The sequence below is a fragment of the Talpa europaea genome, assembly GCF_964194135.1.
Source record: "Talpa europaea genome assembly, chromosome: 9".
NCBI classification, from domain to species: Eukaryota; Metazoa; Chordata; class Mammalia; order Eulipotyphla; family Talpidae; genus Talpa; species Talpa europaea.
The window spans coordinates 32925984-32986931 of NC_140076.1; the positions used below are offsets into that span (position 1 = coordinate 32925984).

General features: G+C 38.6%; 1 protein-coding gene across 1 annotated transcript; it reads left to right on the forward strand.

Moving 5' to 3' along the window:
• Positions 1 to 32476: 32476 nt before the first annotated feature.
• Positions 32477 to 60329, forward strand: ZYG11B (zyg-11 family member B, cell cycle regulator; the record flags this gene model as incomplete). Its single annotated transcript, XM_084243823.1, has 12 exons — positions 32477 to 33202; positions 40361 to 40501; positions 43153 to 43329; positions 49054 to 49118; positions 51864 to 51963; positions 52208 to 52258; positions 54176 to 54337; positions 54448 to 54495; positions 57677 to 57874; positions 58000 to 58052; positions 59722 to 59819; positions 60139 to 60329. Exons 1-12 carry the CDS (start codon positions 32492 to 32494, stop codon positions 60327 to 60329), a joined length of 1995 nt encoding a protein of 664 aa, XP_084099949.1. The 5' UTR covers positions 32477 to 32491.
• Positions 60330 to 60948: the final 619 nt, after the last annotated feature.

Sequence of the window (60948 nt, forward strand, 5' to 3'; positions counted from 1 at the left end):
ACTATGTTTAACCTTGGATTTTTAGCTAAGATAGCTAGTGCCAAAACATTTCATTTCCTTCCTGTTTTGTTTTTGACGTGTAGCTCTAAATTTACTTTTGCTGTCTTGATTACTAATTTTATGACAAAAATGGGAAATTTACTTAATTAAAAAAATAAAAGAGACAGCTTTTAAGCACATGAAAAGGTGTTCAACATGGTTAGTCATTAGGGAAATACAAATTAAAACCACAAGAAGATACCATTTCACAAGCACTGGGATGACGATATAAATAAGATGGACAGGGCCTCCCTGGTGGCGCAATGGGGTTAGCACCACACTATGAAGCAATCGCAGCCTCTGCAGCAGGAGTTTGATCCCCAGCCAGCCAGGGAGCAACCCACATGGCTCAGCAGACCTCTCCTGCCTCGCCTCCTGCTCCCCTCAGCAGTGTATTTCAGTCAGTCCGCCTGTTCTGTTCCCCACACTGTCTCTGGTGAATCCTCTCGCCCCCTGCATCTCTGGCCTGTACTCCAGCTCTTGTATGCATAAATAAATAAATCTTCAAAAAATAAAATAAAATAAAATAAAAATGATGGACAATAACAAGTTGTTGGATGTGGAAAGGATATGGAGAAATTGGAAATGTCTTATATTGCTGAGAGGAATGTAAAATGGTGCAACTGCTTTGGAAAACAGATTGACAGTTTATCAAAAAGTTAAATATAGAGTTACCATATGACTCAGTAATTCTACTGCTTGGTATAGACCCCAAAGAAATGAAAACATATGTTCACATAAAACTTTCACATGCATGTTCACACCAGCACTATTCATAATAATCAAAAAATAGAAAAAAACTTCAGAAAGTCCATCAGCTGATGAATGAATGAGGAAAAACAGTACACTCAAACAATGGAAAGCCATAGAAAAGAATGAAGTCCTGATATGTGCTACAATTTATAGATGGGTCTTCAAAATAATGATAGGTGGAAGAATCCAGACACAAAGACTCCATTATCATATGATTCTAAGTTAGGAAGAGGCCAGAACAAGGAAAAGACAGGACTCATGGACAAGATTTTTCTGTTCTCACACCCTGGCAAACAAGAGTTTAAAAATCTGATGATTCTAGGACTTGCTGCTGTAAATTTCCTTAGCTCATTATTTTATTTTCCTTATACCATCTCTGAACTCTCTTTCTATAGCTTATCAAGTTGGCTGCTATGGGAGGAGAAGGGAATACTAGATCCAGAAGAAAGAGTCACAGAACTTGATCCTAGACTGGTTCACCCTGGAGCTGCGGGTGGTCACGAGACCAGCATAACCCGCAGCTGCTGGGTGCCCACAACTAGCAACAATAAATGGACTTGAGCCAAGTCTACTCTTCCTTGTTTTCTTAGCCAAGAAAGTTTAATTCCTTTGTTTTCTACCCCTATTCCTAAACCTATATAGACCCCCAGCCCCAGTACTTCTGGGAGTCTTGTTCAGCCCCAGAGAGATCTACCTAGAGCTCTCTTTGCTTGCTTTTTCTCTAATAAACACTGAATCCTTGTCTGCTCACATAGGTGTCTATGGAGTCCTCTTTTCATTCTTGACCAGAGGACCTCAAGAGCCCTTTCCTAGCTTAGGAGTGAGACCCCTCAGTCCATCCCTCAACTCCTGGCAGATGGAGCAGTGGATAAGAGCTGGTATGCTCGTACCTCTTCTGCTTGTTTTGTGGAGAGGTTGGGGTCTAACTGAAGGGCCACAGACCTGCTCCCTGTCTGGTGATAATTCCATTTAAATGAAATGTCCAGAATAAATAAACCCATAGAGATGGAATATAGATTAGTGGTTGTCGTGGGCTGAGAATAGGAAGGATTAGGGAATGCTTACTATTGGATATGGGAATTAGTGTTCGGGACTTAGTGGTGATGGTTGCACAATTTTGTGAATCTATTAAAAGCCATGAATTGTAGACTTTAAAGACTATATGTACAGTCTCAGTCCCTCTCCCTCTCCTTTTCCCTCTGTTTCTCTCTCTCTTTCTTGCATAGAAGAACTGCAGTGCAGGCCAGAAGTGCAGGGAGTAAGAAGATTCACCAAAACAGAGTGGGGAGTGGAACAGGTGTATTTCTGAAATAAACTGCTAAGGGGAGCAGTGAGCGAGACAGGAGAGGTCTGCTGTGCCTTATGTGGGTTAACTCCCTGGCAGGGGATCAAACTTAGGCTGGACGGTGACAGCACTGAGACTTAACTCCTAGGCCACCAGGGAGACTCATAATGTTAGGGGGAAAGGATGTCCTCAGCTAATTCCATGCAGGCTTTGTGGACTCCACCCCCAGTCCAGACCAAAGCCATCAGGACATTGGGAAAGACAAATCCCGTCACCACCAAAGGGAAGGTGGCTGGGAACTGAGGGTGGAGTTAAGCAGCCAGGTTTGGTATAAAAACCAGACACGTGGGCCTTGGGGGGCTCGCTCTCTCGCTCGCCTCCTGACTTCACGGCTCTAGCTTGTGGCCAGCTCTCAGAGTGCCATTTGGGATTCCAGATAGGCGGATCGGGTAGGACGCATTTAAAACTTTGTCTCCCACTTTTCTTCCTGAGTTGTACATTTCCTCATTTGCCCTTCCCTTGTAAATAAACCTTTTATTAACCTTTCGTGTGTGCCTGCAGTAGAGTATTGAAAAGTCCTTTTAAGTGCGGGTGAGGACCCACAGTCAGGCAACCCGTTTTGTATCGGGGCTGCCCTATAACAATAACATGATTAAAAAGCAAAATTTAATCTTACTGGAGACCTCTGCCTCAACCTGATCAGTGATCTGAAAGGCTCATTTTTACACCACTGTATTGTACAGAATTTGTTTCTGTACAAAACCCTCTGTTCATTGTTCTTTTTTAATTAAGACAGGGTGAGAAGATACTTAATTGATTTTTACTTCACATTTCTCTTCTCTGGAGACATCATTTCTGATTTCACAGTATGAAGTTTCCACCAGCTCCCCCATGAGGTCTTGAAGCCCTTATGTAAAGAGGATTTCTTACATAAGCTCTGATTTCTCAGAGTTCCTATGGTCCCTGGTAAATATTGTTACTCTCTGTCCGCCCTGGAGGCATAAGTACCTAGAGGAATCAAAATAAGTATAGAGTCAGAATGTTAAAACTGATAAAGACCTTGGAGGCTACCCTTTCTTGGCCACTTTCTCCCTCAGGACATTTTATAGATAATCTAACAGAGCTCCAAGGCCTGAGTATCTAGAGTTCCAGAGGTCTTAAAGGTATCAAATTCCAACTCCCCATTGTCAGAATTCAACTCTTCTGACTCCTGACACAGCGTTCCTCAGTGTCATCCTGAGATAGTACATGTGTCTCAGCAACAGTCCAGAGAAGAGTAAAACCCTTTTGTTTTCCTGCTGAAATTGATCCTCATTTGCTTTCTGGCATCTCATAGAAGACTCTAGGAAAGGACTGAGTAGGAATGTGGCTTTCCCAGTGTGTCTATCTTCCTGAACTAGCATCATCAGCATCTCCTGGGTATGTGATAGTAATACAAAATCTTGAGCCCCAACCCAGACCCAGTGGATCAGGCTCTGGGGGATGAACTTAGCAAACTACTTTAAAATGTGATCCTGCTGACTCTCATAGATACTAAAGTTTATCATGCATTATAGTAGAAAATCAATTTTGAATTAGAAAACCTTGTTCACCTAGTCTTGCTATCCTAGAGAGAAACATCAGCCCTCTCCAAGGCTGTGAGGTAGCTGAATGAACTCTGGAGTTAGATTTAGCTCTTTCATAGCTAAATCTGTAAGGTTTCCTATCTCTGAGCCTGTTTTCTTATCTAGCAAATGGAATAATAACCACAAAGGATTGTTGTGAGGCTTAACTCTGAGGCTGGCTGATAAACTGCTTTCCAAAAAGCTGCTGCTGTGACTCTGTGAGGGATTGCTGGAGTTAGTGTCCGGATTGCTACTTTGAGACCTGAAAAATATCCCTTTAATATGCCTAGCTCTACACAGAGAGTAGCTGGCCCACCAACCAGGGTGGATTTCTTGTAATAGATGATAATGCTTAAGGAAACTTCTGCCCTGCTTCTTGGGTTCTGATGAGTAGCTGAAATGCAGTGCATCACTTCATGCTCAGGAGTTGCCAGCTGAATGCCATCATAATCAGTAATGTTTGTCTTCCCCCTCGCCCCTTTATTAAATTGTTAAGAAGGAAGTTGTTTATTTTTAATGGGGAAACTTTTCATTATCCAATAGAGTTGACAAAAGACAGACCTTTAGAATGGTCCCCTCCCTTATGGATTCAGGGCACTGGATATTAAAAATAACAGGAGGGCATCCCTGGTGGCGCAAGGGGTTAAGGCGCAACCTATGAATCAGTCCGCAGCCACTGCAGCATGAGTTCGAGCCCTGGCCAGGGAACTACCCACATGGCGCAGCACACCTCTCCTGACTTGCCCACTGCTCCCCTCAGCAGTATATTTCAGTCAATCTGCCTGTTCTGTTCCCTACTCCATCTCTGTGAATCCTCTAGCCCCCAATACCTCTGGCCTGTACCCCAGTTCTTGTATGCATAAATAAATAAATAAATCTTTAAAAAAAGTAATCATCTATAATGACAGAAAGTAGAATGTGGTTGTCAGAGACTGGGGTGTGGGTAGGAGGGAATGAGGATTTACTGTTTAATGAATATCTAGCTTCAGTTTTGCAGGATGAAGAGTTCTGGAACTGGACAGTGGTGATGATAGCACAATAATATGAATGCACTTAAGGGCATTGAACTGTACACTTTAAAAAAAAGTACCCTTTAAAGATGGTACACTTTGGGCCTCCCTGGTGGTGCAAGGGGTTAAGACACAACCAATGAAGCTATCTGAAGCCACTGCAGCACGGGTTCGATCCCCGGCCTGCCTGGGAGCTACCCACATGGCTCAGCAGACCTTTCCTGACTCGCCCGCTAATCCCCTCAGCAGTGTATTTCATTCAATCTGCCTGTTCTGTTCCCCACTTTGTCCTGGTGAAACCTCTCACTCCCCACACCTCTGGCCTGGCCTGTACCCCAGTTCTTGTATGCAAAATAAATCTTTTTTTTAAAAAAAGATGGTGCACTTAAAAGATGGTAAAAAAAATCTAGAGTTGCATTTTGCATGCCATTTTAAAATTTCATTTCTCTAGTAATTAATTTTTATTGTATTTTAAAACATAGGTTTGTGACTGAGAAAAAAAAACAAAACACCAAAATTTCAGTGCAGATTGTTTGAGAAGAACTAAGGAGGGTTGGGCCTCCCTGGTGGCACAAGGGGTTAAGCACTGCACTATGAAGCAATCCACAGCCTCTGCAGCACAAGTTTGATCCCGGGCAGGCCAGGGAGCTACCCACATGGCATAGCAGACCTCCCCTGTCTTGCCTGCTGCTCCCTTCAGCAGTGTATTTCAGTCAGTCTTCTTGTTCTGTTCCCCACTTGGTTTCTGGTGGATCCTCTCACCCTCTGCATCTCTGGCCTGTACCCCAGCTCTTGTATGCATAAATAAACAAATCTATAAAAAAAAAAAGAACTAAGGAGGGTTGATCCTAGTTAAAAGGCAAACAGTTCACTTGAGTAAGGGAAGGAAGACAGGGTATGGGAGCAGAATTACATTCAAAACAGAATTATAGGTAGGTAGGAAATCATGGTTAATGGTGGGACTGGTAGCTGTACTCTTTTGTTTATATTCTTAGTGAATTGGAAGCAAAATCATCGGTTAAGAGAGGATGAGGGAGGGTTTGAAGAGATGTGAAATAGTTCTTTAGTAGGGTTAGGGACTGTATGGAACTGAGGAAATGTAACAGTATAATAAGGGCCTATTTGAGGACAGTGATATCAAATTTAGAGAGACCAGTTAGTATGGTTTTGGTTTTTCTCCACGTTTCTAGTTTTTGGTTTTTTTTTTTTTTTTTAAAGATTTATTTATTTTTATACAAGAACCAGGGTACAGGCTAGATGCGTGGGAGGGTGAGAGGACTCACCGGAGACAAAGCAGGGAACAGAACAGGCAGACTGACTGAAATACACTGCTGAGGATATAACCAAAATGAAAATGCATACATTGTGCAAAAATGAAAAATGATGTATGAATTATATAAAATAAAATGTTAAAAAAATACACAGCTGAGGGGAGCAGCAGGCGAGACGGGAGAGGTCTGCTGCACCATGTGGGACCCTCGCCGGCCAGCTGGAATCGAACCGGCGCTGCAGAGGCTGAGAACACCACAGTGCAGTGCTCAACCGCCTGCACCACCAGAGAGGCCCGGTTTTCTTTTGTTTTGTTTTTTAAGCAATTTCAGGATTAGCGCTCGTCACATGAACACAAGAAAAAGAGAGAAGGACTGGAGAAATGAAGGTGAACACCTGGAATGATTTCCATGATGAACAATAGTGTCTAATCTGTTCAAGGAAGGAGGTGAGGATACAAAGGTAGTTGTAGCATCCGTAGATTTTGAGTCTTGGCAGAATCGAAGTTTTGAAGTTGAGCACTGAAGGGAATGACCTAGAAAGGTAGGGGGTGGTGGGAGAGCTGTAAGTTTAAAATTGAGATATAGAGGGATTACAATTAGTGTTAATGAGAAGATACAAGGTGTGAGAATGGAAATGAGGTTGAGGTAAAGGTGATCCCCAGAAGAGAGTGATCTGCTAGGTCCTGCACTGGAAGAATCATTTAAGAAACCTGAAATCTCCAAGAATTATGACAATAGGAAGAAAGACAAAGGACCAGCACCACAGGGGTCTATAGGTGACTGAAATGGATGCGTGCTCGGCTCTTCTGTAATGACGTAATATTTAAAGCACTACTGTTAACGGGAGGACCGACTTTCAAGAGGTGTGGTCCCTTAAGGGCCCGGAAGGGGGACAAATAGAAGGTGGGACCCGGTAAGGGGGGGGGGGGGGGCTGGGCTCCCCTGTGAGTCTGCGCAGGAGGGCGGGGCGGGGCCAGGCTGGGGCGGGGCGGGGCCTCGCGGGGGCGTAGTCTGCGCTCAGTCCGGCTGCGGCTTGCGGCTGCGGCTGCGGCTGCTGCACGTTCATCTGGGAGGAGGGAGGCCGAGGCCTGGGCCAAGCCCGGAGCCGCCGCTCGCCGGAGCCTCCTGGAGCCTCCGCGCGGGCTCAGCTTGGGGTCGGGCTTAGGCCCGGCCCGCCGCGGAATCCAGGACCCAGGCTGCACGCCCGAGGACCAGGCCGGACCAACCATGGTGAGGGAGCGGGGCCTGCCGGAGCCCAGCCGCCGCCGCCCGCCACCCCGGCAGCCGAGGGCCTGCCCCTCCCTAGCCCTGGGGTCCCCTCTTTGCCCCGCCTTTACCTCATCCCTTGTTACTGCTCCACCGCGGTGACCCGCTCCTTCCCCGCCGTCCCCGGCCACCTGCTGGGTTGACACCTTCCTCCCCCGCCCCCATGTTCCCCCCCCTCCCCTGTGACACCCTATTTAAAATCATCCTAGTGACAGCTTCTTTCTTGTTCCCCTGACTCCCCTCCCCCCACAACTCCCTGTCCTTTAACCCGACTGTCCCTTTCTCCTCTACCATTTTGCCTTTTCCTCTCTTTGGGGCTCTCTACTCCTTACCCCCTTTTTGCTCTTTGCTCTCCTTTCTCACCCCCTCTCACCATTTTATTTTCACTGTCCCCTCCTCTCCCCGTCCTTTCTCCCTTTCATCTTTTACCATCCGTATTTCCTCTCCCCCCTATCCTCGCCCCCTAGCTCTCACAGCTGTCCCCACTTGCCTCTGCTGGCTTCAGGGGACCTAAGCAGAAACAGTTTGAGGGCGATTTGCTTCCCTAGAGCTGTAGGGCAGGCAGATAAGATTTGTAGGCTTTATTCTGCCCTTTTATTTTTGTAGTTGGGGAAGGAGGGAATTGGAGAGAACATCTGAGCGTGTTCTGAAGTGATGGCATGAGCATGGGGGTGAGGGCCAGATTGCATAGTATCACCTTGTAAGATAAGCCTTTTGATAGATACAGCTGAACATGTTTTGAAATTTGTGTTTATTTTAAGCATCTTTTAATGTGAGGTAATTTAAAATTTCCAGTTTGGGAAATTTAAAAATATTTGTTTTGAGGTTTGTCTGGTACTCAGAACAATGGTTTGTTTTTGTTTGGAGAAGAGACGAGGGCATCTGAACACTGAGAATCAGCTTGGCAGTCAGATGGTGAAAGTCTTTTTAATACCTTCTAATACCTTCTTTGTTTTGCCCTCTCTGCCTTTAGTTGAGAGAACCTTATTAATATTAGCAGATTTTCTCCTGTTTCAAGATAGATTGAGGCTTCAGTGGGCTTTTCATTGAGCTGGTTTATACATGATTTGCAGTGCATTTAATGAAAACATTGTCTCATCCTATGTAGCCATCTAAATTTTTGGTCTGCGAGGAATAAGACATTCTAGTCAAAATTAAGTCCTGGTAATCATGTTCTCCTAGGAGATTAGTCAATTTCTATTTTTCTCCTATTGGTTTCTTAGGAAAGTGGTTTATTATGAAACCATTCAATCTGTGAATTTTCCTTAACTCATTGACTGTGTTCTTAATTTGTCATTCTCCTACAACAGCCTTTCACATTCATGACCCAACACATTGTCATTGTGTGTTAACCTGTTTCTCCTGGTGAGAAACAGGCAGCAGCTGTGCCATTCTTACTCCCCCTTGTCAGGCTAAGTAGGTGTTTGAATGATTTGCTCAAGGTCTCATTTTCCTATCTGATAAGTATAACCATAAACTGAAATTTGAGGCAATCGTGGACTACACAGAAAGAGTGTAGTGAGAATTTCATTTTTGGTGCAAAAAGCAAATTTAGTAAGATGTCTCTTCAAAATAAAGAGTTGTCCTACTTAGATACCAGATTGCTAGATTTCTGAAGAGGTGGCTCTCCCACTCAGGATGAAGAAATGAGTACAGAGGAAGAAGTTATAAACTCCTTTTTGGGCATTTAGGATCCATCAGTGTCATTCCAGTTGGACCTGAAAGATGAATAGGATTTATGCAGGTCCTTTTGGGAAGGAAAAGAATACTTGGTTGTGAATGTAAATAGAAAGTAATAGGATGCTCTGGGCAGGGTGGTGGTGTTGAGGAGTACTGGGGGTTGCGGGTGTTCCCAATAGACTATGGTAGAGGATTATGGATGCCTTGGTAGAGGGTGTGGTGGTGTGTAATACATCTGAAGAGGTGTGATCCAGTACTTCTGAATCATATACAATGTTGTAAATTAATGTTACCTAGCTTAAAAAACAAACAAGTAATTAGCATGTGTTACAGAAAACAGGACTACCTTTATGTATCAGTTTAGCAATCAGATGGTCACTGGGAGGGACATGGGAATGAGCATAGGTAATTGGAAATGAGAATAGAAAGATGTATTAGGCATGGTTTAGACTTTGCTTCCAGCCAACTTGATTTTTCCTTACTTGATAAAACACACACAGAGTAAGAGTGTATGTATGGGTCAGACAAAGAGAAAGCAAACTATTAGCTTATTTTGAGAATGATCTGTATAGACTAATTCTTTTGTTTTCCTTGTGCAGTGTATTTAAGTAGGCGCTCAGTAAATAGAACTGCATGTTATAAAGTTTTTTATTTTATTTAAAAAAATATTTCCTTTCTTGTGTTTTGAATAGTTGAGATCTATAAGACAGGGGCTCTTAAACATGAAGCACAATCACTTGAAGAGCTTGCTGGGCTACCACCTCAAGAGTTTATTAGGCCAGGAATAGGGTCTGAGAGTTTGCATTTCTAACAAATACCCACATTAATACTAATGTTCCTAGTCTGTGAACCTCATTTTCAGAACCAGTGGTCTAGGATATAGTGCTTTTTTTTAAATTCATCTAACATTCTTTTGAGTGCCACTGATTATGTTGACATTGGGGCTATCACAGATAGTAAAGTCTCTGCCTTGTTTTGTATGTGAACGATATAAACATCAAACAAAACAAGGTAATTTTAAATGTGAAGAATGCTAAGAAAGGAAAAATTGTGGGATATGGTATAGGATAGTTAGGGTTGGCTTCCAAAGAGGATCTTAGTTTCAAGAGAAGAACTAGGGCCTCCCTGGTAGTGCAAGGGGCTAAGCACAGCACTGTGAAGTTGTCCGCAGTCTCTGTAGCTGCAGTTCTGTCCCCCAGCCAGCCAGGGAGATACCCACGTGGTGCAGCAGACCTCTCCTGACTCGCCCGCTACTCCCCTCAGCAGTGTATTTCAATCAGTCTGCCTGTTCTGTTCCCCACTTTGTCTCTGGTGAATCCTCTCACCCCCCACACTTCTGGTCTGTACCCCAATTCTTGTATGCATAATAAATAAAATCTTAAAAAAAAAAAGAAGAGAACTAAAGGATTAAATTAATAGAGTTGAGTTGTGAAAAACCACATAGAAGGGATAATGCATGCAAATGATCTGTGGTGGTACTCTCTTGCCTGCTTAACTCTGGAGTTTTCAGCTCAGCAAACTAAGGAAATTCCCACTTGTCCTGTCTACTACTCAAAAAAAACTAAGTCACATCCTTCTATTATGTAGCTATCTTTTATAGAATACATATCAATTGTAATTATTTATTTCTTGGTGCGATTATGTTTATCTCTACTCCCAGACTATAAAAATCACTGATATAAGAGATGGTTTCTGGGCCTCCCCGGTGGCGCAGCGGTTGAGCGCTGGGTTGTGAAGCTGCCCGCGGCCTCTGCGGCGCCGGTTCGATCCCCGGCTGCTCCCCGGCCACCGGAGGAGGGTCCCACATGGCGTGCAGACCTCTCCTGCCGCCTGCTGCTCCCCTCAGCAGTGTACTTCGGTCCTTCTGCCTGCTCTGCTCCCCGCTCTGGCTCTGGTGAATTCTCTCACCCTCCCGCGCTTCTGACTGTACCCAGTGCATGTATAAACAAAACAAACAAACAAACCAGCAAACAAATAAATAAAAGCATGCCTCTATTAAAAAAAAAAATACTTTATAAAAAAAAAAAAAAGAGATGGTTTCTGATCATCTGCTAAGGGCCAGGTCCTGTTCCAGGCTCTGGGATTACAGTGGCTAAAAAGAAAAACATGGGGGGGCCTCCCTGGTGGTGCAGGCGGTTGAGCGCCACACTGTGAAGCTGTCCGCAGCCTCTGCAGCATAGGTTTGATCCTAGCCTACTGGCCTGCGAGAATCCCACATGATGAAGCAGACCTCTTTTGTCTCACCTGCTGCTCCCCTCAGCAGTGCATTTCGTTAGTCTGCCTGTTCTGTTCCCTGTTCTGTCTCTGGTGAATCCTCTCATCCTCCCCCGCATCTGGCCTGTAACCCTGGTTCTTATATAAAAATAAATAAATCTTTAAAAAAAAAAAAAAGAAAGAGAAAAAGAAAAACATGGTCCTTGGAGAGTGGGAATAGACAATAAATAAATAAATAATAAACAAACAAATAAATAAATAAAATAAATAGAAATAATTACACTAAGAAGAAATTAAGATATACGGTGATCTTGTGTATTGGAAACTTTTTTAGGTAGTGTGATTAAGTAGCAACAGAATAACTAATATTTATTGAATGTGGCTATATGTAGGCCCTGTTTTAAGTAGTTTGCAAATTTTATCTCATTTAATCCTCATAGCAATCCAATGAGATAAATACTAGCTGCATGAAGATAGAGACCATGTTCATTTTACTCATTGTATCCTTAATACCTGTGTAGAACCTAGTGCATAATAAGTGCTCGATGAATACTTGTTGAATGAATGAATGACTTTGGGGATGGTCAGAAATTCAAGGAGGCTTTGTTAAGGAGGGGCGTTTAAATAGGGGATTTTGCCAAGGGAGGTTTTATTGGGTAAGAGTTTTGGAAAAAGCCATTCCTGGCAAAGAGACTAACCTGAACATAGAAGATATGGAAGAACAAACCTTCTTAAATACCTTCAATTATGTTTATACTTGCATGGAAGTCATCCTGTATGTTAAAGGCATTTTCTTATACATCCCATTTGTTTCTCACTACCATTTTGTGACAGTCAAGGTAAAGGATTAGCTTCATTTTTACAGATAAGAAAACTGAGAAGTTGATTTATTTTTCTTAAGGTCACTCAGCCACTAAGTAGCAGAGCCAGGACTGACTGATTATAAACCCAGTGCTTTTTCCATTGTTAACCCACCATCTCTGTTTACCAAATTATATTTCAAAACTCATATTAGTAGTTAAGAGGTAAAATAATGCTAACGTGTCTTTTGAGTTAGTTATTTTCGTGATCATCTATTGAGTGACTGTTGACCTGATTTTTTGTTTTGTTTCTTGTAATAATTTTATTACACGAGCTAAGAGGAAATGGAAGGAGATTTATTTACCCTTCTAGGTCTTGATCTTTTCTGTGTAGAACTCTAACTCCTTACCCTTTACCACATAGCCATTTGCCACAGATGACTAGGTCTTAAAGTGATACCAATGAGAAGCTGGTCTTACCTGAATTTTTATTTGGCATCTAGGGATCTCTAAAGAGTAGTTGGTGATTTTTGAAAAAGAAAAATAATTCCCCACAGTTCACATGTCAAATAGTTAAATGTATCTGTATTCTTAAGCATATTATATCTTTATTCTTAGTCCTACTTCCTTCTTCCCCACCTGTAAAATGATTGTGTTTGGAGAAGCTTGGATCATAACTAAGGTTATATAAGATGTTTATTCCTGGGAGTCTAACTTGGTTGAATCAGTAGTAGAAAATACAAGGATCGGGGGAGGGGAGATATAAACCATAAGCTACAAAGATAATTCCTGTGAAACTACTAAAATGAGTAAAGAATTGCTCAATATTTGAAACTTCTTTTTTTTTAAGATTTATTTTATTTTTGCATGCAAGAGCTGGGGTACAGGCCAGAGGTGTGGGGGGTGAGAGGATTCACCAGAGACAGAGTGGGGAACAGAACAGGCAGATCAACTGAAATACACTGCTGAGGGAAACAGAGGGCGAGACAGGAGAGGTCTGCTGCACCATGTGGGTAGCTCCCTGGTGGGAGCTGAACTTGTGCTGCAGTAGTTGCTGATAGCTTCATAGTGCTGAGACTTAACCCCTTGTGCCACCAGGGAGGCCCAATATTTGAAATTTCTTATACCCATGAACTCATATGACACTTGTTTGACTTTCAGTTCCATTCTTTAATTTCAAGTATAGACTTGGGACTTAATATTTCTCTCTGAACAGAAGTATTTTAAATAAAGATGGGAATATGCTTTATTTACTGTAAGATACTGTTATTGGCATCATTCATTAAATGTATTTTTCCTTGTTATTAATTAAAAGAGAGCTCTCAATGCTCAGTGGTTTTGAAATTCACAAAGTCTGCTTTGAGGAATTAAGGCAATCTTAATACCTTTTATATCAGATAGTTTCCTGAAGTCATGACAGGTGAAGAAATAAAATGAGTTTCAAAAGAGAAGTTATCCATCTAATTATTTACTAATTCATTCAACAAATAATTTATTGGATGCATATTATTTTGTTTCAGTTCCCAAGTATAAAAGATGCCCCATCCAGGGCCTCCCTAGGTGGCGCAGTGGTTGAGCATAGCCTCTGCAGCGCTGGTTCAATCCCCAGCCCCCAGCAAGGGTCCCACATGTTGCACAGACCTCTCCTGCCCCGCCCGCTGCTCCCCTCAGCAGTGTATTTCGTCAGTCTGCCTGTGCTGTTCCCCGCTCTGGCTCTGGTGAATTCTCTCACCCTCCCGCTGTACCCAGTGCTTGTGTAAATAAATAAATAAATAAATCTTAAAAAAAAAAAAAAAAGATGCCCGATCTATAAGGATCAATTTTATTTTTTTGTGGTACCAGCGGAAGTAAAAGCCCTAGTCCATCCAGTGGTAGACCATAATTGTGATATGTCAGTCAATTCCTGCGTCCCCTGCCTTCACACTTGGTAGAAATGGGCCACTGCACGGAATGTTGAAAATTTTCTTTGTCATGACCCTGGCCATCTAGCAAAAAAATGAAGCTTTTAAATATGAGACAAACCAACAAAATAGGTAAAACTGAGTCATGGAGTGTGACTGGGAATGACTCTGACTGAATGCTGTGTAGATAGAGAAATACATTCCAAGGAAGGAAAGTATAAGAAGGCAAAAAAAAAAAAATTGAGAGTGATTAAAAGGAAGTGATGAAAGAATTAAGAATTTAGGAAGAGCTCATAAATGTCAATATATGATTCCTCAAAGATAGACTGTGAACTTCACAATCTGAGTAATGAGACCTCTCTTGCTTAATTACAAGGAAATATATGGAGGATAGTAACAGTGTGGTACAGTAAACAAAGCATATTCACACCCTTTATTTCATTTTATTTTACTAAGAACCTTATTAAGTAAAAAAAAAAAAAAACCCACAAATTTCATTTTATAGATAAGCTGAGCCACAAAAATAAAGTGACTTCTCCAGAATCATTGTGGTTAAGAAGACTATGAGACCTACAATTTTAATGAGGGATATAAGTAGTGATCCTCTTTGTTGTCAGTGTGGTAAGGAATTTAGTTCTGAAGAAATGTAAAGGCCAACCAGAAACACACACACCCCCCCAAAAAAAAACCCCATACTACTATAAGTGTATCTGTGTCTTATCTGGAAGGGCGGGAGATATGAAAAAGGATTGAGCCAATTTCTTGCTGTTAGAAATTAGTACCTGTCCATTTTTGGACTGGATTATTTTCTTTGTTTTTGTTGAGTCTCATCAGCTCTTTGTAGATTTTTGTGATCAGTCCTTTATCATCAGTGTTGTGTGCAAAAATTTTCTCCCAGTTGGTAGGGTTTCTCTTTGTTTTGGTTATTGTCTCTTTTGCTGTGCAGAAGCTCTTTAATTTGATGTAGTCCCAGCTGTTTATCTTTGCCTTCACTATCACTGCTTTGGGCGATGTGCCTGTAAAGATGTCTTTGAGGTGCATGTCGTGTAGTGTTTCGCCTATATTTCCTTCTATGTATTATGGTTTCAGGTCTTATGTCTAGTTCTTTAATCCGTTTTGAGTTGGTTTTTGTGCATGGTGTGAGGTAGTAGTCAAGCTTCATTCTTTTGCATGTAGCAGCCCAGAAAAACTAAAAAGAAACTTCACCGAAGAGGAAATACAAATGGCCAACAGGCACATGAAAAAATGTTCAACATTACTTGCTATCAGGGAAATGCAAATCAGAACTACAAGGAGATACCATCTTATACCAGTGAGAATGGCACATATTAAAAAAACTAACAACAAATGTTGGTGAGGTTGTGGAGAAAAAGGAACTCTCCTGCACTGCTGGTGGGAGTGCAAACTGGTCCAACCACTATGGGAGAGCTGTGTGAAGATTTCTGGACCTACTAAACATAGAGCTTCCATATGATCCAGCAATTACACTCCTAGGTATTTACCCAAATGACACAGAAACATTAATTACAAAGAGCACCTGCACCCCTATGTTTTATAGCAGCACTATTTACAATAGCTAAGCTATGGAAACAACCCAAATGCCCAAAGAAGTTGTGGTACATATATACAATGGAATATTACTCAGCAATCAAAAAAGATAAACACATGCAGTTTGCAGCAACATGGATGGAGCTAGAAGCTTAGCGAAATAAGTCAGAAAGAAAAATACCGGGTGGTCTCACTCATAGCAGAAATTTAGAAAACTTAAATAAGAGATCAGGAAAAAGACTAATCAATATAAAGTAAAAATCAAAATCAATAAGCAACTATAAACCAGAGACACACCACGGGCCAGGGAGAAGAAGGACTAGAGTCAAAATAAGGGGGGGTGCAATTGTATGGGGAATATAACCACAATGAAAATGCATACATTGTGCAAAGATGAAAAATGATGTAAGAATTATATAAAATAAAATATTAAAAAAAAATTAGTACCTGTTACACACAGTAGTAAAGTGGAAAGGCTGTTTTGAAGAGCTCGTCTACTCCTTTTTTTTTTTTTTAAAGATTTATTTATTTATTTATACAAGCGCTGGGTATAGCCAGAAGCGCGGGAGGGTGAGAGAATTCACCAGAACCAGAGCGGGGAACAGAACAGGCAGACAGACGAAATACACTGCTGAGGGCAGCAGCAGGCAGCAGGAGAGGTCTGCGCGCCATGTGGGACCCTCCCCCGGTGGCTGGGGATCGAACCAGCACTGCAGAGGCTGCGGGCAGCTTCACAACCCAGTGCTCAACTGCTGCGCCACTGGGGAGACCCTACTCTACTCCTTTTTTGCCGTCTTCATTGCCCCATGTCTCCAGGCGTCCCATGTTCTTCTAAGATATGTGATTCAAAAGCATGGAATCTGCTAATAGGTAGTTCATTTATTCATGTAGTAGATACTGAGCATATGTTCATATTCTATTGATCTATGTTTTTATATGAATACCATGATATTTTGATTACTGTAGCTTTGTATTAGAGTTTGAAATCAGAGGGCATAATGCCTCCAGCTTTGTTGTTCTTTCTTAAGATTGCTTTGACTATTTGGGGTCTTTTGTGATTCCATATAAAATTTAGAATAGTTTGCTCTGTTTCTATTAAAAATGCCATTGGAATTTTGATAGGGATTGCATTGAATATTTAGATTGCTTTGAGTAGTATGTACACTTTAGTAAACGTAATTCTTTCAGTCCATGGATATCTTCCCTTTTATTTGTGTCTTCTTCAATTTCTTTTACTAGTGTCTTTTAGCTTTCAATGTTCAGGTTTTCACCCCCTTAATTAAATTTATTCTGAGGCACTTATTCTTTTTGATGCAGTTGTAAATGGGATTATTTCCTTTATTTCAATAGTTTGTTGCAGTATAAAAATAGAACAGATTTTTTGTATGTTAATTTTGTGTCCTACAACTTTATTGAATTCCTTTAATATAACAGGTTTTTTTGGTAGTCTATGATTTTCTCAATATAATATCATGTGATGTACAGAGAGTGACAATTTGACCTCATCCTTTCTGATTTCAATGCCTTATATTTATTTTTTCTTGTTTGCTTGCTCTCATGAGGACTTAAAATACTATGTTGAATAAAACATGGCAAGAGTGGGCAAATTCGTCTTGTTCCTGATCTTAATGGAAAAGCTTTTAGGTTTTTACCATTGAGTATGGTGTTAGCTGTGAACTTGTCACATATGACCTTTATTGATTTGACGTATAGTAATCTCATATGATCCCTTTTATTTCTCTGGCATGAGTTATAATATCTCCTCTTTCATTTCTATTGTGAATCCTCCTTTTTTATTGATGGGTCCAGCTAAAGGCTTGTCAATTTTATCTTTTTAGAGAACAAGTTCTTGATTTCATTGATCTTCTCTACTGTCTTTTTAGTCTCTATTTCTTTTATTTCCACTCTGATTTATTTTTTCTCATGTCATACAATTAGTGTGCTGACATAACAAGGATTGAGGTAGGTACATCTTACACTAGGACATGAACACCCATTCATTAGATTATGAGCCACAAAAGGATCTCTGCTCTGATTTTTAAATCTTTCCCTCGATCTTTTCTATAGATTTACCACAATACATACTGTTTAATTTAGAGGTACCTTGTAATCTATTAAAATAAATTTTCAGGCAGTATCATTTCTTATGCTTGTATATATGTAAAATTGAATTTCTGCTGCATATATAGTTTTTAATTTAGCTTTGATCAATATTTTATTATTTTCCCATAACATTAAAAGTTATTCAGAAACATATATTGCTGCATAACATCTAGAGTTGATATGCCATATTTTTCGGAACATTTCTCTCAATTTTAGGCATTTGTGTGTGTGAGATTTATTGGGGAGGGGTCAAAAGAATTGTTTAATTTCATTGTGTAAATAGCCTTTGTTAATATCTCCTTTCTTTTTTTGTAAATTCGTGGATGAAGTAGTACTGGATGAAAATTTAGGGGTGTCTTTAAAAATCCAGAAGAATTGTGCCAATAGTATTTGAGAGGACCAATCTGGATAAAATGTATTTGAAGAATTCACAATGTCAGGATTATATCCTGTTCTAGAAAACACCATGTTAATCCCTCCCCCTCTACCCCAATTTAATAAATGGCTGCACTGTTCTTTCAGAATGGAGTTGTTTTTCTCATTTACCATAGGATTTTTTTTTTTTTAAGATTTATTTATTTATTTATACAAGCACTGGGTACAGTCAGAAGCGCGGGAGGGCGAGGGAATTCACCAGAGCGGCGAGCAGAGCAGGCAGAGGGTCCAAAGCACATTGCTGAGGGCATCAGCAGGCGGCAGGAGAGGTCTGCGTGCCATGTGGGACCCTCCTTCAGTGGCTGGGGAGCAGCCGGGGATCGAACCGGCGCTGAAGAGGCTGCGGGCAGCTTCGCAACCCAGCGCTCAACCGGTGTGCCACCGGGGAGGCCCCTACCATAGGATATTTTTTTAAACCATTATTCAGGGACCATGTCATTTTGCCTGCTGTATGTGTGATGGTTAATTATAGGGTTTAGTTATCTTTTTGATTTCTCCCTGGGAGTTTCTCTGTTCTTATGACTCAGCTGTCACTACTAGAGGGTGATTTTAAATCTGTATGTTTAGCTCCTTTCTTTTACCAGAGCATCAGTTCCTTCATTTGCCTAAGCAAACTCTTCTTCACAAACTTCCCTGAGGAAATAATCCCTCACCTAGTCCTGGTATCAGTTTTGTCAGTAAGAAAATGAGAATATTAATCACTCTTTTTTTCCCTGACTTTTTATTTTGTCAATTTCAGATTTGCAAAAATAATATAAAGATTTTTCATGTAGCATCCCCAGTTGTTAGCATTTAATCCATGTGTGTATAGTGCTTTTCCTCTTTCTGCATGCAAACATACACATATACACACACACACACACACACACACACACTCACACACTCACAGCCCCCCACCCCCTCTGGTTGAGTTATGTTTTTCTCTTAACTTCCCCTCCTCTACCCTTTTCCTTTCTTTACCTGGTGGTAATAAAAAGACAACGAGGGGCCTCCCTGGTGGTGCTGGGGGTTAATGCGCTCAGCATTGTGAGGCTATTTGTGGCCACTGCAGCATCCCTGGCCAGGGAGGTGACCCACATGGTGCAGAAGACCTCTCCTGACTCATCTGCTGCTCCCCTCAGCAGTGTATTTCAGTCAGTGTGCCTGTTCTGCTCCCCACTCTGTCTCTGGTGAATCCTCTCACACCCTGTACCTCTGGCCTGTACCCCAGTTCTTATATGCATAAATAAATAAATATTTTTAAAAAAAGACCATGATATTTTTAATTAAATTCCTTTGTTCAGTGCCCAATTCTGTTACATTCTAATTAAATTAATTTGGGTGTCTTATTCTTTTTGAGCTCCAGTATTCTCATGTACAAAATGATATTTATTATACCAGCTCTAAAAGACTGTAGTGAGGGCTAAAAAGGATTATGTGTATCAAAATGTTAGTGAATGTTAATCCTTTAAAGTATACTTGCCCCTTCTAGGAGAGTGCCAGGCATTATGCTCCATACTGGGAATTCAGAAAAAAATCAGCTCCCATGTCCTATTTGGTTAGAACTACATTTTGTCAATCCTTCCTTCAAAATATATTTTACTTTTAATTATTGCAAGTATATATCAAATGTCTAGTTTAGGTGATACTACACAGTAATTTGGTATATATTAACTGTTGTTAATATATTCATTTATATAGTTTCATTTCTCAGGTGCTGAGAGAATCAATTCTGCCTTGGCAATTAGGAAAGACACTGCAGACTAGTGAGGGTGGAATAAATTTTGAAGGATGTATGAAATTTTGCCAAATAGGACTAATTTAAACAAAGACTTGGAGGTGTGATGGTACCTGTTACAATTTTAGGGTACATTAAGCAGTAGGGTGCAAGAAGGACCTTCAGTTTAGCATACCTGGTAAATAATGTCTTTAGGGAGAAAGAAACAGTGGGAAATGAGGCTAAAAAAGAAGGTTGGAACCAGTTAATAAAACATTTTGAATGTCTTGCTAAGTGTTTACACTTTATAGGTGTCTCTTTCATCCACTCTTACTTCTAACAGCAGAGAAAACTAAATTTGCTCTGAGATAGGGAAGGGAATATTTTTATACCTGCATTAGAACAGGAATTTTTGGTAATCTTGTGTTTTATCTTAAAATTCATGCTGTGTTTGCCTTCTACATAATATATTTGTTCCAGTACAAAATATTTTAAGTTATTTGTTGGTTATATAACAACTCCCTCTTACCTAGTCTTCCATTCCCTGTTCCCTCAGAAAATCTTTGAGTATGTTTGATATTCTAAGATATGCCAAGTTTATCTTGTAGTGTTAGTCCCAAGTACACCCTTGTAGGTGTTTCCAGCAGGAGAACCATCATTATAGATGATATGGAGCCTTTAAAAACATTTTTAAAGGGGAATGATAAGAATAAGAGCTGGGTTGGGTCAGATGCGTGGAATCCATATTCATTAATTCAAAAGAATTTTCCTGTTTGTTCTTACTAAAAATTATCTAGGGGCATCCATGGTGGTTTTGGGGTTAAGTCTCAGTGCTGTCACCACTAAGGCCTGTGTTGGATCCCCTGCCAGGAAGCTAACCCACATATAGTGTAGCAGACTTCTCCTGTCTCATCCACTGCTCCGCTTAGCAGTGTATCTCAGTAAATCTGCCTGTTCTCCCCACTGTCTCTGGTGAATCCTCACCCCACTGTACGTCTGGCCTACACCCCAGTTCTTCTAGGCAGAAAAAAAACCCAAAACAACAAATCTAGTCTTTAAACTGTGTGGATTGCCTCATGATCCAGATGAAGTCAGACTTAACCTCTTTTCTGTCCTGTGTTTTTCTTTTTTAAAAAGATTTATTTATTTATGCATATGAGAACTGGGGTACAGGCCAGAGGTGTGGGGGGTGAGAGGGTTCACCAGAGACAGAGTGGGGCGAGTCAGGAGAGGTCTGCTGCACCATGTGGGTTGCTCCCTGGTGGGGGATCGAACTCGTGCTGCAGTGGCTGTGGACAGCTTCATAGGTTGCGTCTTAATCCCTTGCGCCACCAGGGAGGCCCTGTCCTGTGTTTTTCAATATGAATTTTGTTTTCATTCGCCTGGGTTATGTCTAGTTGGTTACAGGAAAAAAAATCGCTTGATTCACCAAGAATTGTTTAGGTACTGAATTCCAGCTTATGCTTTATCCTTTCCTGTTAGTCTTCCTGTGCTGCTGCTATATGTTTAAAAATAAAATAGGGATGACTGACCTTTCAACACATCTATGTTTGCTTAAATTACTGGGATTTGGGGCATTATAGATGGTACTATTCATTCTGTAGTAAATCTCAGAAAGTTTTACTATAGCTCTAGTTCTTGATATATAACCTTTCTGTTCTTCATCTTTAAGTGGGGATAATTGTCCTTGTTCACATCAGAGACCTGCTTTAATTATCAGGTGAGATAATATGTTTGAATTGGCATATAAAGTTGAAAAGGTAGTATGCTGCTATGGATGAGAGTACAGGCTCTGGAGTCGTATTTCCTGGGTTTGAATTCTGACTCTGCTCTTACAAGGTGTGTGTTCTCATATATACCACCATTATTTTGTGTTCACTGGGTCCTGCTTTATTTTATTTAATCCTCACAACTTACGAGACAGGTATTATTATTATCCCTGTCAAAAGATGAGAAAACTGAGGAACATAAATGCTAGGTAATTTGTATAATATCACACAGCTAGTAAATTAAAAGTTTGAATTTGCGCTCTAGTTCCAAAGCCCAGATTTTTATTTTTTTTGTTTTTATTTTTTTAAATAATAAATTTTATTTTTATATTCCCCATACAATTGCAACCCCCTCATTCTGACCCCAATCCCTCCCCTCCCGCCCCCCACCCCCCAAAAAGTGTCTCTGGTTCATAGTTTTTGTTGATTTTGACTTTCACTTTCTTATAGTTATTCTTTTTCCTGGTCCCTTATTTAAGTTTTCTAGATTCCTGCTATGAGTGAGACCATCCGGTATTTTTCTTTTTCTTTCTGGCTTATTTCGCTGAGCATGATCCCTTCCAGCGCCACCCATGTTGCTGCAAATTGCATGTGTTTATCTTTTTTGAATGCTGAGTAATATTCCATGGTATATATGTACCACATCTTCTTGATCCAGTCATCTATTTTTGGGCATTTGAAGCCCAGATTTTTTTTTTTTTTTAAAGATTTATTTATTTATTTATTTATTTATACAAGCACTGGGTACAGTCAGAAGCACGGGAGGGTGAGAGAATTCACCAGAGCCAGAGTGGGGAGCAGAGCAGGCAGAAAGACTGAAGTACACTGCTGAGGGGAGCAGCGGGCGGCAGGAGAGGTCTGCGCGCCATGTGGGACCCTCCTCCGGTGACCGGGGAGCAGCCGGGGATCGAACCGGCGCCGCAGAGGCTCCGGGCAGCTTGAAGCCCAGATTTTTAACAGTTAGGCAGATACACTTCCCAACAGAAGAGTGACTGATATAGAAAAGGCTTATACTTATTAATAGGAATTACTGTAGAGATAAAGGAATTTCTTAGAAAAGGAAAAATTATTCAGTTACAACTCAGGAAGTAAGGTAGAATATGCAGAATTCTATGAGGCATAAGTTGAATTTGGTGAATTATTTCCTCAGAACTTTTAAAATGTGTCCTAGCTACATCTAGCTGCAAAGGAGACTAGAATGTGTAGTTATTATTAAAGATGGATATGTGCTCAGGTAAAATTAAGAATTCTTATTAATGTAGAAGAAGAGAACATGTTAGGGCTGGCTAATAGTTTGGCCCAACTGTTTAATTTTTAGGAAGCCTGTAAAAAAGCATCATCTGTATATCATCTATAAAATAGTATCTTTGTTGCCCATCTTGTTCAGTTATTACAATACTAAATGTGTCAATGTGAAAGTACTTGTAAACTGTAAAACAACATGTAAGTATTTTAATAACGTTTTGATTGTAGAAGCCACATAATGTATAGAATGTTGATATATTCAGAGAAGAAAGCTGATAGCACATCACCTAGAGTTAATTACTATAAATATTTTGATAAATTTATTTTTTTTTTAATTTTTTTTTTGTATAGAGGCATGTTTATTTATTTATTTGTTTGTTTGTTTGTTTTGTTTATACATGCACTGGGTACAGTCAGAAGCGCAGGAGGGTGAGAGAATTCACCAGAGCCAGAGCAGGGAGCAGAGCAGGCAGAAGGACCGAAGGACACTGCTGAGGGGAGCAGCGGGCGGCAGGAGAGGTCTGCGCGCCATGTGGGACCCTCCTCTGGTGGCCGGGGAGCAGCCGGGGATCGAACCGGCGCTGCAGAGGCTGCGGGCAGCTTCGCAACCCAGCGCTCAACCGCTGCGCCACCGGGGAGGCCCGATAAATTTATTTTTTAATCTCACATTTGCAACTTTATAGACTATTGTTTTAAAAAATATTTATTTATGCATACAAGAGCTGAGGTGCAGGCCTGAGGTGCATGGGGGAAGAGGATGGGTGGTGAGAAGATTCACCAGAAACAGAGTGGGGAAGAGAACAGGTGGATCTACTGAAATACAGTGCTGAGGGGAGCAGCAGGCGAGACAGGAGAGGTCTGCTGTGCCATGTGGGTTATCTCCCTGGATGGGGATTGAACTGCTACATAACTGCTGCTGCTGATAACTTCATAGTGCTGAGACTTAACCCCTTGCGCCACTAAGAAGGCCCTAGGCTATTTTATAACCAACTTTATTGAGATGTGATTCACATACAATTTGCCAGTTTGGTGGTTTTTAGTATATGCAGAGTTTTGCAACTATAACCACAATGAATTATAGAATGTTTTCATCCCCCCACAAAGAAGCCCTATTTTTAGCAATATTCCCATCCCATTTCCTTCCAACGCTCTCCCCCAGTCCTAGGATCCATTAATCTATTTACTGTCTATTTAGATTTGTCTATTCTGGGCATTTCATATAAATGAAACAATGTGTAGACTTTTGTGAATGGCTTCTTTGACTTCGCATGATGTTTTCAAGGTCCATCCTTGTAAAATGTACCAGATGTACCCTTTTTGCCGAATAATGTTCTACTATGTGAATATACTATGTTTATCCATTTATTAATTGATTGACTTTTGGGTTGTTTTCACTTTTTAGCTATTAGGAACAGTGCTGCTGCAAACATTTATATACAGATTTTTGTATGATAAATGTTTTCATTTCTCTTAGATGCTTACCTAGAAATAGAATTGCTAGGTTATATGGTAATTGCTAGGCTAATTTCTAAAGTAAGTATACCATTTAATATTCTCACCAGCAATTTATGAGAGTTCCAGTTCATTCACACCATCATCCACACTTGTTATTATCTTACCTTTTGAGTATAGCCATCCTAGTGGGCGAAAGGTGATATTTTATTGTGATTTTGTTTTGCATTTCATCGATGATTAATGCTGTTGTGCATCTTTCATGTGATTATTGGATATTTGTATTTTTTTTGAAGAAACATCTGTTTAGAACTTTCCCTATTATCAGTTGAGTTGTCTTTTTACTATTGAGTTATATAAGATATTTATATATTCTATATATTGAAACTAATCCCTTTTTGCAAATATTTTCTCCCACTCTTGATGATGACTTTTGAAAGACAGAACTTTATTTTGTATCAATGTAACATTGGTTTATAACTCTGTGTCATTTCTACCCAACTCTGGGCCTGGGCTTAGACTTTAGACCTGTCCCTGACTCAGGTCTGGAACCCAGGTCCTTGCTTGTCCTAGAGATAAGCCTGGTGTGCTGAGAAACTGGGTTTTAGAGCACAAAGGTTTGTTATTTGTTTTTTGTTTTGAAGACATTCAGTTTATCTGTTTGTTCTTTGGTTGTTTGTTATCTTAAGAAACAATTTACTAATGCAAAGTCTGGAAGATTTCTACAGCACTTATAATATTGATGAGAAACAATTTCAGTTGCTGACCAAAGCAGTGTTATTTGAGGACCTAGTTTTGTTAGAATAATTTCACTTAAAATTGCAGTTTCCAAGAACTTATCCAAGTAATGCTGAGGATTTACTATACATGTCTTCGTAATAATTTTATCTCTTACATTTAGATCTATGATCCATTTTGTGTTAATTTTTATATGATATGAAGAAGGACACTCTGCATCTTTATGCATGTGGATTGTCCTAGCACCATTTACGGAAGTTTATTCTTTTGCCTATTGTCTTGATATCTTTGTGAGAAACAATTAACTATAAATAAAAGGGATTGTCTGGACTCTAAATTATTCTATTTCATTGACCTGTGTATCTGCTCTTATGCCAATACCACATTGTTTTGATTCCTGTAGCATTATAGTCCATTTTTAAATTGACAAGGGTGAGTCCTCCAAGACTGTTTTGGCTCTTTAGGTCCTGTGTATTTTCATATGAATTTTAGGATCAGTTTGTTAATTTGCAAAATAGGAAGCAGAGATTTTGATAAGGATTAGTAGGGATTTTGTTTGATATGTCAATTCAACAATATTAAATCATCTGATCCATAAGTAAAATGGCTTTCCATTTACTTAGGTCTTCTTTCATTTCTTTATTTTATACTTATGTTACATTTTTTCCTAAATTTTCTTTGTGATACTATTGTAATTATTTAGAATTATTTCCTTAACTTCATTTTCAGATTGTTCATTGTAAGTGTGTAGAAATACAATAGATTTTTGGGCCTCCCCGGTGGCGCATTGGTTGAGCGCTGGGTTGCGAAGCTGCACGCAGCCTCTGTGGCGCCGGTTCGATCCCCGGCTGCTCCCCGGCCACCGGAGGAGGGTCCCACATGGCGCGCAGACCTCTCCTGCCGCCCGCTGCTCCCCTCAGCAGTGTCCTTCGGTCCTTCTGCCTGCTCTGCTCCCCGCTCTGGCTCTGGTGAATTCTCTCACCCTCCCGCGCTTCTGACTGTACCCAGTGCATGTATAAACAAAACAAACAAACAAACCAGCAAACAAATAAATAAAAATAAAGCATGCCTCTAAAAAAAAAAAAAAAAAAAAGAAATACAATAGATTTTTAATATTAGATTTTGTATCTAGCAACCTTACTAAACTTTTTTTCTTTAGTTGATAGGTTTTTTTGTTTGTGTGTGTATGGATTCCTTAGGATTTTCTTTTTTTTTTTTTTTTTAAGATTTATTTATTTATTTATACAAGCACTGGGTACAGTCAGAAGCGCGGGAGGGTGAGAGAATTCACCAGACCCAGAGCGGGAAACAGAACAGGCAGACTGATGAAGTACACTGCTGAGGGGAGCAGCGGGCGTGGCAGGAGAGGTCTGTGTGCCATGTAGGACCCTCGCTGGCGGCTGGGGATCGAACCAGCGCTGTAGAGGCTGCGGGCAGCTTCGCAGCCCAGCGCTCAACCGCTGCGCCACCAGGGGAGGCCCTTAATATTTTCTTTATACGGAATTATATCCCCTGCAAGTAGAGATAGTTTTACTTTTTCTTTCCAATCTGAATGCCTTTTCTTTTTCTTGCCTAATTCTGCCGGCTAGGATCTTTAGTACAATGTTAAGTAGAAGTTGTTAGGAAGGAAATATTCAGACTTTCAACAATTAAGTATGATACTAATTTTTAATAGGTGACCTTTATCAGGTTGACTAAAGTTCTATAAACTGCTTTTTGTATCTTACTTTGTATTATGGATATTTTTCTGTGACTAATATAACTTTGAATGATAGTTTTTAAAGGCTGCATATTATTCAGCCATTAAAATGTCACATCTACAGTATAGTGTGTTTAAGAGTTGTGCTCCTGAGGGCCTCCCTGGTGGCATAGGGGTTAAGTCTCAGTGCTATCAAGCTATCGCCCGCCACTGTGGCATGAGTTGGGTCCCTGGCCAGGGAGCTGACCCACATGGTGCAGCAGACCTCTCCTGTCTCGCCAGCTGTTCCCCTATGCAGTGTATTTCAGTAGGTCTGCCTGCCCTGCTCCCCTGTCTCTCAGGTGAATCTTTTCACATATACCCCACCTCTGTCCTTTATACCCAGTTCTTGTATGCATAAACAAATAAAAATAAATCTTAAAAAAATAGTAACTTAAAAAAAAAAAGAGTTGTGCTCCTGAGTCAGTTTATTTTTTATTGATTTGTTTTATTGAGGAACAATGGTTTACAACACCTTTATATGATTTAGAATTACAGGATCACACCCTTCAGATATATGTTACCACATCATATTTACCATCAAGGCACCATCAAGTCTCTTCTGCACTTTACTTTTCCCGTCCTCTTCCCCCACCACCTCAGTCCTACAAATCAGATTTCTATGGCTTATTATGGGTTTGAGTTTATCTGACTCTTTATTTCTCTATATTACACATATGACACCATCTGATATTTGTCCTTCTCCTTCTGACTTACTCATTTTGTATTATCCACTCCACTTGTTGAAAAGTCAAGAGTTTATCTTTTTTCATAGTTGAGTAGTATTCCAAAAGAAATAATGGATTCCAAAAGAAATAAAGTATTCCAAAAGAAATAATGGCTAATTCATGTAAAACACTCACCACAGTCACATAGAAAGCCCTAGTGCTTAGTAGCTACTATAATTATCTTTTAATTATGTCATTTTCTTTTTTGGAGAATTTACAGTGTCTATATAACTACAGTTTTTGCACTTAAATCCTTTTTTTTTTTTTAAAGATTTATTCATTTATACAAGAACTGGGGTCAGGCCAGATGCGCAGGAGGGTGAGAGGATTCACCAGAGACAAAGTGGGGAACAGAACAGGCAGACTGATGAAATACACTGCTGAAGGGAGCAGCGGGTGAGACAGGAGACGTCTGCCGTGCCGTGTGGGACCCTGGCCTGCCGGGATTAAACCAGCACTACAGAGGCTGCCGACATCTTCACAGCGCTGTGCTCAACCATCTGTGCTCTCAGTGGAGGCCCTGCACTGAAATCTTTGCGTTTATTTGATTAGTTCTTTTTTTAAAAAAAGATTTATTTATTTATGCATACAAGAGTTGGGGTACAGGCCCAAGATGCGCAGGAGGGTGAGAGGATTCACCAGAGACAGAGTGGGGAGTAGAACAGGCAGACTGAGGGAAATACAGAGCTGAAGGGAGCAGCAGACGAGATAGGAGAGGTCTGCTGCGCCAGCTGGGTTGCACTCTGGACGGCCAACGATTGTGCTGCAGAGGCCTCGGATTGCTTCATAATGCTATGCTTAACCCCTTGCGCCACCAGGGAGGCCCTGATTAGTTCTTTGTTCCTCAAACTGGAATTACCAAGTTAACCTTTTTGAGGATGCTTAACACCTATTGCAAATTGTTTTACTCAAGTAAATTTGTAATATTTCAAATTATCAAATTGGGATGGAGATTTTAGGGGATATTAAATTGTAAAGAAAATTGGGGTCTAGATTTTGGAAGGACTAAGGCCATCAAATTTAATAATCTAACATTTTGTCTTTTTGTCTTCAGGCCCATCGGAGGCCATTGAAGGTTTGAAGAGGGGAGGGTCATGGTGGTAATTTAGGAAGATTAATCTGTTGTGCTTCTGAGGTCCTCCCTAACTGAGGCCCTGACTAAGGCACCCTGTTATGTGTTTACACACTACCCAATATAATAGTAATATTAAGTATTATAGTACTTTAAGCACTATATGCCTTTATGTAAATATTTGTTAACTGTATCTCTTCTGTTTCTGCTTTTCCTGTAAACATGGGTCACACTTTGTATTCCCGCTGCTTCACTCAGTAACTGGCATTTGATAAACAGTGAATATTTGTTGAGTAAGTGAATATTTCATTCTTTACTTTTCTAGAGACTTATTTGTTGACTTTGTGTTCCCTTTATGTTTCTTCCTGGGTTCCAAGGAGGAGGCATCTCCCTATTCCTTACTTGATATCTGCTTGAATTTCCTGACTACTCATCTTGAGAAGTTCTGCTCAGCAAGACAAGATGGAACATTGTGTCTGCAGGAACCTGGAGTATTCCCACAGGAGGTGGCTGACCGACTGCTTCAGACCATGGCTTTTCATGGTAATATAATAAACAAAGGAAAAAATATTACGTGCTATTTTTTGGCAGTGTGTTTTGAAGTAGTACAGTTGCCATTTTCTTAGAAATAACAGAAAACCCCAAATTAGCCAGATTCAAACAAAGGAATTCAATTGTTTTTTACCTGCTTAATTTGTAATTAGAATAAGCAATTTTCTGGGCCTCCCCTGGTGGCGCAGGCGGTTAAATGTCCGCAGCCTCTGCAGCGCGAGTTCGATTCTGGCCAGCCGGCGAGGGTCCCACATGGTGCAGCAGACCTCTCCTGTCTTGCCCGCTGCTCCCCTCAGCAGTGTATTTTGTCAGTCTGCCTGTTCTATTCCCCACTCTGTCTCCAGTGAATCCTCTCACCCTCTCGCACATCTGGCCTGTGCCCAGGTTCTTGTGTAAATGAATCAATAAATCTTTAAAAAAAAAAAAAAAAGAATAAGCAACTTTCTTTTTTAATCTGGATGTATTTCTTCTTTTTTCTTTCTCTTTTTCTTTTGCTTTGAGAACCATTCTTATGGTAAAAATAATGTTTTTAACTTTAATTTAAAAAATACCCACTTAGAAGTCTACTGGTATAAAATGCATTATATTGGGCCTCCCTGATGGTGCAGGGGTTAAGTCTCAGCACTATGAAGCTATCAGCAGCCACTCCAGCACCAGTTCAATCCCCAGCCAGGGCGCTAACCCACATGGCATAGCAGACCTCTTCTGTCTTCCTGTTGTTCCCCTCAGCAGTGTATTTCAATGGATCCACCTTTTCTGCTCCCCACTCTGACTCTGGTGAATCTACACACATACATACACACACACACACACCCCTACCTGCTGTACCTCTGGCCTACACACCAATTCTTCTATGCAAAATAAATTTAAAAAATCTTCAAAAAGAAAAGAAATATAATACCTTTATATATTTAGGGTTTACAAGTAGGAAATCTGACTTGTCTACAGCTGTGAAATAGAATGAAAATGTGGCAATAAAAATTCATTTATTGATTGCCTGTTTTATATATTCTTATAAGCAATTTGTTTTCTTTGAATTTTTTCAAAAACTGTGAGATAGCTGTTATCCTATTTACATATAGATAAGGAAATTATGGTTCAGAGAAGTAACTTATTCAGGGTCACACTGCTAGTAAATGGTGGAGTCCAGGTTCAAGTACAAGTCTGCCTAGTTCCAAATTAATGTTTTTCCACTGTGCTGCACAGCCTTCTACACCTAGTTAGAGTTATCCCTCTTCCTAGATGCCAGATTATGGTGTATACACACACATACACACACACACACACACACACACACTTGCTAGTTACTGGATAAGATACTGTTCAATTCAAATTGTTTAATAAAGCCAAATAATTCTTTAAAATTTAATATATATATATACATGTTTAAATATAAAGCATGACTGCAGACAATGCATTCAAAGAAAGGATGGGGGAGACATAAGGGTATAATTAAGACATTTTAGAATAGCTTCAGAAAGAAGACATCTGTACTCCTTCGTTTTCAGTAAGTTGCTTAAGTTCATAGTCTCTTTATTAAAGTTAAAGCTCCCTTACAAAGCTGCACAATTTATGAGATTGTGCCAGTGCTAACTAGCATTTCTTTCTAGTCTCAATTTAACCATATTCAGTTTAAGCATATATACATAAAGCAAGTATGCAGAGAAACTGGATCAGTCATTCACTACTGGTTGGAGTGTATAATGGTATATCCACTCTGGAAAACATTTTGATAGTTACTTAAAATCTGAACGATGTACTCCATAACATGGAATTTTACTCAGCAATAAAAAGGAAAGAAGTGATGTATGCAACAATCTGCATGACTCTCCAGAGAATTATGCTGGGTCAAAAAAGCCAATCCTAAAAGGTTATATAATGAATGATTCCATTTATGTAACATTCTTGAAATGACAAAATTGTAGAACTGGAAAGCAGAAATGGTTGCCAGGAGTTACAGAGAAGAAAGAGGGAGAAGAGAAGTGACTGTGACTATAAAAGGGCAACAGGAGGGGTCCATGAGGAGATAGGAATCTTGATCCTATTAATGTCAATATCCTGTTAGTAATACTGGACTACAGTTTTGCAAAATTCTACCACTGGAGAAAAAGGATGTCATCTGTATTGTTGCTCAGAATGCTTTGTGAGTATATAATTATCTTAAAACTACAAGGTTTAATTTTAAAGCATTCACTCTGAGGTATATTTAAAGTTGTGTTGACATGAGTTAAGGGGCTTTCGATTTTCTTGCTAAGAGTAAATGACAGAAAGTCTAAGAACAACAGAGTATCTGTCACTCTTATAATACAAATAACTGTTCTTTTTTTAACTTTTTTTTTTCCGTTGTCTAGATTTCGGTAACTTTTGTTTTTTCTTCTAGTTCATTCATCCTTTCCACTGTTCTTCCCATTGTGATATTGAGCCCAAACATTATTGTATTTTTTAGTTCTAAAATATCCATTTGGTTCTTCCCTATATCTTTCTGTTCCTTTGCCTGAAGCATGTTTGTGGTTGAAACATGTCAAATAATTTCACATTTTGTGGTATCTTAGCATTGACATCTGTAGATTGCCTTTTTCTTTTTCTTTTTCTTTTTTTCTTTTTTTTTTTTTTGATGTTATTGGTCCTTGGTATGATTTTTTATGATATCAGGATTTTTTTTTAAAGATTTATTTATTTATGCATACAAGAACCAGGGTGTAGGACAGAGGTGCGGATGGTGAGAGGATTCACCAGAGACAGAGTAGGAAGCAGAACAGGTGGATCCACTGAAATAAACTACTAAGGGGAGCAGTGGGCAAGACAGGACAGGTCTGCTTCGCCATATGGGTTAGCTCCCTGGCCGGGGAGCTGATCAAACTCATACCTCAGTGGCTGGTGATAGCTTGATAGTGCTGAAACTTTAACCCCCTGCGCCACCAGTAAGGCCTCATGTATTTGTGTATTATAATGTGTTAATAGCACATTGATGGAAAGACTAGAAATGCACTGGTAACAAATTAACTCCCCAGATCCGGTAGCCTAACATATAGCTTATACCTCATTTATGATAATTAAATGCTGCAAGTCCATGGAGAGTTCTGCTCCATAGTTGCTCTAGGATCCAGGCTTAAAGAGGCTCTATTCTCATAAAGCTACTGTCTAGAACTTGAAGACTCCTCATTTGTCATAGTAGGAAAAGATTGCCTGGCAAATCATGCATTGACTCTTGTTTAATCTACAGTCTTTTGGCTAGAATTAGGCACATGGAATTATCCAGCTATAAGGGTAAGCTAGGAAATGCAATTGTCCATGTGTCCAGGAAGTTGAGGAGAGGCAGATGTTAGTGAAAATCAGTAATGTCTACCACAGTTCAGATTCTGCTACTTGCTGCTCTATGATCTTGGAAAACCACTTTCTGAGCACCAGTTTACATGTCTATATTAAATTACTATGTATATTAAATAAAATATATCACTTGAGAATACTTTGTAAATGTACAGTATGCTGGAAATTTTATCTATTCTTCAACCATTTTTGAAGTTAACATGCTGCATGTTTTTTACCAGGTCTACTGAATGATGGAACTGTAGGAATTTTTAGGGGCAACCAGATGCGCTTAAAGCGAGCTTGCATTCGCAAAGCCAAGATATCTGCTGTTGCTTTCCGGAAAGCTTTCTGCCATCACAAGTTAGTGGAACTTGATGCCACAGGTGTGAATGCTGACATCACGATTACAGATATCATCAGTGGGCTTGGCAGTAACAAATGGATCCAGCAGAATCTCCAGTGCCTAGTGCTTAACTCCTTAACTCTCTCCCTTGAAGATCCTTATGAGCGCTGCTTCAGCCAACTTTCTGGCCTTCGAGCATTAAGCATCACCAATGTTCTCTTTTATAATGAAGACCTGGCTGAAGTGGCCTCCTTGCCAAGATTAGAGAGTCTAGATATTTCTAACACCTCCATCACAGACATCACAGCTCTGCTGGCCTGCAAAGACCGACTCAAGTCTCTAACCATGCACCACTTGAAATGTTTAAAAATGACAACCACCCAGATACTGGATGTTGTTCGGGAACTAAAATATCTGAATCATCTTGATATTTCAGATGATAAACAATTTACATCAGACATAGCTCTTCGCTTACTAGAACGAAAAGACATCCTACCCAACCTTGTCTCCCTGGATGTTTCTGGGAGAAAGCATGTGACAGATAAAGCTGTTGAAGCCTTTATACAACAAAGGCCCAGTATGCAGTTTGTAGGTCTGCTGGCCACTGATGCTGGTTACTCTGAATTCCTCACAGGCGGAGGACATTTGAAGGTTAGACTTTAAAAATGTATTATTGTGTTAGACTAAACAGTGTCTTAGTTGCGTAAGACTCCATTAAGGTGAATGTTTAATAATATATAAGACGTGTTCATGAAACAGGACATTGTATAGTGGGAAAACCTTGCTTTAGAGGAAAAGAGCCCTAATTAAAATCCCAGCTTACTTGCGTCATGACCCAGAACAAGCTATGGTGTTACTTTTTTGTTTTTAATTCTTTATCAGAGAGATAGTATTCATATCGTACAGAGTTCTTCTGAAGATTAGTATATATATCTAAATTATATATAGATCTAAATTATACATCTAGATTACAGGTTATTCAGTAGACCCTAGAAAAATTATAGTTTTCATTATGATGACAATTTTTAGATATTTTAAACCATTTAAATATACAATTTCTAATGGATTACTTGAAAGAAACTAGATATACTCATTGGATATTTAATGGGAGGCCAAACTCTCTAAGGGGATTTCTGTTGAAGAAATGGTAAAATTTTGCTTTTCTTAAGGTTTCTATTGCCTAATGGCTTGAACTCAGTTTAGCAAATATCTGTTGAACTTGGGTACAGCTTGGGATTTAAAGGTGAAAATAATATACAATCTGCCACCAAGGTGCTAGTCTAATAGGAGTGGTGATAATGTGGTGATAAATAACTGTAAAACCAAGGGTTGGTGTAATTGCTGTAAGGGGGTAGGTGAAATTTCCCCTGGCTGGAGAATTTGGCATGTTAGCAAAGAAAGGGAATTTTCCCCTACTCCTCTGGTTCCTTCTTGGACAGGTCAAGTATCAAATCAAATTTACCTCAAACTTAGGAGGAGGAGAGTCTACATAGATGTGGATTCCAAAGCCTGTGAGGCATAGTGGTGTTATATATCCTGAACTAAGGAATGGGATAGGGCCTGGGACTTCAGGAGAGAGGAGGGAGACTCACGACAAAGACTTCTGCTTTTAATTAGATACTTGCCTTGCCACATAAATAGATTTCTCAGGTAGAAAGGTTATTTCTCATAATAACTCTAATTCAGAGTAATTCACAGAAAGATGCCTAATTTTTATTCTTCTGGACAGTTAAAGGAATGGTAAAAGTAAGCTTGCAGGGCCTCACTTGACCTCAGCTGGAAACTTGGGGAGGCCTCTTCTGAACATCTTGGAGAGACCTGTCCTTCAGGTGCTTAGAGAAGATGATATCTGAGTCAGACCTTGAAGGATAGACTTGTGACAAGTTTAAGGAAAACTAATATTTTTCAAACATATACTGTATCCTCTAGACACTTTTATATTGGGTTATATTAACCCAACTTTATAGATGAGAAACATAAACTCATAGAGATTATGTGATTTACTGGTTTTTAGTTAGAACCAATTTTGGATCGGCATCTGTCTGATTCCAGAGCCCCATAAGCAGAAGCATCCTTTGATCCTACCTGAAGCAGTCAGGGCAGACCTAGAAGTGGATATTGTGACCAACAGGGCAGGGTGTCATTTTTAAGCAAATGTGATTGGTCCCCAAAAAGGAGAAGAAAAGGTTAATGTTCCATGTATGAATATCTCAGTTCTTATATTATTTATAAACTTAGGTTTTTAATAATAGAATGTAGAAAATGATTTTGAGTCATTTTTAAAATTCATTTAGTAATATTTTATCAAGTGCCTCTATGCTAGGCACTGTGTTGGACATGGGAATTTGATGGTGAGTACAAACTTAATGTTTTCCTCTCAGGGCTTGTAATTTAATGAGAAAGTCAGACAATCAAATGTCATGTGCTATGTGTGTGTGTGCTTTAAATATGTGTATATATATTTATATTTATATATTATATACATATTTCCTCATATTATACATATGCATAGATGTGTATATGTGCATACATATACATATACTTTAAACTGTATAGTGCTAGGAATCTAGAAGATATACAATACTTTATTGTATACTTTATTATGAAAATGTTTTAACAGACAAATTAAATCTTTGAGGAATTGATGAATGAGTGAGACCTTAAGGGTGAGTAGTTGGTAGAGAACATTCCAGTCACAGAGAATAATACATGTGAAGGGTGTGTGGTAGTAAGGAGCATCTAAGGAACTGAAGGAAGGCCACTGCGGCTGGAGTTCAACAGTAGAAAATCAAGTGCAATGATGAAACTGGAGAAGTAGGCCAATCCCAAATGGAGCAAGACACCATAAGCCAGGTGTAGGACAACATGCAGCTGCAGTAGAATATTCATAGAAGTGTGAGGAATTTAACAGCTTATGTGGTACAAGATAGATTTCTAGCACAAGGCTTATTGATGGAAGGAATCATGAAAATGTAAATTACTGTTTTAATATTATTTAACAGTCTGACAAATAGGTCAGATAGTAAAGAATTATTAAAAACTAAAGGGGAGAAATCCCTGTGTGCTGGAAGTTGAGGAAAAATTTCCCAAAAGAGGTGAGCTTGATCTGCCTGAAGAAGAAAAGGAATGAATCCCTAATACATTAAGCTAGATAATCTTCAGGCAAAGTTCCTAGAATAGCTGTGATCTGGGAGCAGTATGATTTTTGCTGATTCTCTCAATGACCAAATAGACCCTAGAGTGAATTAGCCTAAGTGTTAAAATTGAGGCTAATAGGACATCTGTATTCCACACTACCTCCATAAAACAAGTTTTATTTCACAAGTGAAATTGTTATTACTTTAAAATTTTGGCCCTAGGAAACACCTACTTTCTAATTTCCACCTTGGTAAATGTTAAAGCAGTAGTTCTCAGCCTTGGCTACAATTCAAATCATCTGGTATGTAATTAAATAAGTTGATGGATGTGTTAATCTTATTTGGTAATCATTTCACAATATATACATGTACCCAATCATCATGTTGTATACCTTAAACTTATGCAATGTTATATTTCAACCATATTTTGATAAAACTGGGAAAATTGTTTCATCAGCAGTCACCTGGGGAGTTTGAATAATTAAATCAGAACCACAGGAGTTGGGAAGCAGGCAAAGGTAGTTTTTAAAGCTCCTCAGGTAATTACAATTAGCAGCCAAAGTTGAGAAACTGATATTCATTGGACCTTTGCCCATTTTTCAACTGTATACAAAAATTGAAGTTCCTTTTAAGTTATTTGGCTACTGACTTGGAAGCTGAAAATATTGTCATGTTCAGGGAGAGCTAAGATTGCCACATCTCCTTTTTTAAACATGTCCGTTTTCTCAAGATTGATGAAAAACTTGTCTGAAATGAATGTCTTCATATTTTGATGTTGTAAATTAGCTTGGGTTGGCTGTTTTTGCTTTACGTGTCTCCATTTTTTAGACCACACTACAGAATGCAAGAAATAGAGACAGTGTGATTCCCAGTATTCTTTATAAGGCAATATATTGTACCATAGGTGGGTGGTTATAAAAATGGTTTATTTATGGCACCTCCATATATTTTATTTATTTTGGTCTCTTCATTCTGTGAGGAAGGTATTATTGTCCTCAGAAGGTCACAACCAGCTGGTACAGGCATACCTTGTTTTATTGCGCTTTGCTTTATTGCATTCACAGATACTGCGTTTTTTACAAGACCCTCCACCAGCAAAAAGATTAAGATTCGCTGAAGGCTCAGATGATGGTTAGCATTTTTTAGCAATAAAGTATTTTTTAATTAAGGTATGTACACCGATTTTTCAGACATAATGCTGTTGCACTTTTTAGACTACAGTATAGTGTAAACATAACTTTTGTATGCACTGGGGAAACCAGCAAATTCATATGACTCGCTTTATTGCGATAGTTACTATATTGCAGTGGTCTGGAACTGAACCCACAGTATCTCTAAGGTATGCCTGTATTAAAGCCTACCCTTTTACCCTTGGACTGTTTGATTCCAAAGCATGTGCCTTTTTGCTACATATCATTGTCTCTGCTTACTTGGTTCTTTCCTTTTTTCTCAGTTTTTAATCCCAACACAGAAGGTTTTCTTACCATAGAATTTTCAGCTCTATCATTGTTGATTCCCACCCAGTTTTCTCTTTTGTCACTGTCTGTGTCCTGAACCTTCTACTTTTCCACAACTGGAAACTGGTTGGCTATCAAGCTGTGGGTCCCAGTTCCTAAGAATAACTGGAAATATGCTAAACCCAATATTAGTTCTTATTTGATCTAAAGGCAGAGTTGTCCTTCTTGAAAAGGTTTTTAAAATCTTAATTTCAAGGATATCATCCATATCTTATTTTCCCCCATACTTTCTGGCTACTGAGTCCCATTTTCCTTTATCAGTTCTTCTCATCTCCCATATCTCTAATAAAAATGGAGTGTTCCAGGCTTGGTCTTTTAACCCTATATGCCAATGATGCCTAAATTTTTATGTCCAGCCTAGATTTCTTCCTTAAAATAAGACTCTTATATTGAACCACAGTAATCAATGTACAGTAAAGGTACCTATAATTTTTAAGCAGTGGAGTTGGTCTATTAAAAAAAACATTGTTCTAAGTACCTTTTAAAGATGTCTGAGTTAGTGCACCTGCTTTTGAATTCTTAGTGGAGAGGAGACAATTTTACAAGTAGCTTTAATCCAGTGAGAGATGCTTTATTTAGTAGAATTATGTAGAGTACTAAAAGAACTTTCCTTAGGATATAGATTTTTACTTTTAATCCCTATGTTAAATATTAAGGTTTATTTGGTGGCTAAAGACAGTTTCTCTGTTTGAAACTATTTGCAGAAACTACTACATACTGATGCTTTCTTTTTTTATATTTAGTTTATAAAATTGATTGTAGATGCTTATCATTTGAGGAGGCAAATTGCTTAATTTGAGGGATTATTATTGGCTAGATAAGTGTTAATCATGGAATAAAACATGCAGGCAATGAAATTGGACTAGAGTATTCCGTTAGCAAACATTCCAATAACAGTTTGATTTTACATTAAAAGATAACTTGAGGTGGTATTTCATGTAAGATATTATAAGGCTGTTGAAATCAACCAGATGTAGATAGTGACATCTGACTGAGATCGTTGTTCTATATTTTCCCTCTCAGTTTTTTTTATTTCACAAAATATTTCAATATCTTTCAAAATCTATAAGAAACAGTTCAAGGTGATTCAAAAAGAACTAAACACTTGGAAAAGTTTATTCAATAACTGCTTATATATGTGAATACACAGTCAAAATTAATTATATATATATTAGACATAGCACATAAATAGAAAACTTAAAAAGCATTTTGTAAAGAAACGTCGATTATTCCTCAGTCTTACAAATGCCCTGTATCACTTGGTACTCATCTGTACTATAGTCTAATTCATGTTTGATCTTTATAGTATATCATATTAGTGGTAGAAATGTTGCCATAATGTATGTCTTTATTTCCTCAAAACTGCATATTCTCACCTAAATATATATGTTCATGTAAAATCTAGTTACTAGGTAAGATAATTTTACAGTTTTTGTTTTTTTGTGTTACCCTATGTAATCGTACTGCCAAGAAAGACTCAGTCTTTCAACTTAATAAGAAAATTGTGTATTTCTGAACAAGTTTTTACATGTGTTTTTTATCCTATTATAAAATAAGACAGATATAAAGACCACAGATAACAAGCGTGTAGCTTAATGAATAAAAATAAGGTGAACACATTTGAGATCATCACTCAGGTTAATAGTCAGCTACCCAGAAGCTCTTCCACATGCCCCATCCTAATCACAGGCCCTCCTCTGTTCTTGGTCCTGATTTCAATAATAATCATGTCTTTATAGTTTTATGACCCAACTGTTTTATCTAGGCACTTTATTAGTCTTGAATTTTTTCAAAATCATTTGTCTTTAGAGTATCTTTTAACTTACAGATTTCTTCTCCATGCCTTTCTTTTCCTTATAACTTGTCTATTAAAGGATCCAGTGTTTTCGATTTCTAGAGCTTCCCTCAATCTGGATTTTCTTTATTGTACACTCAGTGTGCCTATTTCTCTTTTTTGTATTCTCTGCAAATTGGTGGCTGAAGGCTTAAGCAGATTCATGTTTGATCCTTTTGCAGGATCCATATGTATTGTGTTCTTTTATTAGAAGGTAATATCTAGTTGGCTTTCTTTCTGTGATGTTAGCAGATACTGACATTCAGTATCTTGGCATATTAATACATTGGGGATCATGGTGATAGTCTAATAATTTCCTTTTCATTTATTACTTGGATTACTTTTATAAAGAGCCCTTCCTATTATATACATTTTTGTTACCTAATGATATATGAACCACAATTTAAGATAAAAGTATTAACCTGTGTAAATGGGAAAATCCTAGATAGACTTAATTTTTTTCTTTCTTTAGATAGATTTAATTATTAATAGAACCTTTTGATTCTGAATGGGAGTTTGATAAATCTGGGGAAATTAAGAAATACATTTATTTGATGAATACTTATTGAGTACTTATTCTATGCCACATATGATGCTGACTATTGGGATATGTTTGTGAATGGGTTGGTGTAGCCAGAAGGATTATGATAATGGCTATGAAGGACATAATTGGGAGACCTGACTTAGACTAATAGGTTAGGAATGTCCTTCCTAAGAAGTGTCATATAACTTGAACTGGAAGGAAATTAGGCAAAGAGAGAGGGGAAGATTTTAGTCAGAGGACATTTTATATATCTCTATACATACAGATATGTGCATATATCACATATGCCATATACATCCGTGTGTATAAATATAAATGTATATATGTGTATGTGTGTATATACATGTATAAAATGGCCTGGGGTTGGGGAAGAGCTTAGATATTGAAAGATCTAGGGGGGGAAAGGCTAGTAGCTATAACAATGTGAGTTAGAGGGAGAGGATTACCTTAGGAGGCAAATAGGAGCCTTAATCGTGTGGTAACATCTTAAAAGTGGTACATACCAGAAGACACTGGAACTAGAGGTTTATTGTAGATGCAGTATAGAAATTTTTATCCATAGGTTATAGTAGGTTCTAAGCCTATCTAATAGACATCTCTTTAGGATGTGTATACCTTCATTAGATGTTTGTTTTGATGGGTCGGTAAATAATTGCTCTCATTTGTTTCATACCTTTACAGAGCTGTTCTGGGATCTCTATATAATTGATGTTTAGATAGAGAAAATTAGAGGATTGAAAAGAATCCTAAAAACTAATTTTCTGGCTCTGTTCAAAGGTATCTGGAGAAGCCAATGAAATTCAGATTGCAGAAGCATTGAAGCGGTACAGTGAACGGGCATTCTTTGTCCGGGAGGCTCTTTTTCACCTTTTTAGCCTGACTCATGTGATGGAAAAAACAAAGCCAGAAATTTTAAAGGTAAGGCTAAGAAACTGGATATGAAATTTTAAAAAGTATCTCCCTGGATGGATGATCATGTTGTGAAGAAAGCTGATGAAAATTTTGTATTCATTTTTGATTTTTATTTGTAATGCCACTGATTAGAATTTCAGTTATTAGCGACAGTAAGAAAAGCTAGTTGCATAGTATCACTTAAGTTTTATAATTGTCTCATTAAACAACATAAAAGCCTTCTAGTGAATATTTAACAGCCTAAAACCTATGATCCTTTTGGTATTTTATCACAAGCTGTAGTAGAAAATGAAACTATATAATCAAGACCCTGCATTTTAGATTAGCCTTACATTGCTTCCATATAGACCTTTTTTTTATTTATACATTTATTTATAAATGTATATTTATAAATATTTATTTATACAAGATTTATTTATTTATACAAGAACTGGGGTACAGTTAGAGGTGGGGAGGTTGAAAGAATTGACCAGAGACAGAGCGGGGAGCAGAACAGGCAGACGAACTGAAGACATTGCTGAGGGGAGCAGTGGGCGAGTCAGGAGAGGTCTGCCGCGCCTTGTGCGTTTCTCCCTGGACAGCCAGGAATCGAACTTGTGCTGCATAGATGGCCAGGAATCGAACTTGTGCTGCAGAAGCTGTGGACAGCTTCATAGCATGGTGCTCAACCTGCTGCGCCACCGGGGAGGCCCCCTTACAGACTTTTAAAGAAACAGTATTGGAATTCTATAAAGCACTGTTTCATGCCCTTTATGAGCTTCATGTGCTTTCATAACTAATCACGTTAAATTCTTCAGTTAACATATTCTAACCGAGATAGCTTTTGAAGGGCAAGAGGAGAAGACTCTTGATTTTATTGATTGCTTGGGACAATATTTGTCAAAATATGTACTTTGCCCACCAGAAATACAGAACTTTGCTTATTTTTAAAAGCATATTTACATGTGAGGGAGGGCTCAAAATAAAAGCATATTTGTTAACTCTATCCCCAAGAAATTCAGGTTTGGTAGAATTGAATGAAGTACAGGAATCCGCATCTTAATAATCACCCCCATCTAATACTTAGTTTTGAAAACTCCTGAATATAGGGCTGTATTTTATTTGGTAGTTCATACAACAATCTCAAGAGATAAATGTTATCCTCTCTTATAATATTGTATAACTGAGCGTCTGTGAGTTGAGTAATAAGTCAGTGGCAGAGTCAGAAATACCTTTTGTTTTTTGGTAAAGATTTATTTTTATTTATGCGTAGAAGAACTGGGATGTAGGCCGGAGATACAGGGGGTAAGAGGAATCACCAGAGACAAGGGAGCAGAACAGGAGGATATACTGAAATACACTGCTAAGGGGGGCAGCAGGCAAGACAGGAGAGGTCTGCTGTGCCATGTGTGGGTTAGCTCCCTAGTGGAGGATTGAACTCTGGCTGCAACGGTGATAGTGTGATAGCACTGAGACTCAACCCCTGTGGCCTCCAGGGAGGCCGGGTCAGAAATATCTTAATCTCCCCCATATCTTAAATTTTAAGAATGAAATGCTTGCATAGGGACCAGTAACATTTCAGTCTCTAGAATGCTATCCCCAACATATTATCCCCCCTCCATATAGTGTCCAAAGGACACTGGAACTTGGTATATACATTATCTTTTATTTTTGGTTTTGGATACTGTGAATCTGAGCAATAAAGAACTAGTCCTCTATTCATGATCTGAAATATTTATTCATTCACCCTTTCATTCGATTAATGATACAGAGAGAAATGAAAGAATATAAGGAATTCTTTTAAGGACTTTTACTGGAAAGGAGAACAAAGAAAAAAAGGTGGGAGTTGGCTGAGGAGATGAGATTTAAAGAAGGCTTTTGTTGTATACTTTTCCTTTTAAGATGGGAGGAAAATATAGCTTGTATGCTGATTGAATGATCCAATAATATAATAAAATGTTGATGAGAGGGGAGGACAGCTGAAGCAATGTCCGTGATAGACAAAAAAGGAAAGGCTCTTGCACCTAATCAGGGGGATTGCCTTTTGACAGGCACCCAAAAGGATCATTTCTGATCGTTAGACAGGAAGGCACCATATGTACACATGTCTGTTGATAGTGGGATATTTGCAGTAGTGAGGACCTGGAGTTCTTTTCTGCAGTTTTCTCAGTGTATTTGAAAACAAGATCTTCTGCTGATAGAAGGCTAGGAGGGGAAAGGGGATTTGTTGAAGATTTGAGGAGAAAGAAAAGGTAAGAAGTAGTTCTGTAGGCCAGAGGGAAGTGACTGAAGTGACTGCATTTTATTGTACTCTATTAACTTTAGCAGTAGTCTCAAGAAACTGGATGCTGGTATTGAAATGAAATTTGCTACTCAGTAGAGTATATTTAGTGCTTTCCATATAGCAGACATTGGTCTTGGAAATATAGTGCTGAGTTACCTGAATACAAAAGTTTCTAATGAATAAATCTCTAAATTTGAAGAACTTGATACCTACCTAACCAGATGGGCAGGAGTAGGTATTTGTGAGTAACTGTTGAATCCTAGGCTCTTTGCTCATGACTATGATAAAGATGCTTAAGACATCTTTGACATTATTACAGGTGTACAAGTAATATTGCTATGTAAAAAGGGTTTGTATTTATATCATGGATTGAAGGAAGTAATTTTTTTTCCAGCTTGTGGTTACAGGGATGAGAAACCATCCTATGAATTTGCCGGTGCAACTGGCTGCAAGCGCTTGTGTGTTTAACTTAACCAAGCAGGATCTGGCAGCAGGAATGCCTGTCCGACTCTTGGCTGACGTGACCCATTTATTGCTCAAAGCCATGGAACATTTTCCCAATCACCAGCAGGTAAGCATATAAGAATTCCCTTTCAAATAGTCCTTTTAATGTCTGCTACATATCTCCTACCCCTAACAGTTCAGTTTAGTAGACCAAGGCTGGAAGTTCAAATGCCTTTGTGAGTTGTAAAGTAATAAATTTATGGCATAACCGAGTGGAGGACAATACAGAAGTGGAAAACTGAATATGTTCCCTGCTTAAAAGTACTTAAATCCAAATGTTGGAGAAAATTGTTTAAGTCATAGAAAACTCATCTTCCACCTAAATCTTAAATTTTTGATGACTTTGGCAATAGGCATAGAGCATCTGTTATAAACCAGGTGCTATAAAGTAGCAAGTACAGAAATGAAAAGACATGAATTTTCTATTTCTAGCAGTATGGTAGTATACGTAACCTATCCTCAGGATGAAAACTAAAAATGCTGCTGGAATTATTATATTAACTTAAAATTTTTTGCAGTGAGTTGGTAAGTTAGTAAAAAATATTTAGAGGTCGAAAATCAAGTAAAATGGCAACCTAGAGTGGTGAGAGGATCATGAAAGCCATCTTCCTTCATTGAGGGAAACTGTCAAACTATATAAACTTTAGACTTTGGTTTTCACGGCTTTTATACACCAGATGAACAGAAGACAAAGCAGGAACCATTCAAGTATTTTCTAATAAAAAACCCCTTCGAGGAAGGGACAATACCAAACACGTTCTATGAAGCCAACATTACACTAATACCAAAACCGAACAAGGACAACACAAAAAAGGAAAACTACAGGCCAATCTCCCTAATGAACACTGATGCAAAAATCCTCAATAAAATTTTAGCTATCAGAATCCAACAATGTATCCATAAGATAATTCACCACGACCAAGTTGGATTCATTCCAGGGGCACAAGGATGGTTTAACATCCGAAAATCAATCAACGTTATCCAACACATCAACAAAAAGAAATATAAAAACCATATGATAATATCAATAGATGCTGAGAAAGCTTTCGACAAAGTGCAACACCCATTCATGATAAAAGCCCTTGAAATTCTTGGGATACAAGGAACATACCTCAACATCATAAAGGCCATCTATGACAAGACAACAGCCAGTATCATTCTCAATGGTGAAAAGCTGAAAGCAATTCCATTAAGATCTGGAACAAGACAAGGATGTCCACTCTCACCATTGCTTTTCAATATAATACTGGAAGTCCTAGCCAGGGCAATAAGACAAGAGAAAGACATCCAAGGAATCCAAATAGGAAAAGAAGAAGTCAAACTATCACTATTTGCAGACGATATGATATTATACATAGAGAACCCCAAAAACTCCACAGAAAAGCTAATTCAACTCATCAATCAGTTCAGTAAAGTGGCAGGATACAAAATCAACACGCAAAAGTCAGTAGCCTTCCTATACACAAACAATAAATCTGAAGAAGAAGAAATCAAAAAGACCATCCCTTTTGTTATTGAAACAAAAAAAATCAAATATTTGGGAATAAATCTAACAAAAGAGGTAAAGGACCTATACAAAGAAAACTATAAAACACTGTTAAAAGAAATAGAAGAAGACACAAAGAAATGGAGAGACATCCCCTGCTCGTGGATTGGAAGAATAAACATTATTAAAATGGCCATCCTTCCAAAAGCAATATACAGATTCAATGCTATTCCAATCAAAATTTCAATGTCATTCTTCAAAGAAATAGAACAATTATTGATGAAATTCATATGGAATCACAAAAAACCCCGAATAGCCAAAGCTCTCCTGAAAAAAAAAGAAGGGAATGGAGGCATCAGACTCCCAGACTTCAAACTATACTACAAAGCCATAATCATCAAAACTGCATGGTATTGGAACAAGAACAGACATACAGACCAATGGAATCGAATAGAAAATCCAGAAATAAACCCACAGATTTATGGTCAACTAATCTTTGACAAAGGAGCAAAGAATATGCATTGGAGCAAAGAAAGTTTGTTCAATAAATGGTGCTGGGAAAACTGGGTCGCTACATGCAAAAGAATGAAGCTTGACCACCACCTCACACCATACACAAAAATCAACTCAAAATGGATTAAAGAACTAGACATAAGACCTGAAACCATAAAATATATAGAAGGAAATATAGGCGAAACACTACGTGATTTGCACATCAAAGACATCTTTACAGACACATCACCCAAAGCAGTGATAGTGAAGGCAAAGATAAACAGCTGGGACTATATCAAATTAAAGAGCTTTTGCACAGCAAAAGAGACAATAACAAAAACAAAGAGAAACCCCACCAACTGGGAGAACATTTTTGCACCCAACACTAATGATAAAGGACTGATCACAAAAATCTGCAAAGAGCTGATGAGACTCAACAACAACAAAGAAAATAATCCAGTCAAAAAATGGGCAGAAGAGCTTAAAAGAAACTTCTCTGAAGAGGAAATGCAAATGGCCAACAGGCATATGAAAAAATGTTCAACATCACTTGTCATCAGGGAAATGCAAATCAAAACTACCATGAGATACCATCTTACACCAGTGAGAATGGCACATATTAAAAAAACTAGCAACAACAAATGTTGGCGAGGGTGTGGAGAAAAAGGAACTCTTCTGCACTGTTGGTGGGAGTGCAAACTGGTCCAACCACTGTGGAAAGCTGTGTGGAGATTTCTGGACCTACTAAACATAGAGCTTCCATATGACCCAGCAATTCCACTCCTAGGTATTTACCCAAAGGACACAGAAACATCAATTCCAAAGAACACCTGCACCCCTATGTTTATAGCAGCACTGTTTACAATAGCTAAGCTTTGGAAACAACCCAAATGCCCAAAAATAGATGACTGGATCAAGAAGATGTGGTACATATATACCATGGAATATTACTCAGCATTCAAAAAAGATAAACACATGCAATTTGCTGCAACATGGATGGCGCTGGAAGGGATCATGCTCAGCGAAATAAGCCAAAAAGAAAAAGAAAAATACCGGATGGTCTCACTCATAGCAGGAATCTAGAAAACTTAAATAAGGGACCAGGAAAATGAATAACTATAAGAAAGTGAAAATCAAAATCAACAAAAAACTATGAACCAGAGACACTTTTAGGGGGGCGGGGGCGGGAGGGGAGGGATTGGGGTCAGAATGGGGGGCTGCAATTGTATGGGGAATATAACAATAAAATTTATAAAAAAAAAAAAAAAAAAAACCCTTCGAAATAAGCCAAAAAGAAAAAGAAAAATACCGGATGGTCTCACTCATAGCAGGAATCTAGAAAACTTAAATAAGGGACCAGGAAAATGAATAACTATAAGAAAGTGAAAATCAAAATCAACAAAAAACTATGAACCAGAGACACTTTTAGGGGGGCGGGGGCGGGAGGGGAGGGATTGGGGTCAGAATGGGTGGGCTGCAATTGTATGGGGAATATAAAAATAAAATTTATTATTTAAAAAAAAAAACAAAAAACCCTTGCACAAGCTATGATTCCCCTCCCAAAAGGGGGTATAAATCATTAGTATAAGGGGCTACAAATAAACTTCCTAAGTTAGAGAAGCAATAAGAGAATAAGCCCAGAGAAAGTAGAGGAAGTACTAAAGATAAAAATTTAAAAAAAAATGCAATAAAAAGCAAATGTACTTTGAATTAGAGAGGATCAACAGTCCCAAGAACTGGTTCTTTGACTATGTTAATAATATTGAAAAAATTGACAAAATTGTTCAAAGAAAAATGAGAAAAGTGCAAATAAGCAATATTAGAAAATGGGAGTGAGGAGAAATGAGTATGGGCTTCTTTTTTGGAGTTGTAAAATATTCTAACGTTGATTATGGTGACGGTTGTACAACTGTGAATATTCTAAAAGCCACTAAATTATACACTTTAAGTACGTGAATTGTATGGTAAGTGAATTATATCTCAATATATTTCAATAAGCTATTTATATATGTTATATATGTGCATGTATTATAAAAAATATTCCTCAACAGCACTTTCTATAATGACGTCAAATTGAGAACACCAAATGTCCATCAACCCAGATTTTGTCATATGACAGGATACTTCAAAATAGTAAATAATGAATGAATTACAAATGCAGACTACCACCTAGATTAACATCAATTATAAGTTGGATATAAAAAATTGCAGAAGAATACATACATATGATTCCATTACTTAAACTGTGTTCTGCTAACCAGACTGTATTGGCATCACCTGCAAACTTAGTTTAGAATCTCAAGTATATCCCAGATCTATGGAATCATTTATTAAAAATACCCAATTGATTTGTATATAATATAGTCTCTATATATCTTTATATATTCTGTTAATCTGATTTTGCTTGCTGTGAATCAACTTTTTTATATTGTCTTTTTCAGACAAGAGATCTTCCAAGTATATAAAGCTGTTCCAGAAATAGAAAAAAAAGATATAAAATTAACATCCTATTTGTTGCATGGAAGATATATAGAAACTGTATAATAGAAGGAACCACACAGAAAATACAAAGCAATACTAAATTTCAGTATGTACTGAATAAATCAATTCTAAAAAATTAGAAATATGCATTATGACTTTATTTAACCATACCTTAAAAGTTATTTTGCTTGATGGGAAGAACCTGAAAACCTTCTGTTATGTTGGCATATCTTCACTCTGTTGATAAATGACTCATATTCTCATTTTCTTTTGTTTAATTGTACTGCTTCATTTAAAAAATAGAGCCAAGTCTCCCATCAGTCCCTCCTTATTTGGTGGCCAGTGTTTAAAACACTAGTCCCATGTACTTTAGGTTAGTCAAGCTATCTTCAAAGCGGATGACAAATTCCTTGATGCTCTGTCACCAGGCAAAACTGTTAGCCTTTATCTTTGTTGTCCTCTTCAAAAACAAGTGACAAGATTGGGCCTCCCTGGTGCTGCAAGGGGTTAAGCACAGCACTATGAAATTATCCGTAGCCACCACTGCAGCACGAGTTTGATCCCAAGCCAGGGAGGTGACCCACATGGCACAGCAGACCTCTCTTGTCTTGCCCGCTATTCCCCTCAGCAGTGTATTTCAGTCAGTCTGCCTGTTCTGCTCCTCACTGTGTCTCTGGTGAATCCTCTTACCCCTTGCACCTCTGGCCTTCACCCCAGCTTTTATATGCATAAATAAATAAAATAAATCTTTTTAAAAAATGACACGGTTGGGCCTCGCTGGTGGTGCAAGAGGTTAAGACACAACATATGAAGCTGTTCACAGCCACTGTGGCACGAGTTCGATCCCCAGCCAGGGAGCTACCCACATGGCGCAGCAGACCTCTCCTGACTCGTCCGCTGCTCCCCTCAGCAGTGTATTTCAGTCAGTCCATCTGTTCTATTCCCCACTCTGTCTCTGATGAATCCTCTCACCCCCCACACCTCTGGCCTGTACCTTAGTTCTTACATCCATAAATAAATAATTCTTTTTTGAAAAAAAAGTGTTTTAAAAAAATGGCAAGGTTACCTCATGGATGAGGCAACCAGAATAGAGGGAGATTTGCTAGAATAAACCTATTTGTTACCTTAGTTCTCACTTAATGAAAAAAGATAAAACATGAGTATGTGCAAATAAACTTACGTGGGTACAGTATGTCAGTCTTTCAACGGTAGGTGGACAGAATAAAGGATATAAGAAATACTTGGGTTTCATTTATCTTTCTCCCTTTTTTTAACCTCTGGTTAAAAAATAAATAATTTAATAAGGACTTTTCCCTCCCTTTGATTCTTTAGTTACAGAAGAATTGCCTCCTTTCACTTTGCAGTGACCGGATCCTCCAAGATGTTCCATTTAACAGGTAAGTGATAGCCTTAGAACATAAAAGGGGGAAAAATGGAATTTTAGAGATCTGTCTAATGACCCCAAAAAAGGGTCTTCTCTTACTAGCGAGGATATGCCTGGTGTATGATTAATAAAATGGTGAATTTGTGCTTTGCCTTATAGAATGCTAAATCTATTCTAATTTAGTACCTTGACATTCATGATAGATTGGTTTTCATAGTCCTTTGCTTAAGAAATATATTGGTTATAGTTTTCTGAATATCCATACAATATTGTGGACTCAAGAAACTGAGACAGGGCCTCCCCGGTGGCGCAGTGGTTGAGAGTGGTTGAGCGCTGGGTTGCGAAGCTGCCTGCAGCCTCTGCAGCGCTGGTTCAACCCCCGGCCGATGGCGAGGGTCCCACATGGCGTGCAGACCTTCCCTACCGCCCGCTGCTCCCCTCAGCAGTGTGTTTCGTCAGTCTGCCTGTTCTGTTCCCTGCTCTGGCTCTGGTGAATTCTCTCACCCTCCCGTGCTTCTGACTGTACCCAGTGCTTGTATAAATAAATATAAAAATAAATCTTTAAAAAAAAAAAAAAGAAACTGAGACATACAAAGAATCAGTATCTTGTCCATGGTTTCGTGGCTAGTAACTGCAAGAATGGAAAGATTCGGGTCTTGTAATTCTAAGATCAGTGTTCTTTTCACTGTGTCATTCCTTTCATTATTATTGTTATTTAATGTTGGATAATGAAGAAACTTAAAGTACAGGTTAACAGAGATCATATAGCTTTATATGTGATATCATTTGATTCTCACAGCAATTCTATGGTATAAGATATAGAGTGGAAGATTGTTTTCTAGATGAGAAAATTAAAGTTCAGAGAGATTAAGGAACTTGCCCAGAGTCCTAAAGTTAGTTGTTGGTGGTTGACTTCTAAAGTGTATGATGACTTAATGATTTGACTGTACTGCCTCCCAGGAGGAAATATTTTATTATTGTTACTAACATTAAATAGAACCGGAATTCAAACCCCAAAAGTCAAAGAACTTCAGAAATCATTTTCTTAACTTCTATTGCTTTGTAATTGTGGGCATATTTGAGGACTAATGAGCAGTCCACCTTGTAATAAAAGCAGGGAAAAGCAAGATTTGAAAGTGTGGGCTCGTATTATAGTCCTAAAATACAGGAATGACATCATACCAAAGTCCTTTGATAGATTTATTACCAATTTGTAGGCACAAAGTGAGGGAGAGTGGCCCATTAGGAATCTACTGTCATACCACTAACAGACTGGATCAGAGAGGGCCTTGGGAATAGAAAGGAGGTAACAATAGATTTGAGGGAAGTTAATAGAGGAGTGATTTGCATCAAAATCATTCAGCCATCATGTATTAAGAACTATTTCTGTGTCAGGCACTGTGTTGGGTTCTTGGTATGAAGGACTAAACAGCAGATGGTTCCTTCTCTCAGAGAACTCACAGGCCAAAGGGGAAGTCAAATGAGTCTGCAGATAATCACAGTTCTCTGACAGAGTTATAAGGTGTTAAGGCCCACTGATAAGGCAATAATAAACTTGCCAAGGAAAGCTTCTGAATGGAAGTAATTATTTAAGTCTTAAAAGATTAAGTTGTGGTTAAAATAATCAGATGTATTTCTGAGTGCTATCCAGAGATTTCTCTTCTTACCTCACATACCACATTCAGTGCTTTGGTAAATCCAGCTCTATCTTCAAAATATACCCAGAATTTGATTATTTTTCTTCACTTATGTTTTTACCACTTGACTAAACTAAAAGGGATTTCTCTCCTGAATTTTAGTCTCTGAACTGCTCTCCCTGTTTCAGTCTTTACCCTCTGAAGTTGATTCTAAACATAGCTAATACAATAGTTATATTAAAAACCTACATCAGTTCATGCCACAACTATGCTCAGAATCCTTCCATGACTTTTCATCTCATTCAGAGTAAAAACTAATTCTTTACTAAGAATCACATGATATATCTCCCTTGTTAACTTTTGACCTTATCTTTTAGTACTCTTTCCTTTGTTCTTTCTGCTTTGGTCTCACTGGCCTCCATGCTGTTTCAAAACCTTCCCACTCATACTTCAAGGTCATTGTGTTTACCATTTTACTTAGATGTCTACATGGGTAGTTTTTTTTTACTTCCTCAAAAGTTTCACTGAGGACTTCCCTATCTGCCTTGTATAAAATTTCAACATTTCATCTTTCACTTTCCCTGCTTTTAATTTTTCCTCTGTAATACACCATCTATGTGTTTTACTAATTTCTCTGATTTATTACATTTCCCCACTAGCATGTAAGCTCTGAGAAAAAAATAGATTTTTTTTTCTATTTCATTCACTCTTCTATCTCCAGAACCAAGAATAATGCCTGACACAAAACAGGACCTCAACAATTGTATGTGAATGAATAAATGAATGAATGAACCCATTGTTCTGTGAGGAACCCAGAAAATACTTTAATTAACTACAGGCAAGAAATCACTGCAGAATAGAAATGTTATAATTCTAGAAGATAAGTTCCAGATAGTTTTGGCCATATTTTCAAAACTCTGATTTTCTTAGAAAGTCTGTCAGAACTAATAATGAGGCTTTGTCTCCAAAATACTAAGTGTACTTGTTATTCTGTATCAGTTAAGAGGAATTTTTCCCTTTCCTTCTCACCTGCCTGATTTATAGCATCAATTCCCAGTGAGAGCTTGAAACTGTGCCTGGGCTTCCAGGATTAATTCATGAAACCCTTTGTGTGTTTTCAGGTTTGAAGCAGCCAAGCTTGTCATGCAGTGGCTCTGTAACCATGAAGATCAAAACATGCAAAGGATGGCAGTTGCTATCATTTCCATTCTGGCTGCCAAGGTACTTGAATTCTTGTTGAGTAATTTTCTATAAATAGCTGTTTCCCATTATAGTTACTATTTTTCCCAAAATCTATATGTCAGAAAGGCAAGTAAACCTCTCTGCCAATCTGCTTATTCAAGATGCATTCAATATTGCAGAATTCCAGGCTGGTCAGAGATTTCAGAGTGACCTTTGGAGTCAGTGATACATTAACTTACTAGTGAGTTCTTGGACATTTACCATGTGTTCTGCTTGCTTGCAGCTTTCTACAGAACAAACTGCACAGCTTGGTGCTGAGCTCTTCATTGTCAGAGTAAGTTTGTGATCTCCTCTGCAGACATTTATTTGTGAAATATGTATAGAATACTCATTAGGTACCTACCACCTTACTAGATATTACAGATTCAAACTGAATTGGATCTTAATTCCTACCCATAAGAAATTTAAAGTATAGTAGAGAAAATAACTATGTAGACATGGTTATAATACAATCTAATAAGTATAATAATAGAGACATGAATGAATGAAAGATGTTATACAAAGAGAGGAGAAGGCTGTAGTAGTGAATGGAAAGAGTAAAAATTCTGGAGTTGAAGGTTGCTATTGCTACTGTATGATCTCCAGTAAGTCACATAAATTTTATTAGGAATGACTAAAAATTACTTTGTAGTTACTAAAATGGTTCAATGAGAAGGGAGAAAAAAAAGACCAAGTACCTTACATAAAATATATGTTAAATTAGTAGAAAAGGGATGCAGATTTTATTTATTTTTACTATTTTCAGGGGTGACATTTAGCTTTACGTGTGACTTTTTATTGTTGTATATGTGTCTCAGTAATTTTGATTAGAAATATATTCAGAGATTTTTAGGATTTTTAGATTCAGTAGATTTTCAGTCCACTAATATACATTTTGTTTTTTTTCCTGAATTATATGTAACTTTAATAGTTTATTTGTATCTGTGTTAGCAAAGCTTCCTTTCACTCCTAAAAGTATAGTCAAAAATGGAATTTTGGATGCCATGTATAGTTCTTAAAACATTCTTTTAAAGTGAAATATCTTAGTTGAAAGTATTATAGAAATAATTACAATGAAACTTTCAAATCTATATTTAAAACCTAATATAGATTTCAAGTTTCTTGTATTTATTTTGTCTCTTTTTTAAAAAAAAGATTTATTTATTTATGCCTACAAGAACTGGGATGTAAGCCAGAGGTGCGGGGGGTTGAGAGGATTCACCAGAGAGAGTGGGGAGCAGAACAGGCAGATCCACTGCTGAGGGGAGCAGCGGGTGAGACAGGAGAGGCCTGCTGCACCATGTGGGTTAGCTCTCCGGCCGGCCGGGGATTGAACTTGTGCTGCAGTAACTGGCGACAGCACTGTCTTTAACCTCTGCGTCACCGGGGAGGCCCTATTTTGTCTTTTTTTTTTTTTTTTGGAAGGAAAACTTAGGAGTTGATTTATTAATTTTTCTTACTAAGTTGACCAGCCTCAAATTATTTAATATTTCCCAGATTCCATTTCCTCTCCTGAAAAGTACGGGTAGCACTACTGCAGTATAGAATATGATTTGGTGATACTTAATAAATGTTAGCTTTGGGGCTTCCCTGGTGACTCAGGGGGTTAAGTCTCAGCATTGTGAAGCTCTTGGCAGCCAGTGCAGTATAAGTTCAATCCCTGGCCAGGGAGCTAACCCACATGGCACAGCAGACCTCTCCTATCTCGCCCACTGCTCTCCTCAGCAGTGTACTTCAGTAGATCTACCTGTTCTGCTCCCCTGTCTCTGGTGAATCCTCTCACCCGCCGCCCCCCCCCCCCAATACCTCTGGCCTGTACCCTAGTTCTTATATGCATAAATAAATAAATCTTTAAAAAAAAAAAGTTAGCTTCATTTTCCCTTTTCCCTCTATATCTTTTTTATTACCAGGATCTGTAAATAAGTATAGGTTGTGACCAGTTGGGTGGGATAGTTGGCCTTAAGCTTTAATTATTTTCCTTTTTATTTGATTTATAGGCAATTAGATTGTAGGTATGATCAGAATAATATAGAAGTATTTATAAAGATCTTATACTTGCTGAAGGAAAAGTCTGATCCAAGAGGCTGTTTGTTATAAGAACCTTTATAGGTAATGTTATAAGTCATGAGATTAATCATCACAGACTTGTCATTATTACCTCTAATTGTAATAACAATTCAATGAGAAATTAATTTTATTTTCCTTTTTTCAGCAACTTCTTCAAATAGTGAAGCAGAAAACCAATCAAAATTCAGTGGACACTACTTTGAAATTTACTTTAAGTGCACTCTGGAACCTTACAGATGAATCTCCAACCACTTGCAGACACTTTATTGAAAACCAAGGTTTAGAACTCTTCATGAGGGTTCTAGAGGTTAGAATGGGAATTTAGTTTACACTTTTGATATTTATTGATTAATTAATAAATATCATTTATTATATTTGGTTCTTTTGATAGTTACAGGTTTCTCTTTCTTTTTACAGTCTTTCCCAACTGAGTCATCCATTCAACAAAAAGTCCTAGGACTTTTGGTAAGATATAAGCATTTGCTGCTAAATTCCAAGCTATAATTTTTTTTTTAAAGTGATCTTAAATTCTGGGCTAAAAATGACAAATACAATGAACTTAAATTAGAAAAATTAAGATTCTAAATAAATTGCTAGGGAATTTCATAATAGGGTCAGTGAAAAATTTTCTCTACATACAAAATTTTCTCTACATCTGTTAATATGGTCATTAACAGATTAGTAAATCTTACTTGGAATGATAAGGCAAAAATAGTAAAATCAGGGGAGCCTCCCTGGTGGCGCAGGGGGTAAGCACTATGAAGCAATCCACAACTACTGCAGAGTTGGAGTCCAGCTCAGGGAGGTGACCCACATGGCACAGCAGACCTCACCTCTCTCACCCACTTCTCCCCTCAGCAGTGTATTTCAGTAGATCCGCCTGTTCTCCCCTCTGTCTCTGTTGAATCCTCTCACTCCCTGCACCTCTGGCCTACACCCCAGTTCTTGTATGCAAAAATAAATAAATCTTTAAAAAATAATAAAAAAATAAATCTTAAAAAAAAAAGAGATAGTGACATTACTTCCACAAAGCTTATTTAAAATCTAATATAGGGGGCCTCCCCGGTGGCGCAGCGGTTGAGCGCTGGGTTGCGAAGCTGCCCGCGGCATCTGCGGCGCCGGTTCGATCCCCGGCTGCTCCCCGGCCACCGGAGGAAAATCCCACATGGCGCGCAGACCTCTGCTGCCGCCCGCCGCTCCCCTCAGCAGTGTACTTCGGTCCTGCCTGCTCTGCTCCCCGCTCTGGCTCTGGTGAATTCTCTCACCCTCCCACGCTTCTGACTGTACCCAGTGCATGTACAAACAAACAAACAAATAAATAAATAAATAAAAATAATAAAAAAAAAATAAAATCTAATATAGATTTCAAGTTTTTTGTATTTATTTTGTCATCATTACCTTCACCTTCTCTTTCAAGTAGGGTGCTTCAATATCTTGATCAAATCTAAGTATGAAATTTGCTGCAACAGTTCAAAAATACTTTCTCTGTAGTCTTCCATATTTTGTAATCTCACAGTTAAACAAGTCAAGACTTCAAATTTCTCACTCTACTGAGTCCTTTACTGAGACCTCCAATTTTGTTTCCGCTCATACTTAGGTAGGTGATATTTGAATATTTCTCAGCCAGGACTTCCAAGTCTCCAGAAATCAGATTATCACTAAAGTTTCAACTTTAAAGTCTATTTAAGTTGGGTAGCCAGGTCGGTGAACTTAGTTCTGCATTATCCATATTCAGAAATTCTAGATTTTTGAAAACATCTTTCAGGCCTTAGTGACAACAGTTATCAAAGGGTAATTCTGTCACCTCCTCCAAGACTCTGTTCCTTAATTCCAGGTTAATCCTTTCATCTCATTGTTCTCTTCCTGTTCTTCCACTGCTCTTTTCTTCCCTTACCCTGTCCTACTTTTTCTTTTTTTATATAAGATTTATTTTATTTATATAAGAACCAGGGTATAGGCCAGATGTGCAGGAGGGTGAGAGGATTCATCAGAAACAGAGCGGGGAACAGAACAGACAGAATGAGGGAAATACACTGCTGAGGGGAGCAGCGGGCGAGACAGGAGAGGCTGCCCCCGCTTGTGGGTTGCTCCACGGCCGGCGTGGATCTAACTGGCACTGCAGCGGCTGTGGACAGCCCCACAGTGCTGTGCTCAGCCACCTGTGCCACCAGGGAGGCCCCAGTACTATTTTTCATTACCCACTCCCAACCTTAACATTTGAAGAGATTTGTAAATGAATGAAAATAAATGCAAATATATATGCCTACCACTATCATCAGATAGGTGGGGGTTAGGGAGCGAGGAAGAAAAGAATAGCAAATAGAGTCCAAGTAATTGAGACTCTAACTTGACTACTCCTAACTCCTTGTCCACACACTCAAGCATACATTCACATGTGCACACACTGCCTCCACCCCGAAGTCCCTTCTCTTTCAAAGACTGTTCAGAAACTTAAGGTGTAATTTTTTTTCTGCTTGAGGTAATAGTTGAAGGTTGCTACTATACTTGGAAATACTAATTAAGTAAGAAAATGGGTACAATGTAATAAGTGAAAAGAAGGCCACAAAACTATATGTAGTTTACCCTTTAACAATGGGGGTGTAAAGTGTACCAACCCCTGCCAAAAGAAATTTTAAGAAAGAGGATTAATCATTAGAGTGCTGAGATAAATTGGATCTTTAATCCTTTAGGAGGATCAACCAGTCTTAAGTTTGGAAACCCTTAAATTTTTTCACATGTGAGCAGAAGTCTTTCTTAAGTATTGCCTAGGAAAACCATCTTACTCCAAGTCCAGCAGGCAAACACTGGCATTCAGTAGAGGTCTAAGACTGAATTTTTTTAATACATGTGATCACTATGTTATTCAAACAAGTGGATGCTTTCTTGTCTTCTTAGACTTTCTACATTATTCAGAACTGCTAATCCTTTTATTCTTTGGATGCACTCACCTTTCTCTGTTACAAATACCAAACTTTCCTGTTTTTTTCCCTACTTATCTTGCTGTTGCTTTTCAGTTTGAAAAACTGTAGTTATAAATCACAAGGGAAATCTTTTCCATTTAGACTCAGTCTCAAATTTCAATAAGCCTCTTTTTCATATGTCTGTATTGTCCAGTCTTTTATTGAGGTGTAATGCTTTGAAAGCCCTTGCCTGGAATGGGAAATCTTACTTCCAATTTGCAGTCTTTACCTTCTATTCTTACATAACTCATACAATCCAGTGTTCTTTCTCCTGCAGGTGATGGGTACAATGTTGTTATTGCTTTAGTTTCGTTCTGTGTTTGCGATTTGCTCGAGCAAGTAAACTTACATATTTAAAAGCTGTTAGTTATTTTTCACTCAACATTTCTAGATATTTTGTGGTAAAAGGATTTATTGGTTATCTAGTTCATCATTTTGCCTGAAAAGGAACTCTATATTTCTTCTACCTTTCTTATTACTTTATTGTTTAAGGAAGAGAAAAAGTATATATCACCTGTAATCCCACTACCCTATGTAGGTACATGTTTAAATCATTGTAATCTGTGTTCTTCACTGTTTGCCTATGTGCAGCTCATGTTTAAATTATTGTAATCTCTATTTTTTCTTAGCATACAAAGTCACTTAGCCATTTATCATACATAATAAATTTATTTATTTTTTTTCAGAATAACATAGCTGAAGTGCAAGAATTGCATTCTGAGTTAATGTGGAAGGATTTTATAGACCATATTAGTAGCCTCCTACACAGTATCGAAGTGGAAGTCAGTTACTTTGCAGCTGGAATTATTGCCCATTTAATATCTAGAGGTGAACAAGCATGGACATTGAGCCGTAGCCAGAGGAATTCTCTTCTGGATGATCTGGTATGGTAATTTGGTGTTTTCTGGAGTGTACAAACAACATTCGTAGTTATATTATCAAAACCTTATAATGCAATACTGTAGTAATAAATATTGTAATCTTTTCTCGCTTGTCTTGTGTCTTACAGCATTCAGCTATTTTGAAATGGCCAACTCCTGAGTGTGAGATGGTAGCATACAGGTAATTGGCATGATAATTAACATTCAACCAGTAATGTAGTCATATTGTTTGCCTGGAGATCATTTCTACAATATGTATAATTTTTCCCTTTGGCATCTATTTTCATACTGGCTTTGAAAGAAGCAAACTATTTTGACTTTTTTCTTTGGTCATCAGTCCTTGATTGTACATTTATTGAAGACAAGTGCCAGGGACTTATTCAGTACTTTTGAAATTCAAAAATAAGTAAGACATTGTGCCCCCACACAAGAATCTTACAGCCTAGTTAGGAATACCAAATGTGAATCAGATATAATTCACTGCTGTGCTAGTTATGTGTGTAGATTGCTGTAAAATTAAAGATGAGAGTACTTAAATCTTCACTGGAAAAGTATAAGAAAAAGCTTCCAAATAAAGTGGATTGTGAGCTGAGTTTTGAGAGATGATTAGGTGCAGAAAATTTTAGGAAAAAGAAATGATATGTTAATGTAACAAGGTCTAAAACAGGATGACACACTGGAAGAAAGAAAAGTGGCACTAGATTAGTTTGGAGAAACTGTTTATAGTAACTTTTTTAGACTTTTTTTTTTTTTAATAGAGGCATGCTTTATTTATTTGTTTGCTGGTTTTGTTTGTTTGTTTTTGTTTATACATGCACTGGGTACAGTCAGAAGTGCGGGAGGGTGAGAGAATTCACCAGAGCCAGAGCGGGGAGCAGAGCAGGCAGAAGGACCGAAGTACACTGCTGAGGGGAGCAGCGGGCGGCAGGAGAGGTCTGCACGCCATGTGGGACCCTCCTCTGGTGGCCGGGGAGCAGCCGGGGATCGAACCGGCGCCGCAGAGGCTGCGCGCAGTTTCGCAACCCAGCGCTCAACCGCTGCGCCACCGGGGAGGCCCTATAGTAACTTTTTAAAGTGTATGCCTAGGGCCTCCCCGGTGGCGCAGTGGTTGAGCGCTGGGTTGCGAAGGTGCCTGCGGCCTCTGCGGCGCCGGTTCAATCCCCGGCTGCTCCCCGGCCATCGGAGGAGGGTCCCACATGGCGCAGACCTCTCCTGCCGCCCGCTGCTCCCCTCAGCAGTGTACGTCGGTCCTTCTGCCTGCTCTGCTCCCCGCTCTGGCTCTGGTGAATTCTCTCACCCTCCTGCACTTCTGACTTACCCAGTGCTTGTATAAATAAATAAATCCTTTAAAAAAAAAAAAATTTCGTCTTCTGTATGAAGATTTTTTTTCTGAGTATAATCCTTTCTCAAATGGCGGAGACAAAATATGTACTGTAATACAAATTTCATAATACATGCATATCAATTTAGAAATAGGGCAAAATTTCTAGAATGGAAAACTCAGGAATCATTACTTTAAAAAATGATACTAAGGGCCTCCCTGGTGGTGTAAAGGGTTAAGTCTCAGCACTATCAAGCTGTTGGTAGCCAATGCAGCATAAGTTCAATCCCCGGTCAGGGAGGTGACCCACATGGCACAGCAGACCTCTCCTGTCTCACCTGCTGCTTCCCTTAGTAGTGTATTTTAATAGATCCACCTATTCTGCTCCCACTCTGTCTCTGGTGAATCCTCTCACTCCCCTGCACTTCTGGCCTATCCAGTTCTTATATGCATAAATAAAAATAAAATCTTTTTAAAAAAGACACTAAGTTCAGGATGTAATCTTTTTTCATTTCTTTTGCCCTTTTAGGTCTTTTAATCCATTTTTCCCATTACTTGGCTGTTTTACAACACCAGGAGTCCAGCTGTGGGCAGTTTGGGCCATGCAGCATGTCTGCAGCAAGAACCGTATGTACTAAAAAAAGAAAAATCAGTGAATCTGTCTGTTCTGTTCCCCACTCTATCTCTGGTGAATCCTCTCACTCCCCGCACCTCTGGCTTACACCCCAGTTTTTGCATGCATAAATAAATTAAAATAAATCGTTTAAAAGAAAAATGAATTATGTATCATGTGAAAAAAGTCATTACAGAGATATTTATCACACTGCAGCAGCATATGTTAGCATTATTCAGTAACATAACAGCAAAAAATTGAAGTAAAATAAGAACTCTTTTTTTTGTGGGATAAATTGCATTTTAAGAAAAGCTTTCTCCTGTTTCCTTTCAGCCTCAAGATATTGCAGCATGCTGATTGAGGAAGGTGGATTGCAGCATTTATATAACATAAAAGAACACGAAAAGACTGATCCCCATGTCCAACAGATTGCTGTGGCCATTTTGGACAGCTTAGAAAAACACATTGTACGCCATGGGAGACCACCTCCCTGTAAAAAGCAGCCCCAGGCCAGACTAAATTGATAGCCATAGGTAATTGGATAATTGAATCACAGGAATTCTTTCTGTGATAGGTTCATTTAGAATATCATCCTCTGTGATATTTTGAGGGTTTCTGACTAAAAGTCGTAAGATCAATTTGAGATTGATGATGTACAGTACTGCCCATATGAACAGCCTCTAATTTGTCTTGTGATTTTTAACTTAAGAGGCAAGAAGGGTTTCTCCTTAATCATTGCCTTTTAGGAAGTTTTCCACATCTTTCAGTGTTTGAACTTATCTGTGCTTGAAATTCTACAGTTTTATGATAAAGTTTGCACGAACCCTTAGGCCAGATTTTTCAGATCTCTAAGTTCCTTCTAATCAATTTGCAGCTTCAGATAAGCTGTTCTCCTGATTTCTGGCACTGCTTCAGTTGTAAATTTTATACTGCTTCTGTATAAAATGCCTTTATTCTGTGTCTGTGTATCTTTTATAAGATGTCCTTCTTAGTGTGAAAGAATCTGAGTTCTCTCCTTGTGGAAGCTACTCACTGACTGAAGCCTGAATGGATGGCAGAAAAATATATTAAAAGAAAAGCAATTAGTGGAGAACAGAGTTTAAGAACTGAGGCAACAGTCACTTTCATGGTATAATTTTTAAA